Raw genomic sequence first — 72089 nt, forward strand, 5'->3', positions numbered from 1 at the left:
CACTGATGTTTGAACATATAAGTGAACTCCTGTCAGTGAATATAACTTCAGGACTGCAGCTATCTTCTTTAACCTCTGTCTTTACCATGTCTTCAATTCTTCAGATTCCTATGCTTCGAACACTGTCCATCTTCAGTCAATGCCAATACACTGAAATCTTCTGGTAGCACTTATACACTGAATCTTCATCATTTCTGAAACCCTGAAAGTCTTTAAGCTTTATTCTTCACTGAGGCATGGACATATTAATGAACTTCTTTAAGTGACCCGTAAACAGAACTTCAAGCCTTCTTCTAATCTTTTGATTCTTTGTATTTGCATTGTCTTCATTTCTTGTGATTTTTTTGTGTAGTCGTAGTATTATTAACCTGTTTTGTTCTAGTGTTATTCTCGTGTTGAGTTATCACATTTACTGTTCATACAGTTACGCAATCTCACCAACAATTACACAACAAAATTGTGTGGGGATGCATATTTCACAATTTAGCTCGATTGTCTAAATCCTTGAAATTGTTTTCTTTCCAAAAAATTTATCATGCATTTATGATCAATTAACCGAAAGTGAGTATTGCCATTTATCGAATTAATTAATTAATTTCATTCACATTCTTAGTCACGTTAATATAATTATCATTAAACTTACATAGTAACCATAATTTTAATAATTTTCGAAATTAAAAAAAAATCTTTTTGATGCAATCAATACTATCTATAATATAATAACCGGAATAAGGTATAATTTATATTTTGGTTAATCGCTTATTTTGGTTATCCCTTTCCTTCACGATCGTCGAATCTTCTTTATTAAATAATCAAGGTCGTTAGATCTAAATATTAAAAAAATACACTCCACAAGTTCTCAGGTTCGAATCCCGTCACCAACAAACATTTATATTACTTTTTATAAATATACATATAAGTACTCAGTTTCGAATCCACTTAACAACAAACATTTATATTATTATTTATAAAGATATATACATATAAGTTTTCATATTCGAACCTCATCAACAACAAACCTTTATATTATTATTTATAAATAAGATCTCATCAATCATATATTATTTATACTATTTGAACTTAACTTGAAATTATACACAATGAAATTATAATTATATAATTATTATTTAATATTTAATTATCTATATAGAATTAAAATAAAAATAAAAATATATAAATATTAATCAAGACTCGTGCATTGCACGAGCCGTTAGCTTGTATTAATAAAATAAAAGTTACGTCATTTTTGGAAATAATAAAAAATGATGAGACTGCGTATATAGATTTTAAAAGAATGGACAAAAGTTCGTGAAATTGTGAGGAAGAGAGCCGGTCAGCTGGAGAAAAAGGTAGTCCCAGCTGTGTTAAATTTTATTAGTTATTAGTATAGAATGAGATTGAATATAAGGTCCATGTCTTGCGCATGGTTGATCCTGAAAAACCGGTTTATATCTGCCGATATTTCGCGTAAATTATGCACATTAACTGGAATTTTGCGCGATTGTAATTCATAAGCGATTGTGTAATGTAGACGAGTAGAGGTGGCCAAACGTGCGGGTTCGAACCGCACATTCGGGACTGGCTCGTACGGAAACCGTAAAATATTCGGCCCGATTCGGGCCGGTTCAAACCCGCACAACCCGCCGAAAGAAGCGAACCGAATACGAATTTAATTTTAAAAAACCGGAACCGGCACTAACCCGCACGACCCGCACAGGCGAAGCCCGCGTGAGCCGCACGAACTATGCAACCCGCATAGCCCGCACAGCCCGCACGGCCCGCACGGGTGTGCGTCACGCGCCATTTCCATCCATCTGTTCTCTGCAGTGTTGCAGTCTACACTCCAACGGTAACCTCCTCCGCCAACGTTACACTCTGCACTCCAGTCTCCAACGGTCCTAAAATCTCAGCTTATAAATATGTACATACAACAACAATCAAAATTCACCATCTCAATCTCTGTCTCTCTCATCTCAAGTCTCAATCCAATCTTTATTTCTCCATTTCTTCTCCGACTTCAGAGCTTCAACAACAATTTAATTCACAGCAATTCAATTCACAAATTCACAGATTCACAGCAAGTTGCGAGTTGGGCGGGTTAACAGCAATTCAATTCACAAATCAACTAACTCAGAAAAATGGAACAAGGCACAGGGAGTATTTCTTCTCAAGGTTCAACTCCGGCGACTTCGATGCTACCGCCTCGACCCGGATCCACGTTTAATACCGAAGAAGGTATTTCATTTTCCTGTTTATTTTTGTGTGTTTTTGGTTTTTGAAGGTATATTAATAATAGTATATTGTTTATATATATTGTTGATTGTTTTTATTCGATTTTTGTAAATTAATTTTTATAAATTTCAGTTTACAAAGTTTATTCGATTTGTAATTTGACTTTAAATATTAAATTTTATTCGATTTGTAATTTGTAAATTCGTTAACTAATTTTATTCGTTTTGTAAATTTCTGTAGGTGCTACGAGTTCGAGACAATCATCGCACGTTTGGACATATTTTTCGAAAGAAGTTGTGCCGGATAATCCGAATAGATTTAAAGTACATTGTTTGATTTGTGTACAAAATGGTAGACCACATCAACCATTTAGTTACGCTCGAGGTACCGGCACGGGAACACTAAACCGAATTATTGTGTTACCACATCAACCATTTAGTTCGAGTCAAGGTGAGCCTTATATATGTGTTACCGTTCATTGGATTGGTGTCGATTACATGTTACAAAAATGAATTATTGCATTTGATGTTATGGATGAATCACACACCGGCTATAATATTATGTCTAGAATTTTAGATACAATTAAGGAATTTAATTTGTTTAACAAGGTATTCACAATTTCCTTAGATAATGCTGCTAATAACAACAAATGTATTAATTATATTAGGACCGAAATTCCTTTAGTTTTAGATGGAGTATTTTTACACATTAGATGTTGTGCTCACATAGTTAACTTAACGGCTCAAGTAGGAATTCAACAAATAACTAATTTATTAGAACCTATTAGGAAGGTAATTAAGTATCTACGTTTGACGGGTAAATATAGGTCTAGGTACAAGAAATTGTGTAAAGAAAATGGACTAAGGCCGAAAAAATGGGGTATCGATTGTCCTACAAGATGGAGTTCGACATATAAATTACTTGTTGAAGCAATTAAATATAAACCCATTATTACCATCTTATATAACGACGATCCAATTCACCAATACGAAGGAGGAATTATTACCGAGGAAGATTGGGAATTAGCATCTACTGTACGTGACATACTTTATTGTTTTGCGCATGCTACTAAGGTTTTTTCTTATGTTTATGAACCAAATGTACACCATTGTATCATTGAATGTGTTAGTATTGTTACTACTTTAAAGGAATACGAAGAAAATGATAATTTTAGTGATATTATTAAGGATATGAAAATTAAATGGATCGAATACTTTACCGAATTTCCGTATATTTATGGTATTGCATGTCTTCTTGATCCCGGTGTTAGGAAGGAAGGTTTAGAAAATATGTTAGAACATTATTATGCAGTGTTAGGAGTTTCATATAATCATGTTTTATATGTAACTAATTGTTTAAATTTGTTGTTTCGTCTTATAGATATGTATGCTCCAAAAACTCAAAGTACTATACCACCGAAGAGCAGTAATACTTCTAGTAGGTTTAGTAGTACCATTTCATCTATACTAACCAAAAAACAAAAATGTAGAATTTCCGAGTCATCTACCGTACCTTCTTCTGCCACTAGTATGGTTCGCGAATTTTTTTCATATAGTTATGAGTTAAATGATGATTTTGATATACTAACATGGTGGAAGAATCATGAGTTACAATTTCCGGTTTTAGCAAAAATTGCAAAGGACATTTTAGTTGTACCGGCTTCTACAATTGCGTCCGAGTCCACTTTTAGTGCAGGCAGAAGAGTGTTAGATGAGAAGCGATCCAGTCTTGTGCCAGACGTTGTAAAGATTTTAGTTTGCAAAAAAGATTGGGATCAAGCCGATAAAAGACAACAAGGAAGAAAAGAAGACTCCGACGATGACGACGAGCCATGGATGACAATGGATACTTCATCGGAATCGGGAACCTCAACTAACGAACAACTTTAGAACAAATATTTAATGTAATTTTTTTAAAAGTTTTATATTATTTGATTTGTAATTTTTTAATATTTGATGTGGTTTGTTCCGTTTTTTTAGAGAGGAGTCCTCTCACATCATTTGTAATTTTTTTAAATTAATAAAATTTATAAGAGGTACCGTCCTCTTTCTAACCAAAAATTTAAAATAATAAAATTAATTGATTTACAAAGAACTTGGTAGTTTTTTCAAATGAATATAGCTATGATGCATAAAAACAATAAAATAACTAGTTCTTGACAGATGTGACAATTCTATCCACAAATTGACAAACACAACACATGGAAAAGGACAGGCTGCTCAACCCGCCAACTCGCCTGTTCAACCCGCCCGCGAACCGCCCGTGAACCACCCACGAACCGCCCGCGAACCGCCCGCGAACCGAGCCGAATCCGGGTTACCGTATGTCAGCTCAACCCAGCCAGGCCCGATTCGCTCGCCTCCCAGTGCCGGTTAAGTGTTCAATTTTTCCGGTTCCAACCCGCTTCCAACCCGGCCCGGACCGCCCGACCCGCACGGTTTCATATTATAAACAATACCCAGATTCCTTTCACGAGCTGTTGACGCCTACTGCAACTGTTCTGATTCACAGACGACTAACTTCGATTCAGGTCTTCGTATTATAGCCTTGATTACATTGTTAAGCTTGCAACAACTTTATCGCTTCAGAAACGGACGGTCAATAAATAACTGTACTTTCACTAGAATCCTTTATGGTACTTAGACAACGTCTTCATTACTACTATAATCTTGAATACTTCATTCACTGTTATTCACTGATGTTTGAACATATAAGTGAACTCCTGTCAGTGAATATAACTTCAGGACTGCAGCTATCTTCTTTAACCTCTGTCTTTACCATATCTTCAATTCTTCAGATTCCTATGCTTCGAACACTGTCCATCTTCAGTCAATGCCAATACACTGAAATCTTCTGGTAGCACTTATACACTGAATCTTCATCATTTCTGAAACCCTGAAAGTCTTTAAGCTTTATTCTTCACTGAGGCATGGACATATTAATGAACTTCTTTAAGTGACCCGTAAACAGAACTTCAAGCCTTCTTCTAATCTTTTGATTCTTTGTATTTGCATTGTCTTCATTTCTTGTGATTTCTTGTGGAGTCGTAGTATTATTAACCTGTTTTGTTCTAGTGTTATTCTCGTGTTGAGTTATCACGTTTACTGTTCATACAGTTACGCAATCTCACCAACAATTACACAACAAAATTATGTGGGGATGCATATTTCACAATTTAGCTCGATTGTCTAAATCCTTGAAACTGTTTTCTTTCCAAAAAATTTATCATGCATTTATGATCAATTAACCGAAAGTGAGTATTGCCATTTATCGAATTAATTAATTAATTTCATTCACATTCTTAGTCACGTTAATATAATTATCATTAAACTTACATAGTAACCATAATTTTAATAATTTTCGAAATTAAAAAAAAATCTTTTTGATGCAATCAATACTATCTATAATATAATAACCGGAATGAGGTATAATTTATATTTTGGTTAATCGCTTATTTTGGTTATCCCTTTCCTTCACGATCGTCGAATCTTCTTTATTAAATAATCAAGGTCGTTAGATCTAAATACTAAAAAAATACACTCCACAAGTTCTCAGGTTCGAATCCCGTCACCAACAAACATTTATATTACTTTTTATAAATATACATATAAGTACTCAGTTTCGAATCCACTTAACAACAAACATTTATATTATTATTTATAAAGATATATACATATAAGTTTTCATATTCGAACCTCATCAACAACAAACCTTTATATTATTATTTATAAATAAGATCTCATCAATCATATATTATATATACTATTTGAACTTAACTTGAAATTATACACAATGAAATTATAATTATATAATTATTATTTAATATTTAATTATCTATATAGAATTTAAATAAAAATAAAAATATATAAATATTAATCAAGACTCGTGCATTGCACGAGCCGTTAGCTTGTATTAATAAAATAAAAGTTACGTCATTTTTGGAAATAATAAAAAATGATGAGACTGCGTATATAGATTTTAAAATAATGGACAAAAGTTCGTGAAATTGTGAGGAAGAGAGCCGGTCAGCTGGAGAAAAAGGTAGTCCCAGCTGTGTTAAATTTTATTAGTTATTAGTATAGAATGAGATTGAATATAAGGTCCATGTCTTGCGCATGGTTGATCCTGAAAAACCGGTTTATATCTGCCGATATTTCGCGTAAATTATGCACATTAACTGGAATTTTGCGCGATTGTAATTCATAAGCGATTGTGTAATGTAGACGAGTACACGACATGCATGCATTTATATCTTTCTTACATCCAAATTGGAACTTGGAATACCATACAAAAAATAAAAATTGTGTAGACTAGTTACTAGTTAGTCACCGTTATTTTTTACTACAAATGTTTACTTGTGCTCTCTGGACCCCATTTTCAAATTTTAAGTAAGATAGATATTTGTTATGTTTTAATTTATGAGTTTAATATTTTGTATCCTAATTTTTTTTAATGAGAGTCGATTTTCATTTTTAGATCTAAGTTTCTAGTTATTTCTTCTATTTTTCATTCTGCAGATTTACAATCTCTTTTTACCGTTTAATCCCTTTTACTCTTGTATTCTCTCCTTTATTTTATTATTGTTTCAAAATTTTTGAATAAATATTTATTTGACACTACAAGGAAAACAAGCTTCAACAACGGTTTATGTCCGTTGTCTGATACCCTATTTTTTTCGTTGACTATTGAGCCGCCGTCTGTTAGTTGGATCAGACAACGGCTAAAAACCATTGTCTGAGATTATACAGACAATGATTATGGATTAAGCCCGTTGTATTACATCCAGAAAAGACAACGTTTTTTGCTTGTTTTCGTCGTAACAAGCGACATTACTCAAGGGTTCTCACAAACTCAGAAAACCGTTGTGTAAGGTATAACATTAAAACCAATCCTACAACACTTATTGTTGTATAAACGTTGTTGTGTATTCACATAGACAACAAAAATGAAATTGAGCTCGTAAACTCTTGTAATAAATTTCTACACACAACAGTTTTGGATTTTAATGTATGGCATGATCAGATACATACAACTGTTTATTTGTCCAAACATATTGCATGAATACCTTTGATACAATATCTTAATATTATATAGACAATGGTTTACTAGTGTTGTGAGAGTTAATTTTGCACCAAAGTTTTTATGTTCGAAAGCATTGTTTTAGTATTAAAGACATGATATTTTAATGAAGCTTGGCTGTTAAAAGTGTTGTCTTACTCAAAATATAACAAGTAATCAAATGAAGGTAACTTTACAAATCTGAACAAATACAATAGCCAATTGAACAAAGAAGGAAAGAAAAGAGACCAGCGTATATGCATAAAAATTACTACACATCATCTTGAATAAATATAATTTCAGCTTTGGAAGAAGCTCTTCAAAATCGCAGCAATTCTATTACCACGTTCAATTTTCCGTAGGAAACATATATCCTAGGTAAAACGCTCATCACCCAAGCACTGGAGAATTTTTAAGCAAAAATTTAAGGAATTCCATCTCATGTGGCACACCAGATAAATCTGAAATCTTCACCATTTTACGATTTTTTAATGTGCAACCAGTAGGGCAATCTGTCTCCCAAAAATTTATATCAGTTGCCTTTGATGCAGCGATTGCATTCGATGAACTGTACATAATTGAAAGGGATGTAACATAATTATAAGCAATTAAATAAACAAGCACAAAGAGGTTGAATAACATTAGAGTTTAACTTACTGAAATTTGAAGTTCTTGTAAGTTTGGAGAGCTCAAAATCAAGCGAAGAACAACCAATATTCCTTTTACGTCTTCAAAGCTTACTTGATACAGTTGAATTAGCTTCAGATGGTCATAAGTTAATGGAAATTTCCCGAGTTCATATCCTATACTCATATACTGAACAAAGAGGGTAAACAAAAACAATGGTGAGTGTACAATAACATGTTCCCAATCTAATAAATCCAAAAGAAACTTTAATCAGCTTACCTTTGTAAAGTAGATTTTTCCAGTGACATTCTCAAGACATGGTACACCACCAAGAAACTTGTCAAAGTTGCAACCTGAACTTTTCTCAAAGGGCTCTGTCTTATCTCCAGTCATGTACATAGCAACAGAAACAACAATTAGAAGGTGAACACAATGAGTGCCCCAAAACATAAGGATTAGCCGGCAGTTGAGCATACAGGAATGTTACTGAGTGTCCACACATGCCATCATGTTACTGTTATCATATTATCACCTCCTGTGCTTCTGCTACTTGTATTTAATTATTTAACACCACTCAAATTCAGCTCTTAATTTATGATTACCTCATTAAACTTGGTTAAGTATAGTTGTTCAGACTTTTAGCCTATAGTTGACAAATTGTAACTTCCAAAAACTGCACGACTGCTGGGATTGCATCCTTAATAATTTATACACAATATAAAACAATGGTCAAAACAATTCTCTGTGCTCAAATTTTGAACATTCTATAAATTGGTAGTGTTATAACCCACTTTCTGCAACAAGATACAACGAAAACATTAAGACATAACGGGATAAGAAACTGGTCGACGGGATGAAACTGGACGATGGTGAAGTGGACATGAACAACTCTAGCAGTTAGAGGATAAGCACGAAGACTTACACCTGTAACAACCACGATTCTGTAAAGTGGTAGTGTTATCATCTAAGGATATTTTCGCATCACCAATCTCTCGTGTTCTTTTTAATTTCATTGTTATTTCGTTATTGTTTAGTTAAGAATATAATCAACCAAACCTTAGCCTTTAACCTACAAATTTTGATTAAAATCTCACTTGCCTTTTAAATTGTATAAGGACCCAATGGAAACAGAAGAAATAGTTCAAGCAGTCCTTTTGCTTGAAGTAGTTCTGCAAAGGTCTGTCTAACAATTCAACAAGCCTCAACCATAAACAATATTACATTAACTTTTATTCATCTTTTAAAATCATAACCAATACCTTAAATTGAATATTGAGAACCAAAAGTACTTAACTAAAAAAGCTATCCTTCATTACTTTGCAATCCTTCACAAAAAAGGTTGTACTTTCTTCTTGAGCTTCAATTTTCCCCTCAACATATTCAATATATTGTTTTTACAGATTACAGGACAAGTAAAAATGTAGATAAAATCAGCTTCTTCCAATTCCTTACTAATATTATAGGCAATGGAAATAAAAATATATATCAAATTAAAAAAAATTACTTGTACACACAAAGAACTAAAATCAGCACAAAATAAGAACTAAAATGAGGGGGGGGAGAGAGAGAGAGAGAGAGAGAGAGAGAGAGACCTCAAAATTAAAGACAAGCCCTTCCGTTGAATCCACAAATAAGCCCTAAAGCCCTAGTCTTGGACACAAATTAAAACCCCAAATTGAAGTCGAATTGAAACCCTAAATGGAATCATAATTAAAGCCTCAATTAAAGAAACATACAAATCAATCAATGGAGGCTCAATTCAAAGAAAATATTTATGTATGTACAGATTTTTCATAACTAGGAGAGTAGAGGGGGAGAAAGAGAGGGAGAGAGAGAAGGGGAGAGAGAAGAAAGAAAGAGAGAATGAAAATATATCAGATCTGTAAAGGAATTTAGAGTGCACACTTTGTCAAAGGCGGGGTTTTTTTGGAAAAAAATGGACAGAGCGGCCTATTTGCCGCTTCAATTTTCATGTATATTGTATACATCTCATATTTTAATAAAAAATATATTAAAATATAAGTAGATTAATTATAGACAATTATTATATATATATATTTGTATATTTATTATCCTCACATTCGAGATGATTTTGAAAAATTCATTTAAAAAATTTATCCTCACATTCGGTTGGATCGTCGAAAAAATCATTTTAAAAATTAATATTGTAAATCGGGAACGAGTCTCGTTGTCGATCGGGAGGGGTACTTTTACTGTTTTTTTCTAATCCTGACGTACAAGATGAATTTTAAATTTTTTAATAATTTTTTCTTATGACTAAAATTGATATATCTTAACATCCGTACGGTTGGATCGTCGAAAAAATCATTTTAAAAATTAATCTTGTAAATCGGGAACGAGTCTCGTTGTTAGGAGGGAACTTTTACTGAATTTTTCTAATCCTGACGTGTAAGATGAATTTTAAATTTTTTAATAATTTTTTCTTATGACTAAAATTGATATATCTTAACATCCGTACGGTTGGATCGTCGAAAAAATCATTTTAAAAATTAATCTTGTAAATCGGGAACGAGTCTCGTTGTCGGGAGGGGTACTTTTACCTGATTTTTCTAATCCTGACATGCAAGATGAATTTCAAATTTTTTAATAATTTTTTCTTATGACTAAAATTGATATATCCTAACATCCGTACGTTTGGATCGTCAAAAAAATCATTTGAAAAATTAATCTTATAAATCGGAAACGAGTCTCGTTGTCGGGAGGGGTACATTTACTGGATTTTTCTAATCCTAACGTGCAAGATGAATTTCAAATTTTTTAATAATTTTTTTATATGACTAAAATTGATATATCCTAACATCTGTATGGTTGGATCGTCGAAAAAATCATTTGAAAATTAATCATATAAATCGGGAACGAGTATCATTGTCGGGAGGGGTACTTTTACTGGATTTTTCTAATCCTGACGTGCAAGACGAATTTCAAATTTTTTAATAATTTTTTTATATGACTAAAATTGATATATCCTAACATCTGTACGGTTGGATCGTCGAAAAAATCATTTGAAAAATTAATCATGTAAATCGGGAACGAGTATCGTTGTCGGGAGGGGTACTTTTACTGGATTTTTCTAATCCTGATGTGCAAGATTAATTTCAATTTTTTTAATAATTTTTTAATATGACTAAAATTGATATATCTTAACATCCGTACGGTTGGATCGTCGAAAAAATCATTTTAAAAATTAATCTTGTAAATCGGGAACGAGTCTCGTTGTCAGGAGGGGTACTTTTTACTGAATTTTTCTAATCCTGAGGTGCAAGATGAATTTCAAATTTTTTAATAATTTTTTCTTATGACTAAAATTGATATATCTTAACATCCGTACGGTTGGATCGTCGAAAAAATCATTTTAAAAATTAATCTTGTAAATCGGGAACGAGTCTCGTTGTAGGGAGGGGTACTTTTACCTGATTTTTCTAATCCTGACATGCAAGATGAATTTCAAATTTTTTAATAATTTTTTCTTATGACTAAAATTGGTATATCCTAACATCCGTACGGTTGGATCGTCAAAAAATCATTTGAAAAATTAATCTTGTAAATCGGGAACGAGTCTCGTTGTCGGGAGGGGTACTTTTACTGGATTTTTCTAATCCTGACGTGCAAGACGAATTTTAAAATTTTTAATAATTTTTTTATATGACTAAAATTGATATATCCTAACATCTGTACGTTTGGATGGTCGAAAAAATCATTTGAAAAATTAATCATGTAAGTCGGGAACGAGTATCGTTGTCGGGAGGGGTACTTTTACTGGATTTTTCTAATCCTGATGTGCAAGATGAATTTTAAATTTTTTAATAATTTTTTCTTATGATTAAAATTGATATATCTTAACATCCGTACGGTTGGATCGTCGAGAAAATCATTTTAAAAATTAATCATGTAAATCGGGAACGAGTCTCGTTCTCGGGAGGGGTATTTTTTTTAATATTTAGGAACTACCACTTTAATTACATTTTCGGTACAATTTCAAGCAAGATATATTTGAAAATTTTAAAATATTTTTTAAGTGAATAAAAACAATATATATTAACATCAACAGTTTAAGGAATATATATTAATAAAGTCAAAAAAATATATGGCATTAAAAATAATTGTCTGAAATTTAAAATGTGTTGTCTTAACAAAAGTATCACAATATATATTAACATCAACAGTTTAAGGAATATATATTAATAAAGTCAAAAAAATATATGGCATTAAAAAACCGTTGTCTTAGATGATCAATTTTTTTAAATCTTACGGCTGATATTAAATCTACTTTTAATCAACGGCTCTAATTACACCAACTCAACAATCCAAGTGAATGTTTTTTCACCAATCACATGGTGCCACATCATCACAAGCAACACTTCAGAAATTTCAAGAATCAAACTTACAGACAATGGTTTTTTATGAAAAAAGGTTGTCTTAGATGAACATTGACAACATTTATTTGAACAAAAGTTGTTGTGTAAGCGTAGTAGCGTTTTTTAATCTAATGGCTGATATTAAATATACATTCAATCAACTGCTCTTATTACACCAACTCAGCAATCCAAGTGAATGTTTTTTCACCAATCACATGGTGACACCTCATCACAAACAAGTGTGAAAAAATCTTTTAAAAAATTTATCTTGTTCATCGGGAACGAATCCCATGTTGGGAAGAAGTGCTTTTACCAGATTTTTCTAATCCTGACATTCGAGATGAATTTGAAATTTTTTAATACTTTTTTCATGTGACTAAAATAAGTATATCTTAACATCCGTACGGTTGGATCGTTGAAAAAATCATTTAAAAAAATTATCTTGTTCATCGGGAAAGAATTTCATATTGGGAAGTAGTGCTTTTACTAGATTTTTCTAAACCTGACATTCGAGATGAATTTGAAATTTTTTAATACTTTTTTCATGTGACTAAAATAAGTATATCTTCACATCCGTACGGTTGGATCGTCAAAAAAATTATTTAAAAAAATTATCTTGTTCATCGGGAACGAATCCCGTGTTGGGAAGTAGTGCTTTTACCAGATTTTTCTAATCTTGACATTCGAGATGAATTTGAAATTTTTTAATACTTTTTTCATGTGACTAAAATAAGTATTTCTTAACATCCGTACGGTTGGATCATCTAAAAAATAATTTTAAAAAATTATCTCTTTTATCGGGTATGGAAAAAAATCTAGTACGAGGCAACATCCAACGGTTTTCTATGAAAAAGTCTTGTCTGAAATAAATAGTGACAACAGTTTTTTTGAAAAAAAACCGTTGTTTTAGATGATCAACTTTTTTAAATCCTACGGCTGATATTAAATCTACTTTTAATCAACGGCTCTAATTACACCAACTCAACAGTCCAAGTGAATGTTTTTTCACCAATCACATGGTGCCACCTCATCACAAGCAATGCTTCAGAAATTTCAAGAATCAGACTTACAGATAACGGTTTTCTATGAAAAAAGGTTGTCTTAGATGAACATTGACAACATTTATTTGAACAAAAGCTGTTGTGTAAGCGTAGCAGCGTTTTTTAATCTAATGGCTGATATTAAATATACTTTCAATCAACTGCTCTTATTACACCAACTCAGCAATCCAAGTGAATGTTTTTTCACCAATCACATGGTGCCACCTCATCTCCTCTTAATGAACGTCTCTTATTATACCAGCTCACCAATACAAGTGACAATGGTTTTATGAGCAAAACGCTTGTGTAATGTCGTGACATACAACAGAATAAAAACACTTGTATGTCAAGTGATATTTAGACAACACAATGGAAGTACGTTGTTTGATTCCAGCTTAACTAATCCATTGAGAAAACACTTGTCTCATTCCAACAACGGTGTTTCACAACGTTGTCTCCATTACTTTCAGACAATGCAAAATTAAACTGTTGTACAAACTACCTCATTTGCATAACATATCTTTAGAAAGGCTTGTCTGTGTCGATTACCTAGACAATAGTTTTTAATGCATTGTAGGAATGATGAAATCTTTTTATTTAAACAACACCTTATCTCATAAAATGGTTGTCTGATACGATATGCTAGACAACAGTTTTAAACCTGTTGTAGTAAAGGGATTCACACAACACCCGTTTTCTGGTTTTTAAAAAACTGTTGTGTAAAATTTCTGGGCAACACTTTTTTGGTCAAGCGTTGTCTGATGGGTGTTGTCTGATGGCATTTTTCTTGTAGTGTAAATGGGATCTAATCCTTTATGGATGAGTTCTTATTTGTACCTTATTATTAAGGTTGTCCCAAATTTTTTTGGATGCGAGTTCATTTTGTTTAAAGCATTTGTATGTTTTGGTGTTGGTTTTGTTGAAAAGGATTTATATAATTTTTTGGGATCTTGATGCATGTTCATGCATCGAAAGTGAGACGCTGATAAATATTACAAGAACTTATTTTTCATAACAAAAGATTATTCATAGTTTGGGGTATTTGTTCGTCCAATTTTAGTTGATGAACCTAAAAAATTTGAATATTAAGCTACAGATGATATTTATGTGAAAGTCAATTGTGATACGGCTAGATTCATGGTTGGTGGGGGCTAGATTGGACGGAAAACTATTATAATTCTTTTTATTTTAAAAAAAATATTTTATTTGTTAAGCAATCTAAAAAAAAGATGACTATTTATTTAGTCCATTTATTTATTTCACAATCTGATTGTATTATCAGTTCGAAAATTTTTCCGATTATCTTTCGATATTTATAATAAATATATTTTATTTTATTTGTCAAAAAAATATGTGAATTTAGATCTCATCTCATTATTAACAAGTTTACCAAATGTGCATATTGCATAGCATCGTAAACAATTTTAGAAACTGTTTTAAAAATTCAATAAACTATTTTGAAGACTGATATTTTCGGTGCCGAATACACGACTGGTTATTCTCTCCATTCTCTATACAATACTACTGTACAAGTTTCTTGCAAAACTAACCATGACCGCCGTACAATTACGTACGAAACTGACATTTTAACCTACTTTAATGATTTACCCTACACTAAAGAGAAAAGAAAAAACTTGTGAAAACAAAAGGTAGACATAAAGTAAAATTTTTATTTCTTTCTCACTACATCTATCTAACACATTCACATACATATATATTCTAATACAAAACTCACTCTTCTGTCATCTTGTAATGCAAGTAGCAAGGTGTGTGTTTGACTTTGACTCTTCTCCACACGAGATGAGAGGATTCTACTAATAATAATATCAATACCCTATAACGCAATAATAGCATAGCACATAGCTCTCTATTTCGCATTTTATAGTATTTACTTACATTACACTTGCCTCGCCTCCTCAGCAGTCTTCTTGCAGTACCAAAATCTTCAACTTCACTCTTTCAGTACTCTTCTACTAATTAATTCACTCATTTAATCTCCTTCTGTCATCAACAAATAGTTTAGTTTTCATCAATGGGTGTCTTACACCGTCGCAGTGTGTTTATTACCTCTATTACTGCTCTTTTTTTCGTCGTTTTCGTGGTCTCTGCTGTTGCAACTCGGACATCTACTCATCGGAAACTTGGTAAGAAACTCGATTAACAAGCTACCAACTATGACCTAAATCGGTTAACTGTCATATTGACGTTGCGAGACAAATTGTACTTATTTGTTTAGGCCAAGTGAAATATAAATTTTTACTGGTTAACAATTGTTTTTGCCCTAGCCATATTATTGATTTTTTAATTTATAAACTCCACTACCCCTATATTGTTAGTTTTTCTGTTATTCTAAGCGTGTTATATATAATCTATGTTTATGCTAGGTATGGGGATGAAGGAGGAAGATGAAGACTTAAGTGTGTCTTTGGAGATTTTGGAGCGAGAGATGATGACTCGGAGACGACTCAGTGGACCGGGATCATCACCGCCGTCTTGTAGATCCAAGTGTGGGAGGTGCTCGCCGTGTAGTCCGGTTCACATACCGGTTCATCCGGGGTTCACTCTTCCACTAGAGTACTACCCTGAAGCTTGGCGGTGCAAGTGTAGGAATAAGTTGTACATGCCTTAAATTACTAGTATGAAATATGAACGAATTTGATTATATATTAATTTACACTCTTGATCAATATATATATGCATACATCTATTTAGCTATGTTAACATGATTTTACTAGAATATACTAGTACTAGTTCAAAGATGAGCTAGGTATTTGAGTGTATATATTTGATGAATTTATGCTTCATCTGCATTAACTATGTAGCACTTCATTAAATTCACTGCCTATTTAATCATTACTATATGCTCTTTTCATGTAAATGCATTGTTTTCAGTTCATTTCTTTAATGATTTCTTTCTTCATGTGTAAAAGCAACGCATCAGTTTGTTGCTTTGGAAATGTAAGCATAGGTTGTGATTCTCAGGAGGAATCTTTGTCTCCGAACATGTATGTCTTTAAATATCATCCATAAACTTCTATTAACACAATTTTAATAGTGCTGTTAATTGAGTTAATAATTCAGGTTTACTAGAGGTCTTGAGTTTGAACTTCCTGTCATAATCTTTATAGTTCTAGACTTCTTTAGTGTGCATCTTAGTAAGATTATTTAATGATCCACATGTGCAAGTGATGTGTGTTAATAATAAGTACAAAATGGATCTAGTGCTTCATAGATGAATATATTAGTTGAGTTCAAGATTAAATTTTTTTTTTTGACGAAGTCAAGTTTAAGTTTATAGCGGAGCTGATAACTTAAGATTTTAGGGGAGCCGATGACTTAACTCGAATCATCGTCCCAATTAACATTTGTTGTTAATGATTATGATAAAACCCTGAAGTTGAAGTGAAGTGACAGTCTGAGAGAATTTAGAGAAATCTGATCAGGTGCAGGGGAAGATTAGTAAGTAAAGGTTTGGTTCATAGGACTTGGTGAAATGTAAAATGAGGACCAAATGGGGGATGAAGTTCTTGAGAGAAGCAAAAACATTTGTTTCATACATTCTTAATCTTACCGTGAATATATACATCAGTAGTTTAATGTACTTTTATCTCTCTGTCCGTGTCTCTGCACTCTGGTTTTACATTTTTCATTTTTTACTTTAAAAGAGTTTCTCTCTCTTCTGTGAGTTAGAACATGGGGTGTGGGTAGAGAAAATGGGGGAGGAGCATTTTTGAAAAGAAAGATTTGATGGTTCACATGTGAATGAGAGATGGTCTGATTTTCCATTCTTTCAACAGTTTATGTAAATTTTATGTTGAGATGGTGGAGTTAAATTTGGAACAACCTTGTATTTTTGCTATCTGTTTGTTTTTTTCTCACAAAAGTTTACCACATCTATTTGCGCTTGTGTAGGGGCAACTCGGAACTGTGCATGTATAATTACTTGTCCTTAGCACACGCAACCATGTACAAATACTTGTGTTTTAATTGGTTGGGAGTAATATATACCAGTATTTATTGTGTGGTTCTCCAAACACTTTTTGTGTTGTATATTTGTATACACATATCCCTGGTAATAAGGTGTTCAGTGTTCACAGCCCTTATATGGAAATAATTGTCCTTTTCTCAGCTGCTAACACATGTTTTTACTTGATTAATTCCATCTCAGCCGAATTTTGACTGATTTTTAAAACCCGCTTTTTATCCTCATTTTTGATTAATCGATACATGATCCGTCATCAGCCTATTAATTTGTTAATTGATGGATTTTTAGAATAGAGAGTTCCGCAAACAAGTACTCCCTCAATCCTATTCATTTCTCTATGTCTATTTTTTGCACGCATTTCAATGTTTAAATATCATATAGTTGTATAATATTTTTTCGAATTTTTTTTTTTAAATAAAAGTTTAAACATTAAATTTTTATTTAGAAGAAAAAAATTCAAAAAAATATTATGCAACTATATGATATTTGAACATTGAAATGCGTGTAAAAAGCAAACGTAGAGAAATGAATGATAGAGAGGTAGTATATGTGTATGAATACATGTAATGCGTGCGGTAGGAAATAAGACTTTCCATTGGTGTAGTAGGAAAGGGTACGGGTAGGCTAGAAGATAAAAGTGAAAGGTATGTAACGATGAAAATGAAGTAATAATGTACATAGCAGCTGATGGTGCATTATTTAACAAAAACAGGAGTTTGCATTTCTATCCCTAAGGTGGAAACTGAACTAAAAATAAACTACTACTACAAAATAGAGAGAGTATCATGTCATGGTCTGAGGCACTGAGGGAAGGTCACTCGTGCAGTAAAACAGGCACCAATCCTATGTAAAGTCAAAAAACATAAAAATACATTATTCATTGGTGTTTCTGTTACTTAATTGTGTCACACTCTTTTCAATTGGGTCAATCTCACAACCTCAATTAGGTTCCTGCCATAACCAAATTCCCTCTACGAGGCTTCCCTATAATTGTAGATATATTGTGCATATACAGTATATGTCACATTTACTGGATGTGTGTTCTTCACCTTACAAATTACAACCATCAGATTTTGAATATGTGTTACTGTATTTTCTCATAGTCCTCATGTGAAGTGATAGCTAGTTTTTTCTTGGGTTCTAAGATATGAAAAGGATGCCTAGCTGCATTTGAAAAATATATTTTTCCCCCTAATTTTAATAAAAACCAACAACTACAATAAACACTAGTCTCTACTACATGACAGCTTCATTTTTGATAATTTGTACTCACTTTTTCCTAATATTTGTTTACATTTTCTTTTTTGGATTTTTCTTCCAATTATTTACATTTCAAAATTTTCTAAAAATGATAATTTTTTTATAATTTTTAAAATAACTATATCAACTACTTCTCTCTACTATACCCACTTTATATATATAATTTTAATCGGTCACACTACTTTACTTATTTTTTTTAATTGTTCTCCACTATTTTATCATTTTTCTTAAAATCCGTGGGAATAAATACGGGAATGACTCATTTCATTCTTTTGTCCCAAATAACCCGAATTTTAGTTGTGACCGGAACGTTCATTCCCGTCATGTCAAAATTCATTCAATTTTTGAAAAGTAAACACACCTGAGAACCACCTTAATGAAAGCCATTGGAAATGCTAATATAGTTTGTGGTTTGGATTAAACAACCTTTAAATTTGAAAGAAGCAGGTTGGCTTCATTCTTTAGTGTGTAAGATCTTGAGATGAGAGAAAAAGATTGTTGCCTATAATAGTACATACTTCACATACAAAAACTGAGACTGGAACACTTGTGTACACATGCAACAAATCACAATTGTACGATATTTTGAATTATAATTAGATCAAGCTGGGCATGTAATTGCATGGAGATTTGAAGGCGGGAATATGGTTGCCTTCTGGTCCCCAAATTTATAAGTCAATCATTTTCACTTGGTTTTGAATTTTTACATGATTTCGGTGACAATTACTATAGAGAATACGAGGACGGATATTAATGGAGCCAAAATTTCATCCGAATCAATTTATTAAAAATTTGATCCGGGATCCGATCCGATTATATATGAAGCGAATATGAATTTAGTCTGATATGATCTGTTAATAACCCGATTCGATTTATAATATACATATTTATTTATATATTTAAAATTATATAAATATATATATAGTATTAAAAATATATTTTACTATTTCTATTTTAAAAGTCTTACCCCTAGTCAAAACCCATTGTTTATATTTCATTTGATCCGGTCTCTAGAGTTCAGTTCATTTCAATATTATACACTAATTTTTTTAATTTTGCATAATCGTATATAATTTCCAGTCTCGGTTCACATAACAATTTCACATTAATACATCATTTTTTTCATTGTTAGAATCAAATACTCTACGGTTCAACGATATATTCAAATTTTGGTAAATTTCCAATATTTATTAGTTTTGTGATAAATTACGTTAAAAATAAATATATATAAATAGAGCGAATATCTGATCCGAAATTCATAATTTGCACGGATCCGGATATAATTCGATTTATAAAAAAATCCCCAATTCAAATTTTTAAAAAAAAATTGTTAAATATGAGTATAGATTTAAGTCAATCCAATTGAAAACCGATGCATCAAGAGGCCTGAATACGGGTACAAGTCTCTCTTAATCTGCAAAGCACTTTGACAATTGTGGTCACTTTATGTTTGTTATTATGTGCTTCACTTTTGTCATTAAATTGCTCAGTTCTCCATGTTAATCAACCTTGTAACTGCGGCTCTCTTTGTCAAGGCACCAAGTCTACCGCTCTTGAGTTTTTTTAAGAGAAGAGTATCAATTTAGACTCTCCTATGCTCCCTTCTCCCTTTTTTTCAAAGTAAATTCGCACATACGAGAGTTAAATTATTTACCTTCTCCGGAAAACACAAAAAATTAATCAAATGCACCAACAAAGCCAATCATTTATTGACTACTCTCTCATTTCGTTTTAGCATAATTTTGGTCATTTTTCTTTTTTGAAAATTAAGTTCATTAACTTGGATTAATAATTTATTCCTCATATTTCGAAAATTCTAGATTAATAAATTGATATAATAATTATAAGTTTAGATTTTAAAATTGAAAAAAGAAAAACTCTATGAACAGTTGAATGACAACCCAAGACATAAGATAAGATAGAAAATATGACAAAGTATTTGGTGTGCTTTTGGGTGGCAGCGACTGCACGAGCACCAAATTTATGCCTTAGATTTTGTGTGACCTGCACTGGATACTACTGGTCAACAATATCCTGTGATAAATTTATACATTCATAGATGACTGTAAATAAAACAATGTTTTACACACGAATATAGGTTACACATCCTGCTCATCCATAATACCCTGCGTGTAAAAACCAATATACCTACACAAAACTGTAAATCACTGTAAGATTTTATTTAGATTAGATGAAGTAGATGTCACAACTTGTGCAAATGAAATGTAGACAGAGCCCAGAGGTCGTGGTTATCTCATGATATGACTACTCCATGTCATTTGTTAAAATGGTTTTTGTTGTTGGAATTCTGACTATATTAAAATTTATTACTACTGTAATCAAGTTCACCATGTTCAATCATCACCGCAATTTTACTGTTCTCTTTGTCGGTCTATATTAGTTTCATAATTTACTGCTTGTTTGATTCCGGAATACTCGAAATTCTGATTCGGCTACTTATTTTTAATGATTTTACAAAACATGCAATGCAATCATGCCATGAGAGCTTGATGGATTTGAATTATTACTTCATAGTCCGTGCAAAGGATATTGTGCATATATATACATGCACCATTGATAATTTGACATACACACAGTGGGGAGAAACTACAAGTTCGTCGAGTCAAAAATCATACATTTACGGAACTGAGCACTTTATAGCAAAGCTGCAAAGAATAGAGAAAAGTAGAGATGATTTGAAGTGATGTTTGATTTGACTCTATTTGTTTTGTTTTGCTGGTGAAAATCAACTTCATCGAGGGGGTATAAACAGACAGAATGCTACATGTGTTCATTTGGTTTATACTCCTCGTCATTATGCTAAGACTACTGCAACATCATGCACGACTGTTGTTAATCTACTGGACTAAGTTCAATGGTGATACTAAATTGGATGCTATTACTGTAATACAGGAATAAAAAAAATTGCTAAACAATAAAATGATATACTAAATACAAAATATTATATTTAGTGTTAAATATAAAAAAAGTATAAGCATGCAAGGGATAAAATTAAATAACAAATTATAGTAAGAAAGATAATTGTCTATTTTAAGATTTAGTAATTTAAATATATTTACATTCGGATACATACAGAGCTATTTTGCATCTAGGAGTAAGTCCAATATTGATGTTAAAACAAGGTGTAATTTATAGAATATAGCATTAGAGCAAAACTCTAATACAATAAAGTGTTAAACATGGATACAAAATAACAAAACGTTATAGTTGTTGCTAAATATAAAACCATCTTTATATGTTTGCCATAATTATCAAATGGACATGTAAGTGGGTAGAAAGAGGGAAATAGATTTTTATGTATTTAAAGATATAAAATTGAAATTAAGATTTATTAAGAAATAGTTGAATTTTTTTTTTATTAATAAATGTTTGGTGTCATTTTAAAGCTATATATTAGAGTACAAGTTTTATTTTATCATCAAAATTCACTTTTTGATTTTAAAATATAGCAATTGTTGAGCAAGTTTGAAACAGAATTTGTATAACTCAACATAGAATGAGGACCTGCAAATAATCTATATTTCACTATAATCAGTTCAGAATGATGATTTGGTATATGTATAAGATCTTGATATCTGTCGTGAAGAGGTCGTCAATAGAAATTTGTATGAAGTTCATTAATATGTTTAGACAACAGAGCAATAAGTTTGAAGTCATTCGACGTAGTTATTAGAGTTAGTGTGAAGACCTGGAGGATTCTAAGTGAAGCTGAATAGATATTACAGAAGACTTAACAATGGATTGTATAGTTATAATACGAAGACCTGAGAACGGAACTAGTCGTCTATAAATCAGACCAATTGCACGAGTCATTAGTGATCCGTGAAGGGAAAGTAAGTATTATTCTCAGAAATATTGTTAAGTGATATTCATAATCAAGATTAAGTGTCAAATGATTCAATTATGAAGATCAGAAGACTGAAGACTTGAAGATACGGAAGACTAAAACTCAAGGCATACATGAATGGGTTAAAAGCTTGTAAATAATCCAAGTACAAGTTCCTAGACTTGTATTATCGATTTGTAAAATCAAATACAAGCTCAAGATGGTCGATTTCTAGCCTTAGAAGAATGCAATGTCGATTTGTAGAGTTTTAACAAGTCTATGTCGATTTGTAGTTCCCTAGGCAAGGACAAGTGCCCATCAAGTACCATTTCTCTCTCTCTTATCGATTTCTAGCAAAGGAAGATTCATATTGTCGATTTCTAGCTTACCAAGAGAGATGTTGTCGATTTATATTTAAATCTCATGGCATATTGTCGATTTGTAAGGTGGAAGCTCAATGAAAGTACAAGACAAGTCATTACCAACTCTCTCGCATCCTTAGTCGATTTGTAGTAAAACGTTAGTTTTTACTGTCAATTTTCAAGGTTTTAAAGATTGTATTGTCGACTAGGACATTTCCATTGTCGATTTCTATGTCATCAAAGAGGCCATTGTTGACTAGGAACAAAAATAGGGTCGATTTATAGCTCTAGTGGTGTTATGCCTTAACAATCTAACAATAGAATTATAGAATGGGGTTGAATGTAATTCTGGTTTCTTTTTGAAATAATAAAATCTCTTTGCAAAATATACCCGTGTTTGAATAAGCAAAAAATGTGGAATCGAAGATTTAAGTATTCAAGACACAAAGTATGTAAACACAATGGTTTAAAAACTTTCTGGTGGATTGATCTTTTCACAAGAGATATATATATAAATGAGAACTCTGTGATGCAAGAATGCATACAACCGCTTACAAGTATTTTTACAAACGAAGAACAGAGAAATTTCTAACGGATGTAACTTTTTCTATTTCTCAGTTCAATCGATTAATTAATTCTACTTGTTACTCTTGGTTTATATATTACCAAGTTACACATGAAAAAGACAATTTAGATAAAACAAATATCTAAGTCTATTCACATGTTCCTTCATCTCTCTGTCCCGCATCTTTGTATTTCTTCAAGTAAGCATGGAAATGGAAATATTCCTTTGTTCTCTCAAACCTGTAAATAGGATGCCACATTCCTTTTGTATACAATCAACCCATGTGTCTGTCAAGTCACTTTCAACTGCTATTTGAATGGGTTATCCGTCGAGACTTCATTATTATCAGTCGATACTCCACATGAGTTATCCGTTGAGTCTATAATAGATCATCCATTGAAAGTGTCTTGAGTCATCCGTTGAAGTTTTGTAGTTTATCCGTTGAAAGTATCTTCTTAGCAGTTGATACTGTTTCACTTATGTAAAATTACAAGGCATCTAATATTTATAATTAGCCAACCTATTTTGCATATCATTCTAGTAGTCAACATAACTTAGAATATTCCACAACTTCTAAACTTCTAAGCTATTACAATACATAGAAATGTGCTATAAAAACTTATTGAAAATAGGTTATTCTATCAATGGATGAACAAGTATGGTTATCCGTTGATAGTTAAAAAATCACTTAATTAAATTTACTAAGGTATTTTGGTGAATTATCATCAAGCCTCCAACATATTTCTAACAATCTCCCCAATTTATGTCTACACAATTTATGTCTACTAGAATTATAGGCATAAATTTAGGAGGACTTGATGATAACAAAACACCTTACACAAAATAAACAATCAATAGCAGATAAAAATGATAAGTGCTGCACTATATTAAAAATTGCCCAAAAGAAAGTTCACAAAAATCTCACAAGCCATTTTCAAGGTGCTCCTCTAGACTGAGCAAATTAATCATTTTCCTGGATTGTCTAGTCTTCTTTCCCAGTTTCTCATTATTTTCTTCAATTCGGTGTTGGAGTTGTTTGTAAATAAATTGAAGTTATTTTCTTCAATTTTCTCAGTTGTAGGAATTGCTACAACAACCGCTACATGGTGCTGAACGACACTAACGATGCGGTTGTTGCCAAGGCTGAAACCACTGAGGAAGACCAATCTAAGCGTTCATGTATGATGTTCAGGCCTACTGGAAATGCTAATAGCACCCTGCTTATCAATGTTCATCTTGGGAAGAATGTGTCCTTCTGGAGAACTACTGGACTCTATGAGGGATGCTTACTGGCACAGTACAGCTCAAATATTGTGGACCTCTCTGATGTATTCAATGTAATTGATTGGGAGTCGCTGGTGATACTTCCAAGATATGTGGCTTTCCAGAATACAAATAAATTTCTCAAATCCAGAACTCACAAAAGACGTGAATATCTTCAGTTTGATCTAAATAAGGTGGATGAGAATCCAATTTTGTCGACAAAAATTGAAGTTTCTCAAGTCTCTCCCTTCTCTTATAGCTAAAATCTTCTATTCTAGATGGTCAGGAAGGGTGAGCAAAAACTTCAAGTTAACCTCCTCGGCTTCATAGTATTTGTCATGAAGCTGCAAGTCATTAATCAGCTTATTGAATCTTTCAAAGATATCAGTTATGCTTTCGTTAGGTTTAGCCATGAAACCCTCATATTGAGACACCAGTATTTTCCTTTGGTTGGATCTAATTTCTCTGTACTTTCACACAGAATCTCTATTTTCTCCCAGATCTGTTTAGTTGTGTCACAGTTGACAATGTTATTGTATATGTCATTGTCAAGTGACTCTATCAGAATTAATTGCAGACCACTGTCAAGAGAAATTTTTTCTTTCTCAATGTTTATGTATTTTGAAGGATCTTTAGGACCATAGTAAGCTGGGATGACCATGTCTCCTTCTGTATACTCTTCAATCCTTTCCATATGAAAAATGTTCATTCTTCAAAATCTGGATGTACAAGGGGTTGGCCATCCTTAGAAACAACATCATCTTCTTTTTTCATAATGTGTAGTTAGTCTTATCAAAGGCTGATATCTTTATACTGCTAATCTTCTGTGTATTCATTCTTCCAAGATCTTTAATCACTTTGCTTTCAGATTTTGCTCTGATACCACTTGTTAGGTAATGAATACAACACGTAGAGGGGGATGAATGTGTTTTGGATATTTTTAAGGCTTTTTGAATGTTTGTTACTTGGTTAACAAAGCAGATTTAAAATGCAGTAATATTATGTTAGCTGAAATAAAACAGTGCACATAATATTTCAAAACTCACTTAATTTTGTATTAAAATCAAGCTAGTCTTTTGCTACAAATCATGGGTTCTTTGTAAGTAAAGAACTCAGTTTCTTCCTTGAGAGTGTACAAGAAAAACTAGATCTGTTTGATACAACTTAAAAGCAAAGGACCAGTGTCTACTTAATACATTAGTAAACACAGGTTTACACAGCATGCAAGAAGATGTACTAAAACCTACTTTAATTTATCTCTAAAGATTTCTATTTATGACTTAGTGTATCTTTGCAAATCATGTGGACTTGTGACTCCTTTGTCAGTTAATCTTGGCCTTTGATCTTGCACTCTTCAAGCTGCTTTTGTAAACTTTTCAATCTAACTGATTAGATCGTTTGTTGATTGATAATCTTGAATATTTAACTTGTCTGCATTCTGTACTTGAGCTTCATATCGAGATCTCCAGTTTGATCTATAGAGAACTGACATCTCGATAAGTATAATGGCTTATCGAGATCTCTGAGTTCTCTATAAGTGTCTTTGACTTGTCGAGGTCTCTGAATTCTCTATAAGTGAACTTGACTTGTTGAGGTCTCCAAATTTATGCATGTAGGAGTGATTTTTCGATATCTCATAGATCTCTATATACATTTTGACTTGTAGATATCTCTGAGATATCTAATGATAATTTGACTTATCGATATCTCCAATCTTCATGTCTTCATTTTGACTTGTCGATATCTCTGAGCTCTCTAAAGCAGAAATGACTTGTCGATATCTCGGAGATCTTTATAGGCATTTTGACTTGTCGATATCTTTGAGATCTCTAATGAGTAAATTGACTTTTCGATATCTCCAATCTTCATGTTTTCATTTGGCTTGTCGATATCTCTGAGACTTCTCTATAAGCTATGTTGGACTTCTCGATAAGTCATTCTGGAGTTCTCGAATGATTTCTCTAAATGACTTCATCTGTGACTTGTAGATATCTTGACTTAGAACATTTTTCCTAAAACATATTTATTCAGCTCTAAACTTCTTCACAATTTCTCCGAGGCATCATCTTCTTGATCTTCTTCCAGACTTTATTTTTAGGCTTGACACTGTTCACAGAAAAATATTCCAGTCTAATCTTTGACATTTTTACAGACTCAAGTAATATAGTACAAATACAATTTTAGATTATCATATAACTAATTCTTAGGGCTGTCAATTTGACTTAATCTTGTTATGATACAGGCATGTCTTGCACAACACTAACATAATATTATTCTCTTGTCCCATAGTATATTTTACTCCCGATAAAGTAATAAACTCGTTAAAGTAATATTTTTTCTTGGTACCAACCACATTACTTTAAAAAGGTGTAACTGTATCAACTATAAAAAAAATATTTTAATTTTTAAAATAGTGATTTATATTTTAAAATCAGAGGACAAGTGACGTGACAGGGTATATCTGTATATTATGTCTTAGGACAGTGTTTATTTTATCAGAATTATGATTATTGTATCCTTGATATGCAAGTTCTATTTTAATGTCGTATCAGACATACTTCACTACGGTCAATCAAATTTAAATCTACGAAACTTAATTGGACACAAATAAAAAATAATGCTTCTATATTACGATATCCCTTATATTTCATGTTATATTATCATAATCTTATTTCTTAAATATTAATTAATTATTACGTTTTAGTCGTACATATACGATTATGAACAAATTACACACTAGTGTAACTTAACCGATCAAACTGAATTAACTAACCATTTTCTCAGCCCATTAATTTGATAAAATAAAATTATAAATCTGTTATTCTCTATTATAGGAAAACTAATTAATATTTTATTTAAATAATTCTATAATATTTTTGAACGTATAATAGTGGTAGGGTGTCGACTTTTAAAAACGTTATTTAGTTATATTTAATATTACATGATATGTCAATTTTCACTTTTCACTTTTCATGTTTTTAATTTTTTTGACATTATTAAAAGAAATTAAATAACAAATGTATTCTCCAACAAATAATAATAGTTCATTTAAATTGTTATGAATCAGTTTTTTTCAAAAAAAATCACAAAATAACCATCAACTTTGTTAAAATAATATAATTTTATTTTACAATTGTTAGTAGTTAAGGTAAAAATTTGTAAACTGGAAATCTATATATTATTTTTAGATAAACCCCGATGACGTAAAATTATTTATACTGTATTGTGTTACTTTCTGTTAACAATTCAAGATCAATGCAATTTACTTTATAACAATTATATGTTAGACAATCTTAACTTTCGAAATTTTTGTATCGGTGGTCGTGAATGAACCGTGATAATTTATAAAATTATATAATTGTTTGGTTTATATCGAATATTTGTATACAAGTAATATCAGCAGATTTTTACATTTACACGTGAATAAATACATTTGACCAAACCATACTAATTTAACTTACCCGACCATTTTCTCTACCTGTTAAATCAATAAAAAGGTTGTATATTATTGTTTATTATATTACACCAGAATAAATTAACATTTTAATAAAATATATTCTTATTCTTATACTGATACTAAGCATGTATATTAGTGTAGGGTTGTCGGTTTTAAAAACATTATTTAGTTATATTTAATTAAAATTTTTACTTTTTTATCATAAGAATTACGCTTATATAGTAATTGTGATTTTTTTATAGTTATGATTTTTTCGGACTATTAAAATGTTATATATGATGAGAGTATTTTTTTGAGTAATGATGATTCATGTAAACCAATTTAAATAAAATTTTATGGAAAATTATAAATAACATCGAGAGAGTAAAAAAAAGTAACAAACGGAATAAAAAGAGAAATTTACTCGCTAAAAAAGGATGAAACACAAATTCAGTACATTAATATTTTTATTAAATTTATTTTCTACATATAATCAAATTTACGGCAACTTAAGCCAAATAATCAATAGATTTTTCAATTCTTATTCTAACCCCTCATCAACATCTACAACCGTTAAAAATTGTTATTATATAAAGGATTCCATCATACACATAACACAAATGCGGTTTATCTTACGAGCATCCGTAGGGTAGTGGTTGCGGGTTACCTACAATTAAAAAAAATATAATGTTTGTAATATATAAGGCACAATTTTCAATTTACTGTATCAACTACTCCCTCCGTCCCACTGGATTGTTTACGTTACTTTTTGACACGCTTTTCAATGCTCGTTTAAAGTATAGTTTCATAATTTTTTTTTGAATAAAAATTTTATGTTTAATATTTTATTCAAACAAAAATTTGAAAAAACATTACGAAAATATACTTTATAGAAGACTCGAAATACTTGCCGAATAATAACGTAAATATCCCGGTAGACGGAGGGAGTATCATATAATTAATTCCGATACACAATGATAACAAATGCACAATTTTTGAAAAGATTATGTGTCGCGCATAACGCGGCTTTATATCCTTGTTTTTTTAATACTCGATAAAGCCGAAATATTTCCTCTTTAACTCTCTAATTCTCTCAAGTATAAATTTCATTTTGTTCCATCCAGATAAAACCCTAAAGAATTTTGAATTTGGTTGGTTGTAGAAGTAATTTAAAGTTGGGAATTTTAGGAATCGAATATGATGAGATTTCAAGAATCGGAAGGTAAGCTATAAAATGACGTACAAAAATGCTAGGGTCCCACTCTCACTATTGTTTAATTTGTTTCTATCTGATGGTTGATAAAATGTTAGTATCTGATCAATAAAGTCCTGTACTCACTGATGTGGGCGTAGTGGCCTATATCGCAAACCACTTGTAACAGAAAGCCCATCATAGTAGATAGTTTACGAAGGCCGTGTGAAACAATACTCATCATTTTGTAGAGTGACCGATTGCAAATAGTTGGGCTGAAGCGAAACAATTTTGATAAGACCCGCCCAAGTGGTTAAATACCAAAGTGGTTATTTAGTTTTACTGCGACAGTTGAATTCACTCTGAAATTTCCAGGAAGTACCAAATTGTGTAACTTTTCACAAGAACACAGCAGAGAGATGGATAGGTAACTTCTCATGTATTTGTGGGCTTCCCACAAATTTCACTTACCTATTAACAGCCATTTTTTGGATCATTTTATTAGATATTCCAACTTTCACGATATTAACATGTTGACCAAACAATCTTTCCTTAACGTTGTGTTCCCAGAAATAAAAGAAAACAAAGTTTAATTATTTTGAGGAAATTTGTTTAAGCGTAATAATTTTAAGTAAACTTGTTCCGATAACATTTTTATATAAAATTTGGAACATGCTCTTGACTGTATGCTCAACTAAATAATTTTTTAGCTTTCGAGAAGAGTTTTCTTTTGTTTTGATACTTTATTTAGTGCACAATTATTTCAACCCAAAACTAGAAAAAATTACTTAAACCGTGCCTATACACGTGAGAAATATTCACTGTCACAGTTAATTTTCCATTTAAAACAAATTTTCCCGCCCCGTTATGCCCAAACTCCATCCCAAAATAAACACCATCCAATCCAAATCCATATACATACAATTTCTCCACATCCATTAATAATCTCTCTCTCTCTCGGCGTGATTTCATGAATCGCAACACAATATAAATAGCAAATTAAAAGTATCTGAATGATCCTCTCCCTCATATCAATCACATTCGCCTTCCTAAACCCTGACCGCCATTGATTAAACATACATACATACGTAATTGATTTTTGATTGTGAAGAATAATAATCAATGGCATTTGCAAGCAAAGGCGGGGGATTCGATATCGAGGCGCAGACAGGTCACTTGTACCCCGGGATGATGGAGAATCCTGAGCTCCGTTGGGGATTTATTCGTAAAGTTTACGTAATTCTTTGTATTCAGTTGCTTCTCACCGTTGCTGTTGCTTCTGTCGTTGTTTTCGTTGAACCTGTCTCTCATTTTGTTCTTCATACGCCTGCTGGTTTCGCGCTTTATATCCTTAGTGTCGTTCTCACCTTCATTAGTATGTTCCTAACCTTTTGCGCCTTTTTTATTAAATCCTCGCGATTAATCGTAAATGTATGTTGTATGTTTTGGATGTTGATGCTTGTGATTTGTTGAGATTTATTGATTTAGTTGAAATTATTGATCGTATGTGTGTGCATCTCAGAATTGATCGTATTTCAGATGTTGATGATTGCGATTTGTTGAGATTTATCAATCAGTTGATGATATCAATCGTATGCATATGTATATTTTGGAATTGATCATATATTACATGATTGTGATTTTCTTGAGATTCAATGGCTTAGGTTATGAATTGATCGTTTAGTGTATATATATTTCTTTTGGAATTGTGCAGTTGAGATTTAATGGCTTAGTTTATGTGTTGATTGTTTTATGTGTTTATATTTCTTTTGGAATTGTGCAGTTAAGTGTGGACTGCATATGACAGATGTTCGTATTGATGTTCTCGATTTTTCTAGGTTTTATAGAGATTTATTGATAACTTGACTTGATTGATACTTATAAAATTTTCAATTTGCGCGGCCTAATTAGATTAGGTGTATATGTGTATTTTGGAATTGTGAATCTCTGTATCAGTTGCATATATTAGTTGATTATATTTATAGGTTGATTATTTTGATTTGTCGATTGGATTGAAGTTATTCATATATGTATTCACAGTTTCATGTTTGTCGTTTTATGTATTATTTTGTAATTTGTAATTTGTGCAGTTCTGTGCCCGTTGCATATCTATCAGAAACGTCATCCTGTGAATATAATTCTGCTTATGGTGTTCACCTTGCTGATTTCCTTTGCTGTCGGATTGACTTGCTCTATAAATTCTGGTATGTTTTCTTCCCGATTTTCTGTTTTATTTTATATATATGTGTTTGTTTATGCATGCTTATGCTATACATAAACGTAGTGTTTTAATTGATAAAGTACAATTTGCAATAGGTGATATGTAGTAGAAGACATTTGTTTTGTAAACTTACGTATATAGTCTTTAGAGGACAAAACATATTTTCACTGTAAACAATATTTTGTTCTGTTCTAATAGATTTACAATGTTGAAGAAATTTTACATGTTTTATTAAGGTGAATAAAGAGATACTTAATAAGAAGGGAATGAAATTGTAGAAGATTAGATAAGATATATTTGGTAGTTAAAGAATTAAGGCAACGAGAGGGTATCCCTTAGTTTTAAGCCAAGAGATAATTACAAAAACTAAAATTTTTACTTCTCCTTAAGCTTTGTTAGGCTGTGAAGGCAACACAATCCATAGCCATTGTTATTTTACAAAAAAAAAATTACTGAACCACTTTCAGAGTCAGCAAAATGCCAAAGCTGGATGTCAACATGATAGAAGATTCAGGGAACATCGTAACCAACGAAGATGCAAACCCGGTTCATAAGTTTGGGGCTCACAACACACACACACTCAATTTATAAACCTGTATATAAAATATTATAATAAATGACCCTTCATTACACAACTCTGGATCGCAACAGGATAAAGTATGAAAACAAGCCACCATCTTACTTCATGTTTTTTGTAGACTTTGAATACACAACGTCAGAAACCTTTAAATAAGAGTACAGATTCACCTTATACTAGTCTTGCACCATTTTTGTTTCCCACAGTATATCACATTATTTTTCATCTGGTCATGTATTTATATGCAATCATACTATATTTATCTCCTCTCTGTTCTTTTTTCCCACTTTGTTGTTTAAAACTCTCATTGAGGATCTACAAGGCTAGTTTGGTCTTCATCACAATAGTTGAATGTTATAATGTAATGTGTATAAGGAATCTTCGATTGATTATCTCACTTATGCATAATAATATGTGGGGATTGGGGTTGAAGACTAGAATTCACAAGCAGTTCCTGTAAAACAGACATGCTCATGTAAATATGGATTCATGTTATCAGGGAAAGTTGTACTGGAGGCTGGAATATTGACTTGTGCTGTGGTGATAAGCCTTACTCTCTACACATTCTGGGCAGCCAAGAGAGGACATGATTTCCAGTTTCTCGGGCCATTCTTATTCACTTCTCTGTTGGTGCTCTGTCTTTTTGGCTTGATCCAGGTTATTAGAACTTCTTTTATCACCATTAATTATAGACGGTACTTCACCTGTCATTTCTTGTAATATTTTGCCTCTAGATATTGATTACTGTAATTGGTCTGCAAAAACAGGTCTTTGTACCTATGGGAGGAACAGGGAAAATGATCTATGGTTGCATTGGAGCTATCATATTTTCAGGATTCCTCATATATGACACTGACAATCTGATCAAACGCTATAATTACGATGAATATGTTGCAGCTGCATTAGCTCTTTACTTGGACATAATCAACCTCTTCCTGACTATACTTTCCATTCTGCAAGGGGCGGATGAGTAGCTTGAATATGGTTTGCTGGTCTGGCATCTCCTGACGCTTATAAGAATAGATGACGATTATGTACATTCTGATTAGACTATGGGCTTTTCAATTGTTTTCAGAATATGTAACTGATACTTGGATGTCACATGGAGTTCAGCTTACTGTTTGGTATATAATATTTACCTAATGAAAAGCAGACTTGTTGAGATAATATGTTGCCAAGTGTTGCTATTTTGCTTGTAGTTGTGAACATAGATTCTGGTTTTCTTAACATATCTGTCAGTTCGTAGCTCATCTAAATTCAGTCTGCATATATCTGAACCAATTTATAGCACTGAGCGTACATTCCGTTTACTGATATCTATGAAAATTTTACCTGGGAAGTGTTTGTAATTTGATTACCTGAACACTTGCACTTTAGTAAGGCAAGTTTGTTGTGTTGATCACTGATGCTTAAACCCTTTGGGAAGGAGGGTCCTTCAGCTTTCTGCATACTTTTTCCATTTAGTTCAAGTGGTTCTTTAACTACTACTATAAGTTTACAAGAACCTACTTAACTACGTTTTAAATCTAATTTATTCATGCAAGTTCTATCTATTACCTGTTCAACTTTCGAGGAATAATTTTATTCGGATTGAAATGACAATTTTATCCTTGGATGATGATATATTTTCTCCTCCCTCCTTGAAACTGCCCCCTTCTCTTATGTTCATGGCATATCGAACTTCTTCTCAACTCTTCGTGTTCTTCGAAATTGTGTGTGGCTGCAATGCTGATGAAGGTGTTTTCATGCCGTGGTGAATGGTAATCCTGTAAAATACATAAAAAAAAATATATTAACATATTTATGGATACGTTAGATATCAAGGATGCAGTGTCTATTAGCTGTTTGATAGAATGTCCAATCATTTGTATGGAGTTTAAAGATTTTTCTAAGTGCGTATGAGAATCCTTTTATTTTATAGCTTCAATGAAATACCTTTGCTTTATTCATTTTTTTACTATTGATATACCTTTAATCCTGACCTTATTACAAGATTTTTATGTAATTACTCTATGGCTTATATTGCACCTGCAGAAGGATTTTGATGTGAGGTATAATGACCGGAAACTCTAATCTTGGTTCTCTTTTTACCCTTATTCTGGTTGTTGATTGAGGAATGAAAAAATTGAAAATGACTGATCAGTGTCACTCAGTTTCAACAGACCAGAAGAAAACATAATGCATAGTAACAGAATTACAAAGTGATAAATATGAAATCAAGGACTTAGTTCGAGAAGCTGATGGAGCTGATGCAGTCATGCAGGTGGAAACTAATTCTAGGAAATCAAGCCTTGCAATGTTTGCACTTACAGTATGAAAAACACAGGTACCTTTTTTTGCTATCTGTGCTGTAGCTAGGGGCTTATGCTCTTACTTCCAACTTAAACTCTTTGGCTGATCTTTCAAACTCAATTTTCATGTCCAGTTTCAAAGAGTTTGATAAAAAAGAACTAAAAGCGCGGTACCTGTTGTTTACAAATTAGGTAGTCCTTTTTAGGTGTTAATATATCTGTTGTTTACTAATTATAGCATTAATATTTAGGTGAATATCTTAATTTTAAAGTGAGATCGGTGTGTAGAACAATTATCTTTATTTTCTTTCATTAAGGCACTTGCAATGATCAATTTACTTGGTATATTTGGAAATTTCTACAAACTTTCAGCTTACCTGAATGTAGTCTTTTCTGACTTAAACATCTTTTGGGAAAATATTTTATTCCTCCTTAAATTACTACTATGGCCTCTATATATGCCTGTGCAATGCATTGTCACTTGCTGTACAAAATTTGCTCAAACAGGTTGTCTGTGCCTTTGGGGAAACAGTTTGACTTTATTTCCAAGGAAGCGAGGAATTGTCACCTGCTGTACTAAATTCGCTCAAACAGTTTGTCTCTGCTTTTGGGGAAACAGTTTTACTGCATCTCCAAGGAAGCAAGGATGTCCCTGCTTTGTTGTTACAGAGGCACGTTAGTTACAAAGGCAGAGGTATTCATATGAATTTTTTTTGCTGTTTATTCAATCTTACCGGGTAGCTCCTTTAAATCTGTATTTTGACTCTGCGTCTGGGTCATGCTTTCGGTAAATTAGACTTTCAGATGTTTATGCCATTGTATTGGTTAATAATGGAAAATAAAACCATATATGATCTGTAGTGTCTGAGGCTATTCATTTGTAATTGAAACCTCTTCTTGTGACAATTCACCACTTAGATGCCAACATGTGGTAGGCCTTAGATTAAGTTAAAAATATCAAAGCGAGCTGCTTCTCTGTTATGAACAAAATATATAAAACGTTACAAGTGTCCCTGCTCAAATGTGGTTAAAAAATTGCACCTGGACCAGCATTCTAACAATTACAACTGATGTCACTTGCTAGAAACTATGTTCTGTACATAATGTCAATTTATAAAGATGGACATATGGGTTGTGGATCCATACATGTCTTTTCACGTTATTTATGCACCGACGAGTGCAACAATTTTTTTTTTTTGAATACAAGGGATCTGCTCCATTTCAAAAATCAATGCACTTGCATACTTTTTTCATATTAACAAGCTCCTGTTTCGCATATAAGTCACTAAAAGTGCAACTGTATCAAATACTGGATACGAAGTAGTACTCATAACTATTAAATCAAAATAAAACATAAAATATTACAATTAATTAAAATTTGATCTACCTTGTCCATGAATCTCTAATTGATTGCCGAAAAACATGCCAATCTTTCTGAGCTTCAATCCAACCAAAACTCATGTCACTTGCTAGAAACTATAATCTCTACATATTATCAATGTATAAACATGGCCATAGGGGTTCTGGACAAGAAGCAGTGCGAAATAAGTATGATATGTACGTAGCACTGTTCTTCTCGATCTTCTGTTGGCAAATAAATTAAAATTTAAAAGCTTTAAACAAGATGCATATATAATATTTGTATTTTCAGGGAAGAGTCGTAGCAATACTTTACTTTTGTTTCGGTTTTGAAGATGCTTCTAGAAGTAATCGACTAAGAGCAAATGGTGATTGTTCGTACACTAGATATTCTTACACAGTTCTGTGTGTATTCTCTGGATTACATTACCGCTATACCAGCAGGTACTTTCACAGGTAGCATTCAAAATGAAAATTACCAAACTTTTTTAGTGGATATTTTTTCTTATATAACAACTTTCAGTCTTTAAATCAATAAAGAGCACATGTTTTATGATGATATGTTAACATAACAGTGGCCTGGATGATGATATATTTACATAGTTTTAATCCATTAACTCAATAAATTGTTGTTCCGCCACTGTACTAAGTTGTAGAATGGTAGTTATATGTAATATAGGCCTTATTATATTCGTTTTGAGTTTAAGGTGTTAGTGATAATAATGAAGTATTAGTACAGTTGTGATTCCCTAGGTTCTTCAATAGTCTCATATCGTCGAGTAGTATTTACTCTCATAATGTATTGTTGAATTCAGACTTCGAATCAACACTAACAACTTTGAACCCGAATAAAATGTTTCAAATTGTTAGAATATAATGTAAGGATCCAGTCCCGAATAAAATGTCTCAAACTGTTAAAATATAATATAAAGACCCAGTTGGGTTTCCTCGAAGACCTTGAGATTTTAGAGGAAGGCCCAACTGCTATGTTGAGTAACCAGCTCACTTGAAACATTAAGGTGTTAGAGTAATGCCCAACTGAATCTATATGTTATATTCTACCACAAACGAAATCCTTAGTTTTAATCTTAATTAGCATGTAAATGATTCATCATAGTTTATAAATAAGGCTTAATGACCTTTTGAGCCTCAAGGTTTGCACCAATATACTCCTCTGCCCATGTGTTACAAAAGCGTTCCTTTTTGTCCCGAATTACTGAAAACGTACATTTTTAACCATGGACCGGGAAAAGACCGAAGGACCGGGGAAAAACCCGGTGTAAACCGGGAGGTCCAAGGTTTAAAAGATGCGTTCTCACTTCTCAGTACTTCAGGGGGAAAAATGAACGCTTTTGTAACACAGGGGTAAATAGGTATATTGGTGCAAATCTTGAGGCTCAAAAGGTCATTAAGCCTATTAATAATGATAAAATATCTACTTTGCAGAACAAAGTATACGCAAGCACACTAACAAGTAAACTTCCTGTTATTTGCATTAAATTCTTTAGGGTTTACTAAGAGGTGCCAATTGGTTGTAGTTGTCAGCATCCTTTCGAACCTTTGTTTTCAAAATAAAAACATTTGGTACAAGCTTGGATTATGACTTTGAGTTTGAGAGGACATTATTACACGTATAAAGTCTCAGCAGTGTGTATTATTTGTCTGTAATCTAAAATTTATTTTTGTCGATTTGAGGAACAGTTGGTGTTGCGAAAGAAAATAAGAAGAAGATGGCCCCATGATTCCAACAATCCAGTGAAACTATTATGAGGAGATATTCTTGAATTTCGACACGAAAAAAGAAGAAGAAAGCAGAAGAAGATGTTTTGCTTTTCCTTGTACCCCTGAGGTATCCAATCAGATCTTCCATTTTGTAGGTTTTAATTTTCTAATTATTTTATTTTAAAATTTATCCGTAATCTATCACAAATGTGAAGTATTCTATTTTATGAATATTATACGAAGACTATTCTTGGTAAAGACTTTATAGTCTTTGACAAGAAGTTGGGAGCTGCTCAAAAGTACTCTGCAACATTATAGGGCATACACAACGTGCATCCTCTATATAATCAAACATTTTAGAGGACTGAGGGGGGATAATTGTGAAACTAGAAAATGTTGCATCATTTCACTATACTTCAGTTTTGTGATAAGTGATAACAACCATTAGTTTAGTTTTATGTTGGTATATTTTATTTTATTTTTGAATTTATTACATGAAACACTTTTGTAAATTTTTTTACTCCTCAAACAGCTTAGTGTTTAGGAATTAGAAACATAAAATAATTGGAAATGTGATCTGTACTTACTATGAAGATTTTAGCAAATTACCTCATGTTAATGTTTATGATAAAACTAAGAAAGATTAGAGAGGGAAGAAGACATTGTCAGCCCAATGAAAAATCAAGGTGTATGTATCTTGTTAGACATTCAGGTAGTTTTAAGTTAACATTGTCAAAATTAATTTTTGATGGTATGTTGCCTGAGCATAGAAAAATTTGCATCTTTTATGCTCGACAACTGAAGCACTGGGTAGCCCGTACGCAGCCATTTAGGAAAGGGATTTCTTTATTTGACGGGCAGCTTGTAGACTGTGTCTAATAGTTTGATATTAATGGATGCAACGACCAGCTGACATCCTAAGCCTTTGAGTACATCAAATAAAATGGTGAACTTGTAACTGAGGCAGCATATCCATACATCGGAAAAGATGGAATGTACAAATGAAAAAGTTGGAATCCAGGTTCCCGATTCTGTCAACATTCCCCTGGTATACATCTCTCAGCATTTCCTTTATCGCTCAAAATAAATTTGTTATATTCCTTACAATAATTGAGAGATAGAGTTATAATTTTTTTAGATTACCCAGTGTCATATAACTGAAGTAATTTGTCATTTTTAAGGTACTCTGTTCTACTATTTCTATTATAGTACGTTATTTTGCAACCATTTTATGTTTAAATCACATCAAGTTCAAATAACTTGAAATATTAGATGTTGAACCAAAATGATATGACAGATTAACTGATATTATTCACAATTGGTGGTGTTTTACAGGCTACTGAGGTTTAGGCATCAAAGCGACTTGCTTATGTCATAGTTTGCGCGGACAATGGAGAGTGTGGTGTTCTCATTCTCATCAAGGTTTGCGATAAAAAAAATAGGCAGTGAGGCTTCTCTTGGATAATAATTTCAATGGTGGGTATAGACAGATAAACAAACGGTATCAGCATACTTCTCTAACCCACTTCTTGTTTTTTTTTTAAAATGAAATTCAATCAAACTTGGGGAACTACCTATCTGTGTGAATCCTAATGCAATTTTATTAAGTATCTGAACCTTATATCGATTTTAACTTCCCACTATTATGGGGTTAAATATCAATCTGATGACTCATTGCGTCCATTTGACTTAAGTAGGTGACTGAGTACAAAACGGACTCGTTGTGGTGACTGATTACGTTAAACTAATCAATCCGTCAGAGTCAAAGATGTAAGTAGACAAATTTAACGGCAATTCAAAACAGAGCCGTTAGTTTGCTGACATGTAGCCAGTTGGCGCTGATTAGACATGCCATGTAGGCATACACAGGCTTAATAGAAAAAAGTAAATCAGATGAAAATTAGAATGTTTATTTGCTAAAACGGGAAGAGAAGAGGCGACAACAACCCTAATTTCTGAAAACCCCTCTTGCGATTTGATCGGAGATAGTGATTTCTCACAGGATTCTGCAATCGTACACTCAATACAACAACTGGTAAACATCTAACACTTCTATTTCATATGTTTTGCTTTAATTTTAATGGGTTTTTTGTGTCATGCAAAGTGGGGTTTGTGTCATGCAAAGTGGGGTTTGTGTCATGATCATAATTTTTAAAAATTTGTTTAATCCTCTTCGATTCGTGTTGTTTATGTTTTGTTTGTGTTCTTTTTTGTTTAGTAATCTTTGTTTCGTCTTTAAATAGGAATGAATTCTAGGGTTTTAATTCATCTACACCATCATGGCTCATTTACCCCTGGGTCCTTCAAATCTAATGCTAATTATGTTAGGGGAAAGGTTGATATCATTACTGATATTGACACTGATCGTATTTCAATTCTTGATTTTGAAGATTATGCCGAGAAGTTTAATTATAGTAAGGATGACTTGTATTATTTTCAATCTGATGGTCACACATTTAAAAATGGCATCAGATTCTTGTATGATGATGATTCAATCAGGGAGTTGATTAGGATTTCTAGGCCATTTAGGAAAATGAATGTGTTTGTTGATCATTTTGGGAATAATGCGCAATTGGCTGGTATGGATGTTGTAGAAACAGGTGGTAGTGGTAAGGATGTTGTAGAAACAGATAGTGGTAAGGATGACGTAGAAACAGGTGGTAGTGGTAAGGAAAATGTTGAAGATGATGTGTTGGAAGATGATATTGGTGAATGGTCAAGTGGTGGAGACAGTGAAGATCTTAATTATGAGGTAGGTAGTGAGGAAAGTGATGAAGAGCTAATTGCGTCTAGAGTACAAAGAAAAAAATTGCAGTTGATAGTGATGAGAGTGAGTATGATGAGAATGATTATGCTAGTGATGAGTTAAGGTCTGATGATTCATCAAGTGAAGATGAAAACATAAAATTGGGTTATGTTGGGATCCCCCCTAGTAACAAAAGGAAGAAGAAAGCAAAGGTAACCCGGAGAAGGAAGACAGTGTGAAGTTTGAAGTTGGGCTGAAATTTCAATCTATGGATGCTTTTAGGAAGGCTGTGAGAGAATATGGTATCAAAGAAAGGAGAGCTGTTCATTTCATAACAAATGATCAGAGAAGGGCACAGGTTGGATGTGAAAAAGGGTGTACCTTTTATCTATGGTGCAGCAGACTAGCAGATTCAGAGACCGTCCAAATCAAGACATGCTTACATGATCATCTTTGCACCAAGCCATATCATAATAGGCTAGTGACTGTGGCTTACTTAACAGAAGCTTATGGAGAGAGAATAAGAAAAAATCCTCAGCGGAAGATAAAGGAAATGCAAGAGACATTTCAAGGTTCCAAGGATCAAATGCTCTAGGGTTAGATAGGCTGCTCTAGCTGGTATTTTTGAAACTTTAAAAGACCATTACTCCAGGGTATGGGATTTTGGGTATGAGATACTGAAAAATCATCCCAAAAACACTATAGATATCAGGGTTAGCAGGGTGACTGATGATGATGTTAGCAAGTTCCAAAGAATTTATATTTGCTACTATGCTTTGAAACAAGGGTGGAAGTTGGGATGTAGACCGATCATAGGTCTAGATGGATGTTTTTTAAAACATGTCTGTGGTGGACAGTTATTAAGTGTTGTGGGGAGGGATGCTAATAATAATATGTACCCAGTGGCATTTGCTGTAGTAGAATCTGAAAATACCGAGAGTTGGAAGTGGTTTCTAGGTTTGTTGAGGGATGATCTCGAGCTTGGAAATGGTCAAACATTCACAGTTATCAGTGATCAGCAGAAGGTAACCTGAATGTCCACATAAATTTCTTAATTAGTTATTGCCAAGATTGCCATAATATGTATGTGCCTTATGCATTTCTTTTTCTTAATTTGTAGGATTTAATTAATGCTATGAAAGAATTGCTACCAAGGGCAGAACACAGACTGTGCAAAAGGCACTTGTACAACAACTTCAGGAAGAGGTTTCCTCAAGGCACAGTTAAACACTGTTTCTGGACTGCTGCATGTGCAACATATCCAGCATTATTTCACAAGGCAATGGAGATGCTTCTCAGAATTTCTAAGAAGGCACATGAGGAGTTGGACAATCTTGATCCCAATAGTTGGTCTAAGGCATTCTTCCAAAAACACTCATTTGCTGACAATGTTGAAAATAACATGTCTGAATGTTTTAATAATTGGATTATTAATGAGAGGTACTTGTCTAATCTCAACTTATTTTTTGTAATTATTAATGTTTTATTTGTTTCCATAATTATTGCTTGCAATTAGGTTCATGCCACTTCTCACTATGATCCAAGATATCCATTTCAAGATCATGAGAAGGATCAGAGTTAATAGGGAACAAATGTGCTCCAGTGATCAAGTAATTTGTCCAAGGATTAAGGCTAAGCTTGATGCGGCAGTTAAGTTATCTAGAAAATGGCAAGCTACATGGGATGGAGAGAGCAAATACATGGTGAGATATGGTACTAAGTCTGTCACAGTTAACCTAGATGTCAAGACTTGTGATTGCAGAGCATGGGAACTAACAGGCATCCCATGTCCCCATGCTGTTGCTGCAATATATGATAGAAGACACCAACCACTGGCTTATGTTTCTCATTACTACACAAGAGAAATGTATCTGAAGGCCTACACATTTTCATTACCTGTACTGAGGGGTGAGGACTTCTGGGAGATGACTGGTAAGGCACTTATGTTGCCACCTGACATGCCAAAAAAGCTAAGGGGGAGGCCAAAAAAGCTTAGAAGGAGGGAAGACTGGGAGGGAGGTAGTGGCAGTAGATGTAAGGGAGTGACTGTGACTGCTTCTGGGTTGCAAAAGATGACATCTGGTAAGAAGATGCACTGCAGTAACTGTAGGAAGGCTGGCCACAAAAAAACTAAATGTCCAGATCTACAAGTGCCAAAGGAGGGACCAAAAGAGAATGAAAATGTTACTGAAAATGAAAATAGTGCAGAGCCAGTTTAAGACCAAATCTCTTCCAGGAGAAATAGGACAAAGAAATTGTCAGTGAGGAGGAGGGCAATGCCTGAAATTGTCATTAAAGAACCATCTTCCCAAGACAGAGCACAATCAACTATTTCTGCAGTTGCTCAAGGCACTTATGTTTCCAACATCAAAGGGAAGCAGAAAGCCAAAGAACGAATGAAAAATGTCACTGAAGAAAGTCAGAGTGAAGACGAGGCAGAATACAGGCCACATTGGATGGATGTAGAAATAATTCCTAACTTCAAGGAAAAGCTTATTGGTTTGGGGTTTAGGGAGCTCTTTATGCCAAATCCTGGTTTGGGTGAAGCCAGTCATATTCCTAATGGAACTCCCTCAGCGGATACTCCACCATTTCCTCAGACACAATCAAGCATTGTTAAAGGAAAAGACCCTGTTGTTGAGCAAGTTGCAGAGGATCAAGAGGATGAACAAGAGACTGAAGAGGAGCAAAGTGAAGATGACTTTGAAGAAGAACCACAAGTAAGGAGGAGCAATAAACTTTGGATGAAAACCAAATTCAACTTCAAGAATACAGTGCACAGTCCAGGGGATCTAGGGGATGACTAGTTTTTCTATTTTAATTTTGCATTACCAGTTGAACTTGATAAGTTGGGATGGTTTAAACACTATTTTGTGCTATGTAATGTTGTTTTGCGAACTTTGCGACTAGGTCTTAAGCAATGTGGGATTGCTTTTTTGGGATGTAATGTTATAATGTTCAACTGTAAACCAATGAACCTGATCCTAATTATGGTTTTAATGAATGACCTATTTCATGATCATTGTATGGATCAGTTCAATTCTTTTTATTGCAGCATAAATATAACATTGTTTTTCATCCACTGAAATATGACATTTCTTCAAGATCCATCAGTAGAAACATACATGACCAAGTTTACATTAGTTTCACTAGAACCACTAACACTACTATTACAATCAAGTAGACCTTCACAGTCTTGGCATTGTTTTTCTCCAAACTTCTCTTCTTCTCATCACTGGCTGCTAGTTTCTCTTCTAGCATTGCAATTCTTTCTTCAAGGAGTAAAATCTTTTCATCTTGAAAAATTCTCCTATTATTTAAGTGGGTGATAACACCACCATGCCTTCCTTCAGTTTCAGCATCATACCATTGAAAATAGTTACATCTTATCGCCTGCACATTTAAACATTTGATAAGAATTTGAAAATTCAAACATAATTTGCACAGTACATGTTGCTTACTGGTGGTTGACAATAAGTATGAAATCTTCTCCCAGGATTATTCAATGACCAAGAAGTATACATTTTGTCCCTTCTTCCACAATAACAAAGATACTCACTCGTCGATACTTGTGATGATCTTCCAGAGCTTGTTGCCATGGGGCTTTCGATCTTCAATATATAATAAAGCTATGGTTAGAAGGAATTAGAGGAATAATATGAAATTGTATAGTTATGGCTCTTTTCTCTCAAGAACCCTAGAATTTCATTACATGTTTGAACTTCTATATAACCCACATGTTGCAATATAGCCGTTGTCAGCCACATCAGCACCACCTCACCCAATCAGTCATTGTACAGCCAGGTCACAGATTTGCCCGTTACAGAAAATAGTTAATGCTGACGGAATGATTAATTAACGTAATCAGTCACCACAACGAGTCCGTTTTGTACTCAGTCACCTACTTGAGTCAAATGGACGCAATGAGTCACCTGATTGATATTTAACCCCACTATTATGTAACTAAGATGATTATTTGGATTTGCATACTACTTTTAATGAAGAATTACAATTCTTGGGGTGCTATATTATCCTATTTGTTTGGTGCCTAATCATATATGCTGACTTTTTCTAGAGGTTTTGTATGACATAACAGTTATGTTGCATTGCACATACAACATGGTAAAACCTGCATTTGTTGCAACAGTATATTGCTTTTGGAATTCCAGAAGCAACTAGCATAATAACTCGTGCGAGACACGGGTCATTTCCTAAAGTTTTTTTATACATCATGCAATTATAATGTTTGTAGAGTAACTCCAACAATATTCTTATATAGGTTTTTGAGTCAGATTTTGAAGAAATGGAGATAAAATTTCTCTCCAACAAGTTCCACGTCCCCCTCTATACATTAGGAACTTCGAATGTTTCCTCACTTTTAGGAGTGAATATCCCCTCAACTATTATTATATTATATTTTTCTTACCTGTTATTTTATATTTAATGAATGAATATAAACAGGGTAGTAAGTGTACGTTTAAAACGAAACGATTAAATTTAATCTGTAAAATGTCGTTAGTATGTTTACAAATAAAAAGTTACAAATTAACATATATGTTGAATACAGAGTTGACCAATTCGAATTCCACGGGAGGAGAATTTATGATTATGCCTCCTGAGTCAGAGTTTGTCGTTTAAATGCGGTTTATCTTGGTTCACGTGGTTTGCAGGCTATTGCATGAGCCCGTAGGATTTACCCAGTGCGCACCCGAAGGGTAGCGGCTGCGGGTTACCTACGATAAAAAAAATCTTGAATTTTATTTAAATAAACTATATGTACTGCTCTATATTATTACTGAGTTCACTACTAACTTACAATTAACTTACTCAATTTTAAAAGATAAAAAATGCATAACTGAAGTCAGAATGACTTGCAATCATGATATACAATAATGTAAAATTTACATTATTGTTAATATTAAAGTTGATTTTAATGAATAATATTAGTTTTTGAAATTTAACGTATGTATGTATGGAAAAATGTTAGTTTTTTATTTACACTATTGTTAACAAAGTAAGGGGTCATTTGGCAAATCTGAATTGAATGATTAAGATTTCTGAATGATCTGAATAAATTAGCAATCTGAAAGATGATTAAGATTTCTGAATGATCTGAATAAATTAGCAATCTGAAAGAGTCGAATAATATTATTTGGTACATGTATTTATAGAATATCTGAATGTCATTATTTTCAATATTTAATTATAAAAATAATTTGATAAAAATGGGTCTCAGGATGACATTAGACAACTCCCCTGAGATTATAAGCTATTATACCTTTTTAATGACATTTTGTCGTAAATACCATTTTTTTCTGAATTTACAAATTTAGCCTCGTGCATTTATATGAGAAAACGTTATAAACTCATTCTCAGGTAATGGTTCATAATTTTTTTGTTGACAAATATTTTAGATACTGTAATGGAATGATATCATATAGTGATTTAACTATTCCTTAAAATTTTATTTTCATGATTAATTTTTCAAAAAAAAATATATACAAGTTTTAAATTGTAATCATGCTTTATATTTTAATTTAGCAAAACATAATTTTATAAAAATTATTATTTTTTAACAAAAACTCGAAAATATATAAGACTATTATAAAACATTTTTAAAAAATTAATATATTACAATAATGATAGTTATTATTATTATACTAATAAAATGACATATTAATATTTAACAATGGCACACTACATATAAACCCGAACGGATATATGAATGATTCATCTAGAATTTTTTGGAGGAATGGTTCAGTCTTATCTGAAAGCATCCGAAAAAGAAATATGCCCCCCAAACAAGCTGATTGTAAGAATCGCTCAGATATGACTTCATTCAGGTGCATTCAGTGGAAAACAAATGAGGCCTAAGATTAAGTTATATGTATGTGTGTGTATTAGCATGTAAATTATTATATGTTACATCTATTAGTAAATTATGATGGTTTCAATTATTTATATGCTAAATATCTGATATATGTATAATCATTATTTATTTTTTTTTGCTTTTTATGTATAATCATTATTAACATCTAGTGAGATAAATGATTACTTAAATAACATGCATTTATAATTATTCAAAAATTAAAATTATGTAATAAATAAATTGCTATAATTTATATATGGTATTCACATTATCACTGTCAAACAATCCATATCTATTTTTATGCAATCGGGTATCAATCATGGTTGAAAAATAAAAATGAATTATATAGTTTTAAGACTTATTATTGATATTCATGATTTTTTTCAAGAATTTGGAAGAAACAATGTATTTATATCGTTATTTAAACCGTTTTTAAGTTTCTTTCATTACGACTCTAATATTTCTTCATATAATAATTTGATAACATTTTATATTATTCTTCAAAAATTAAAAAAATTCAGTTCGATAAAGTTTTATAAATATCAGTTAATTCTTTCAAATTATTGAATAATATATGTTTTTTCCTTAAATAATATAATATGCATTTAATCAAATGCTACAATATAGTATAAATATAACTTTTACTTGAATAATTCAAAATATTAAATAATTCAAAATATTTGTACAATATTATCTTGATCAATGAATATTGCTGATCTAAAAGAATTCTTTTTAAAAAGTTAGTTTTTTTAAAGTGAAAAATAAAAAGTAAATTGATTTAATATATCATCGTAGTTTTAACAAATCTAGTGAGATCTCATTTCAAATTTCAAATATTCTTAAAATTGGGACAAATCCCAAAAATAATAATGCGTTACCAATGAAGTTAGTAATTTTAATATAAATAATCTTGATCCTATAAAGACCTCAAACACATTAATTTATATTAACATAAGATATTAAAAATTTCAAATTATTGGTAAGATATTCTCGCCGAACTTGTAATTAAAATTTACTAAACGTAAAATGTGACGATGTTTTTCGGCCGGGTCATGTAGTCAAATTTCGAGTATTTTTTTAACAATGGGCCAAGTTCTAAAATGCATTGACTCATTATAATTCGAATTTATCTAAATATGTAATACCAATATAGATTATTTATATATAAGCGATTCTATTTTCAAATTTTTTTTTTTAAAATTATATATGTATATTTTAATTACTTTTTATAATAAAAAATATGTTTAAAATATATGAGATATATTTTCAAACTAAAAAATGATTAATAAATAAGATAATAATCCATTTATGTATTATGCCTAATTTTACATCTGAAATTCAATTCTTTAAAATTAACTATACAAATATTCAACTAACTATCATTTTTTTTGCGGAATTCAAGTAAGTATCTTTAAAATTAAAAAAAATATTTATTTAGCACACTTACATATTATGTATATTATAAAAAGCACATGTGACAATATGGTGCAATAATAAGATGTTGTATAGTTGAATGAAATAACTTGAGTTTGATTCCCACAAAACACATCTTTTATATAAATATTAAAAACAGAGGTAATTTAGTCTTTTTAATAAAACTTTTTAATCTCATGAAATTATATCTTGTTCTCCTATTATATTTAGAGGAGATGAGTCCACATTAACAATGCAAATTTGAAACAAAGGTCATAGAAATTATCACTTGTAAAATTTTAAATTTATGATTTAGAACATGTCTGCGCAACTAGTTTCAAAACTTTTCATTCTTTGCTCCTCCTTTTGACTGGCTCCGTAGTCCAAGATTGCACTTTTTTATCAACAACATTTTGGTTATCAAGAAAGCCTTCAGTCACATGACTAATTTCCTCACCTAAATTCATACACACTTATACTCTCTAACACTTCAACACATGAAACAGAGGACAGGAATTCATATTCTCCAGGAAAAGACTAATAATTGCCTTTTGATAACTTACAGAAAAAAAATTCAGTCTATGTACAAAAGCATTGGCCCTAACATAAGAAAACAGAGAGATAAAAATATAAAGAGAAAATAGCACCCCACCCCAACCATGTTTAAAAGCATATAGTCAGTTCAAAAGCACAAACTAGAGTCACTTGACCATAACAATCTACCAATGTACGGAGGTTCCGATTCTAGCCTTGTATTCATTCTATAATCTATTTTTATTGTTCTTCTCGGCAGCAAGTACCAACAAACTTGAAACGCCCTGAGTCCATATATTGTGCTCCCTTTGATTACTGCATTCAAATTCAACCACTCCACGGGATACTGTTTTAAGCGCAAAGTATCTCCTGTCTTCACCGCCCTCAAGCAAGTGTCGTCCCGGCCAAGCTGGCATATCTTTCAGCACCTCCAACACTATGTCTATGGAATTCAAAATGTAGAATTAGATAAGACATCTTGATCTTAAATCCCCTAATGGAATGAAGGTAAATTCAGCTCCACTTCTGTGATATGCTAAAACAGATGAAATGCAGTAACAGCTTACTCTTTTTCTTTTTAGTTATGGTCCCGGCAATATGTGTGCTCTTCATCTTCAGTATAACCTGAAAAAAGCGTTTTGTCACTTTTTTAGATACAAAGAAATTGTAATTTCTAGTGACTGACATGAACAACACACAAAGCAACACAAAAAGCAGCTTCATTCATTTCTATCATGAAGAACTTTAACTATTCATCTTAGAATTTTCTGAAGATTCCACTTTTTCCTTTCAAAATGTAATCAAACCCCGAATGATAATGATGTAAAATTCCAGTCTGTTAATTTAACCAACCTTAAAAGGACACCTTGGGACTTTTTCTACTCTAAGCAAGGTTTCCCAATTACCTCAATATTAAGTGGAAAACTGGGAGATGAATTAAGAAAATGGAACTAACCTGACCCATCTTGTTAATATATATGGACACTTTTTTCCAATGAAGATCACCTGCATGATCCATATCAAAACTCAGCTACCAATCTGAATATTTACCTATACTAATTTGGCAACTGTAGTGATATTCCAGCAATTCAAACATATATATAAATACAAGTCAAACACTTCTAGATTTTACAATTTACTCAAACCAAACACCTGCCATATATGTAGTGGTTTAATATACATCAGGGAAATGTAATTTCGTAGGATCCAAGGAAAGCAGGGATAATTATACAACAAAATTTATACCTTTGCGTGTGCGCTTGAGGAGCTCACAACCTCTAGCAAGTAATTCTCGACTACAAATACCAATCAAATTCTCTTCTGGAACAAGCTCTCCACTGAATATAACATTACTTCCACGATTGCCGCCAATATTAGCTCCTTTATCTACAGGTATTACAGCCGCTACATTCCAGACATCTTTCAGTGCTCTAGCCTTCAATGTAGCAACACCACGCAGAGCTACAACGCACCAATATAAAAACCAAAATGTATCCTCATCAGTAACAATACTAAAAAGGTCCAGAAATTTGTTCAAAATCAGCCTACAATACTATCAGTCAATTACAATGCTTTACAAACATAAAAGAAAGCTGAAACCTAATGGCAGTAAATTATCCTGCCTAGTAGCTCTAGCTCTACGATTTTTGTACACAAATAACACTAAGTATCATTTACATAGTCACCTGTAGCAGCAACTGCTGTTAAGGTCATAATGTCACCAGCAGACCGCACATTAACTGCTGAACCAACAACTGTTGCCAAATGATCCCGCTCTGCACCCATTGCTTCGGCTGCCTCAAAGCACTGTGCAGCAACCAGTGTGGCCGCAGAAGCCACTGCCATGTCAGTTTTCGCCACATTTTCATCTTTTCCTGTACCAGAAGAGGCAGCTGTGGCGGAAGCAATTGCTGCAACAGCTGCAGCCACCCCAGCCACTGAAACAGCCGCATGAATCTGAGCATTTTGTGCTCTTGATTCCTCTTTCTTTTTCTCTCGCCTGTCTTTTAACCACCTTCCCACTGTCTTTCCTCCCATGGCAGGGGCAGCACCACCAGGATTTGTACTCCTATATTGGGTGTTCACCGGATTATTCACACGAAAATACTGCAGACACACACGCAAGCATTAGTGTTAGTGGATAATTCTGTAGACTGTCAAAGTGCTAAAAACACAATTATCTTGAAAGCAACCATTCCACTTAACAATGTCTTGATGGGCTAAAAACACACCAAAGCCAAGTTGTGAGCTGTGACTTGCAATTTAGTGTGCCAGATTTGTCACCACTACAAAGTTGGTATAATCTCATAAATATTGTGGTCAAGTAGGACCAACTCTATAACAACTGACTTCCTCTCATTTATCTTCTTGAAACAATATGGACCATATGGGGTGGTTTATTCATCATTCAAAAACATCATGATTCTTTCAGATCATACATATATCTTGGAGTTTTTAATATTAATTTGTTACTAGGCGGAAAAAGAAGTACTATAAGTTTCTTAAATTAACACAGATTTGAGAAAATAGAAACAAAATATTATAACATTAAAGAGAGAACAAAATCATTAGACATTTGATAAACAGTAAATTACAGTTCACACATAACGATCAATGAAATGATAAATATTATTCTGATAAGATTACAACCACAAAGGGAACAGTGAAAGCAATATTAGTACTATTGTTGGTTAAAGAGAAAGCTAAGACATTTTTTCTAAACTCAGCTTTTTACTCAGAAGTCATGCTCTGCATCCACAATTCCAGATTAGTTTCAAAAGACAAAAGATGAAACATTTCTGAGCATATGAACCAACACATTATAATAGTCCAGACCATCTTGGTTCAAGATACGCATCCATTTCCGGCAAAGCATGCAATTTTCGCATAATGAGAGTACACAAAAAATTAATCTGTCCATATGTGATATGCATTATACAGAATAAATAAAAATATTTAGAGGATACTGAAAGGACCTTAAGATCATTAGAGGGAGAAATAGGAGGAGTATCAGTAACAGAGCTATTAAGAGGACCACTACTGTGGGATAATCTTCCAGATGTCCTTGGTGATACATCCTGTTTACACAAAACCGAACTTAATCACTACTTTCCTGAAGCTTAAATTAAGCCCTTCAATTACAAAGTTAAATTAATCACACCACTAACTACAAAAACAACCCCTTAAAATGTGAGTCAATAATATAACATAATTTTTGAAGAAACATGGAGGTGCCAATATAAAAAACACTAAAAAACTGATTCATAAAAAACCCAGAGAGATGGAACAACTTTGCCTAAAATTTACCATAATTTGTGATATTTTTTCAAAGTTGAATCTCCTAGGAAACAACTAAAGACTTTGGTACTTGTATAAAACAGTGAAAGTAAATGGTTTTTCAGATATTGATAGTTCCAACACCACCATATAAATATATTCATCTTCCCAACAAATTTTTAGGCCTTCCTATTACCCATTGTATCAAGAATATATATTTCAAACAAAAGGATAAATTTAATCTTTTTTAAAGCATCTTTAAAAAAAATAAAATAAATAAAAAATATTTATTTTTTTGTTTCATGATCAAAAAAAGCAAGCAAAAAGCAGAAAAATCCAATAAGTTACAGACAAAACTATGTCAAACCAAAACTAAACTAAACTCAAACACATACATAACTTGTCTGTATCTATACTGCAACAAGTCAAAATATACATACAAATGATTGTATGTATCTATACACACATGCAGAAGTACTTACAGACATTATGCGCTCCATGAGCTGCGATGTTTCCGAGGAAGCAAACGAAAAAGGGTTACCGGAAATAGTGGCATCTTCATCATCGGCGCCGGAGATATTCTCCAAAACGGTGCCGGAAGATTTAACGGCGTCATCAGTAACGGCGTTAGCTTTAAGGGTTTTAGAAACTTCGACAGAAGAGCTGCTCCACGAACGAGATAGAAACTCCATTAACTCCATGGGAGTTTCTGGTGGCCGGAAATGAACCGGGTTCATTTTTCGGGTTTTTTGGGAGGGTAAGTGGAGCTGGACCGGAGAGAGGTTGAGAAGTGAGAGAGAAATAGAGCGGCAGATATATAAAGAGAGAGAATGATGTTTGTGTAATTATATAATTTGTGACCATTTTGGCCATGATTTAAAAATTGGAATTTGATCGATTAATTTTCTGAATAATCATTTATAAAGTGTTCAATTAATTCGATAACTAATTTTTAGTTTCGATATCGATAAAGTACATTGAAAGCCTATAGATTATTATATTTATTCTTTTATTATTATTATTATTATTATTATTATTATTCACCCTTATTCTGTTTTAGAAGTCGTTCGATTTTTTAAAATTGTTGATAAATCGATATAAATTTTTTAACCAATTTATGAAATCACCAATGTAATTTGTCAAAAAACACCCAATAAATTACAAATCAATACACCAATCGAATAGTTGAAATTTTCTAAATTTATAACCACGACACTCAATTATATTACTCGCCTCAGTCCGACCATCTTCAACGGTTAAAATTATTAGTTAAAATAATTTAAAATTTTAAAAATTTACCGAAAATGTAAGGTTATTTACTCCGGTGGAATTGACTATAATAATTGCTTATATTTTAAAAATAATATATTTCTATTATTTCGAGTTGTTATAAATAAAAAATATTATTTTAATATAATAAAATATTATGTGTAATTTAATTATAAGTGGTTAAAGCTTCGATAAATATAATGAACATAAAGATAGTGGTTAAAGTTTTAGCCAAAGAGAATGTATTACTGAAATGAATAATTTATTATATAATATTAATAAATATATCTATGATATATTTGATATATTTTTAAGCTTTAGACGAGGACCCATCGTATTAGAGATGTTCTTGCTTAGTTGTAACTCTACCGAACAGTAACAAAGTGTGCATTACGCTTGTACTATAATAATCTTCTAGTAGCATGCTAGCCCCATAATTATAGCATATCATTTCGAAGGGGATTACAAATTATATATGCCTTGATGATGTGTTGACTTTTGTTCACAATTTGAAAAACTAAATTTAAATAATTGGAAAAATATTATGGAGTCAATTCACTATATCTCGCAGAATCGTGTATAGATGTATCATGTATGTGAGTATAAGTTTCTAGATTTTGTATATCCTTCAAATAAACAAACATGGTTTATGCATAATTTACTTCTCAAAGAGGATATATCTGTTTAAATGGCAAAATATCTTTCCTAATTACTATATTTATCTCTACATGATACATAATTGTTTGATATTGTTGATGTCAATAATGTCCTTTTTTAGTGCACCGATCTCTAATTTGACGTAGAACTTTATATTAATTTATTATAAAAAAATCTTAAAAGACTTATGGAAAAAAAAAATTATTTTATTTTTTTTGATTAAAACATGTGGGAAAAGATGGGTTTAACCATAAATGTAGCATCACATTTTAACATGTCGATTAAATTTGAAAGGCCTATAAAAACAATTAGCCAGTGAAACCTAACCGAGATTTACTGGCCGGAGTATAGTAACTTAGTAAGGGAACTGGGAAGTGGAATGTGCCTTGTCACGTGGGACTCTCGAAGAGCTTTGCTGGTTTTTACGCATGGTAAATTGTGTATAGTTATCTTTATACCGGTCAATTTTGTACCTCACATGAATAACATGATACGAAATTATATGAAAATTTTGTACATACCTTCTAAGTACATTACACAAGAGTGCATGGTGGAGATTTAATATATTTTTTAGATACATGCCATAAAAATACATAGTGGAGATTTAATATATATTTTGATTTGTTATTTAAAATACACTATCCTACATGTAGTATACGACATAATTAAATATATAAGTATATTTTAAAAATATAAATTATATTAATATATAATATAACTTAATGAATTTTAAAAACTACTTTAATAAGATATTTCAAAATTATATATAGTATTGTAAGCTTTAAAAATTTCACATAACAATGGATGTTTTCGTTTCCACATACACGAAAACTTCTTGTCGTGTTGGTTTGTGTTTAAATTGTATTGTATTTATGTAAGGTTTTAGCTACACAGTTTGAAAACAGTATGAAATCATGTCATTTTCGTATTTAAATACAAAGTACACGAAATACAACATTGCACAACACGAAACGACACGGCTCGAGTGATTTGTCGGGTCTGTTTTTTTTCATTTTTAATTTTTTTGTTTGATTAATGATTAATTATTTGAAATATTTGGTCGATTCAATTTATAAAATATGAATAATTATTATAGATTACTTTTGAATGATATATGTTATTATAAATAGACCTAATATATTAAATATTTTTTATCAGAACCCAATATATTAAATATTATTAAATATAAATGTCATGGAAACTTTTTCTGACCGATAATTTACAATAATTTATCAAATTATCGATTGACTTCTAATTAATAACTCAACTGATTAATTCTGATTTTCGATTTTCTAAAGAATGGTATTAGTATTATCATATTATCTCACATGTTCACCATAACTATGTTTAAATATTTATTATCTAAATTTATAACTAGGAGTGGATACATCATCAACAAATTAGCATTAATCTCAACAAAATTATCATTCAATTTTATTATAAACTGAAGTAATCTTTAATTATGTTATCTGTCTTGGATCCCGTGTGTCGGATTACAAGTACAAAGTGTACAAGTACAAAAAAGTAATGGATGGGCATCGGTAAGGCCATCCCAAACTATCATGATAACAGTAAAGAATAAACTAAAATTTTGAGAACATTTCACAAATTCAGATAATTTCTGCTCCAAAGAATACACTTTTATCATTGAAGTATATCAACAACGTTCTTCTAAATTCAAATCTTGTTAAGAATATGTTATGGACTTGATGATAAGTTAAACAAAACACTTAGTAGATATCATCTAGTGAATTTGTAGCGTTCAACATATGATCACTTCAACATCCCTTGAAAGAGTAGCTTATGTAATAATAAGTTAAGTAGCACATTCATGCATATTATAATGCCTTAGTGAACTAGATGTTGTAGAATGTTTAAGTCATGTTGACTATTACATTGATATGCAAGATATGTTGGTTAATTGTAAATATCGGATGACTTGTAATCTTGTATAAATGAAATAGAGTTAACTGCCATGAAAACAGTCTCAACGGATGTTTTACTAGGCTTCAATGGATGATCAACTAAAGCTTCAACGGATGATCAACCAAAGTTTCAACGGATGATCAACCATAGTCTCAACGGATGATCTAATGAAGTTTTCAACGGATGATCTAATAAAGTTTTCAACGGATGATCAAATTCAAAAGAGCAGTTGATAGTGACTTGACAGTAACATCCATTAAGTGTATGCAAATGGAATGTGGCAGCCTAATTACAGGTTTTAGAGAACAATGAAGCATTTCCATTTTCATGCTAAATTGAAGATATTCAAAGATGTTGGATTGAGAAATGAAGAAGTATGAGATTAGACTAGAAACATTTTGTCTTATTTGTTTGTCTTTTTATCATGTAACTTGGTGATATATAAATCAAGTGTAGCAAGTAAAATTTTATCTAAGTAAGTAAGCAATTACCTGAGAAATAGAAAAAGCTACATCTGTAAAGAATTTCTCTTTTCTTATGAGTTCAACTTGTAAGCAGCTGTGTACAACATTGTAACACAGAGTTCTCTTATTAATATACATCCCTGGTGGAAAAGTTCAATCCACCAGAAATTTTTTAAATACTTATATTTGAATACTTTGTGTTTTGATTTCATCAATACTTTCATTCCGCGCTATAGCCAAATCAAACACAGTTATATATTCATAGTAGAACTGTTCTTAAAATTGAAAATGGAGCCAGAATTACATTCACCCCCCCCCTTCTGTAATTCTTTGTTAGATTGTTAGGAAATAACTAATCTCTCTAGTAGTTAGCAATCTCTCTAGCAGTTTGTAAAACCGAGATTTAATTCTTTTTGGATAAAATTTTATTGAACACCTTGTTATCAAGATTGTTGTCCGCGCCTGTCTTTTTGGGATGTTAGTATGTTCTGTTTTGATATTTTTGCGTATTCTGTTACGGGTTTTGGTAATTTTTCTGAGAATAATTTATATGATATTTTGGGATATCTGTAAGACTCGCATCGAATCTGGTACGGTGGTGGATATCGCAAGAGCTAAATTTTTACAACAAAAAAGTGTTCATATTTTTGGGATATTTGTTACTCCAATATCAGTTGATGTAACTGATAGTTCTGAATATATTGGGTTATAGATGATACTTATGAGAAGGTCAAATGCGATGCTACTAATTTTACAGCTGGTGTAGGTTGGATTGCTTGGGATGTCAATGCAGTACTTTTTTATATTGAAAAATTTACATATTCTATATGTTAAACGATCTGAAAATAAAAAGGCTATTTGTTTAGCTTATTTTTTGTTTCACGATTAGATTATAGCTGACAGTTTGGAGGTTTGTGACAGCTAGGTTTTAATATTTTAATGAATCTTTCTCTTGTTTGAAAAAAAAGGTTTGCATGCTCTCTTTACACCTCATTAAAAAATATAACGATCTAAATTAATTTGGTTCAGGCCTCAAAATATGAATATTGTGAAAATTACTTTTATGTTTTTGTAATAAATAACGAGAATTCAGAGAATCAATCGAGTATTACTTTTATATATTGGTAAAAAAATATATTAAATTCACTGAACATATCTTAGTATATAAAAATATGCAAATTGATATATTAAATTTTTTAATAAGTCGTGCTTATAGATTCTATAATTTATCTAAAAATGTGGTTGAAGAGTCTATTGATGTTTCATTTCAAGTGTCTAATGATGATCTGTCAAGGGAAGAGGAAGATACCGACTCACAACAACCTGACAAGTCAAAATATGCAACTCCAGAAGCTGATAAGAAAGATAGAACTTCTTCATCTATTGATGAAACTCTGGAACAATTATCTAGACTCACTTTGGAAGGTCCAAGAGAAAATAGAGCTATTGAAAAACTTCAAAATATGTTTGATGGTGAAGCTCTCTCACCTTCTTCTAAACAAATTCGGACGAATGGAGAAGTCATAACTCTACATTCTCTACCAAAGTCAACTAAAAAATTAAAGAATCATTCTCCGGAATTGATCATTTGTGATAGATCAAAAGGAATCTAAATAAGAAAATGTACAGGAAATATTTGTGCTTTTGTAGCCTTTCTAGCCAAGGAGGAATTTAAGAATATCAATGAAACTCTTAATCAAAAAAAATTGGATTATGAAAATACAAGAAGAATTCAATCAATTTGAAAGATGTGATGTTTTGAAACTTGTAGAATCGCCTAAGGATACTTCTATCATTGGTACTAAATGGGTATTCAAGAACAAAGTTGTTAGGTCCCAATTTGTTTGTAGAAGGGGGGGGTTGAATACAAACAGTACCGAATAATCGAATTAAATGCGGAATAAAAAATGTGAAACAAAATTCAAGTTAAATAAAAATATTATTAAACTTGAAAAGTGTTGCAACAACTGTATCGATTACAAGGAATTAATCTCAAATTAATTATCACAAATTTAGAATAAATTCGACATGAACTTTTTCTATTTTTGCAATAATTAGAATCAAATGCTAAACGCGATTTGAGATTAAGTTCTAGGGATTTTAATCCGCTAGATTGTTACACAAGAACAAGATAAATAATTCTAGTGGTTTGGATTTAACATTAACAAACTAGAAATTGATCTTGAATTTCTGCAGAGAAGATGATTTTATATTTCAAGGCGGCTGCTCTTTTGTTCTTGACTTGTGTGGATGATAAAATGATATGCTGCTTCTCTGCTTCTATTTAATCAATCAGCTGATTAGTATTTAATTGGCATGACAATCCTATAGCTGGCAAGACTTTCGGTAGGACAATGGATTGAACTAGCAAGACAATCTGAATGAACTAGCATGACAATCAGAATGAACTAGCAAGACAATCATCCTCCTAGAGTAACTTTCGGTGTGACAATTGAATATGGCCTAGCATGACAATCGGTATGACAATCCTGATTGTCATGCTAGTTCATTTTCAATTGTCTTGCTGATTTAATGCTTGAATTTAATCCAATTAAACTTCTGAAAATTCCTAGAATTAATTCAGAATTAATTAATCAATTAATTCAATTAATAAATAAATTATTCTTCGCAGATATAATTTATTTTCTTAATTAAATTAGATGACTTAATTAATTAATAGAGAATTAATTCTAGTCTTGAGCAGCAACCATTCTTCTGCAAATCTTCTGAAAATCACTGAAAATTATGAATCAATTCCACCACTTCAACGTTGACACTCGATGTACTGTCTGGTTCATGAGTGACTAACTTCCGTGACGTTTCTTCATATCTTGACTTTGACACTTTGATTTTCTTCAGATTAAATCCTTGTAATTTATTGATATCCTGACGAGATCTCTGTCACTTGATTAAATCCACGATCTTGATTTATATCACTGAGGCATGATCAACTTCTTGAACTTCTTCCAGTGAATTAACTCCTCAAGTCTGTAGATGAACCTTGACTCTGAATCCTTTGACAGATATTACTTTGCGAGATCTCTCTGACGGTCGATCCACTATTTACTTATTACATTCTTATTTGAGTTGAGTTGAATCCTCGTATATACAAATAGGCTATGACATATGACTTACAATCTCCCCCTATTTGTTTGTTAGACAATAACACACAAATACCTAGAGGATAACTCAACTAACAAATAAGAAAAAGATATACACATACATGCAAAGTAAATAGTAGAAAAGTTCTGGATGAGATTTAACATTTTCCAGATTCCAAGTAGATGTTCCTCTAGACTGAACATATCTTCAAGTAGTTCCATCTTCATTTGTACAACCATATTTCCTGTTGAGAAGCCCATATCTCTTGCTTCTCCCCCTATGAGAATCAACTGATTAAGAAGATCACCTTCGTTTTACCACCTCTCCCGTACAATAGGATCCGCAGATAAAAACCAATGGTACTCCCTTAACAGCTTCTTCCCTTACTAGGAAATCACCTTGTGTTTACCACCTCTCCCGTACAATAGGATCCGTAGTTAGAAACAACAATGGTGTGGTGTAGTGTACATTTAGGATCTTTTTCTTCCTCCCTGCTATTTCTCCCCCTTAGTTGAGGAATCCTCCAAACTATTTCTTAAGCTTTTATCTCCCCCTTAAAGAAGGAATGTATGCCGTCGTCTGAAGGAGTTCTCATATTTCACTTGGTTGGAAAAGAAATAACAAGTAGTTTCTTTTTCTACCTCACTGTGAGTGTGTGATCCTGTTTAGTGTACCTCACATGTGTTTCACTCTTCTCTCCACTCGTGTTTACACTCATTCTCATAAGTGTATCACTCTTCTCTCATAGCTCCATAATCCAGCTGTACCTGCAAGGAAAATCACCTTAGCCATCCTTTAAGGAGGTCACAGGTGGTGCAATGGGAGTTCACAAATCCCCATCCTTGTTAAACTCGTCAGATAAATCTGAGTCATAATCTACAAGTTGCTAGTTTCCCTTTTAGGGTTCCAGATTTGAATTCTGGGAAGGTAAACAATGATCCATCGAATTTAGCATAAAGATCAAAGTTCCCTTCTAATGTCTATGAAGACATTTCCTTGTGACTCATCAGGTAATATCTGAATCATTGTCAACAAGTTGCCGATCTGCACCTATGTCAGATCCACTATCCGCAGATGCATCCAGGGGATTTAAGCCTGGGGAGGTAGACACTGACCACTGACATATGGCTTTTGGATCAGTATCCTCTCCTAACACCTGTAAAGGCAATTGGTCCACTAACGAACCTTGAACAATCGAATCTGACCTTAAAATGGTCGAAACTCTTGTTTCCGTCAACTCATCCTTTGTGTGTGTAACCTCTCCTTGTGCATCAAGAATTGATTATGTTTGAAGTGGTGACACTACATCAGATACCTTGGCCGACAGGCAAAATTCAATAGACGCACCCTGTTGAGAGAATGAATCTAGTAACTGTTTTTGTGCCTTTTCAGCCATTACATCTTTTTGAGAAGATGCATGGGGGCTAGCAGTTGTCTCGGTTTAAATACTACTCATCTATGTAGGAGACAGAGCTACTGGGTTGACTACAGAACCTTCCTTATGTGGTGCACTAGGCACTATCTCCCTCACGCTCATTCATACTACTTTTAGTGGTAAAAGAGTGTTGGTTGGTTCTGTTTTTGTGTTTGTCTTTACAGTCTGGGATAGACGTTGTGGGTTTTCAACCTCATGACTGTCAATGAAAGAAAGTCATTGGAGACTGAACCTGTATCATAGAACATATGGTAATAGAGAGAAAATGATTTACAATAGTGATTTCAAAAGATTTTACATGAAATAAGAAATCACTAATGTAGAAAGAAGTTTGATTTTTATTTTTCAAAATGAATGAGTTTTTGATAAAACATTGATCACTTAGGGTAAAGTCTAAGTAATTCTCATTCATGTCAAAAGCTTACAAATATCTGCAACATAATGTTAACAACATATCATTGACCGATACTTGTCAAGTACTTTAGATACTAATTGTTATGTTGCATTATCAATATACCACTGCACATATAAAACAATATGATTGTGCTTAGTGATAAAATAGTTATAAATATGACGACTCTACTAGTTCATATAAGATTACAACTTCTGTTAGAGTGCCATACCATGTCCTTGATGATTGCTTGAGCAGTATACTAGTTCATACCAACCTGAAGTGAGATTGTGAAGAAGAGATTGCATAGTCCAATAGATCTGCAGCTGCAAAGTCCATGAACTGTGGTGCACTGACTTCCTCTTTTAACTCACCAATCAGGAGTACACTTGTACACATCTTACTAGAGTACAATTCCAAGTGTAATGTGCAGCAGGTGCCTGATATGTCATAATATTCTCAAGTCTCGTCACTGGTGCTATAAGTTAGATACTGCTTCCTGATAATAACCTAGCACAATATACAAAATTACAATGATAACATTCCCAGCTTGTAAACAGCCATATCCCTCAGATAAACCTTTGCTGTTATCTCCAAAGGTAACCAAAGGGCCAGCTTTCTCAACCATATTTGATAGCAGGGCTCTATCTCCGGTCATATGTCTTGATGATCCACTGTCAAGAATCCACACTACCGGTTATACTTGTTTAATGCCCTGCACTACAAATGGATTAGACCTTCTTCGGAACCCAAACTTGGTTGGGCCCGGCATACTTGTAGAACTGTCCTTTGTCAGGCAAAACAACATTTTTAATTTTAATGGTCTCAACATCCTCAATGACTGAACATTTGACCTTGTAAACAGCCTTAACAAATTTCTGTTTAAGCTTAGGCACAAATGTCTCCTTTCTAGCCTTAGAAGGACTAGCAGTCTTAGACCTATCATGCTTCTTGTTATTCACATGCTGACGAGGAGTAGTCTTATCATTAGACACATGCTTACCATTAAAATAAGCATACATCATATTAAAAGCACAAGACATACAATTAGCAACACCACATGCTTTATGAGAGTGATTAAAAGCAGGCAATTTATGCATGGTAGACATGGCATTATTGTTATCCAACTCATGTGTGTCTGAGTTAGTCTCAGTTGTTTTCACAACTTTGACTGGAACTTTCGACTCACTTGACTTGGAAACAATCTTCTCATTAGCATGATCTTCAGCACGTATTTCTTCATGAATAACAGAAGAGGTCGCATCAAATGGTTCAGCAATTGATGCTTTATAGAGGGGTTCATCAACACCCTTAAGCACATGTGGTACTTCTCTCCCTTTAGCACAGACATGAGGAGGGGAGTTTATGCCTAATTCTCCAATAGCAGCATTGTAATCATAACCTATTCCAGATGTTTGATTAACAGCTTGCTTACTGTAGAACTCTTTAGCCTTCGAACAAGAATTGAAGTAGGCTCTAACCTTAGTCTCAAGACCGGTGATCTTGTCTTTGAGAATAGTTTCGAGTTTTCTATAACAGTCAACTCTATTCTCTAGAAAAGATACCTGTTCTTTTAATTTGTCTTGATTAATATGCACAAGTCTTAATTCATTGACCTCTTTCTCAAGGTCTGTGATCTTTAAACTTAACAGTTCATTATCACGACGTGCACAATCTAAGTTACCTCTTAGATGATAAACCATTTCAGCGTCAGAAAGTTTTACCTCTATTCTTGATGATGAAGCTTTTCCATCAATAGCCATAAGAGCAAGATTTCCTTCATCTTCATCTTCACTGTCAGTATCATCCCAGCTTCTTCCCTTTGCCAGATAAGCCCTTTCAGAGTTCTTTCTTACTTGCTTTGGCTTCCTACATTCTGTGGCAAAGTGTCCCAACTCATTGCAGTTATAGCATCTAATGGTGCTTCGATCAACCATCCCTGTTTTGTACCCACCACTGCTGGTGTTAGAGGATGAAGATCCACCTTTCTGGAATTTGTTGTAGTTGGACTTGTACTTAAGCTTGGGATTCCTCCTGAATCTGACATGGGAGAATCTCTTGACAATTTGGGCCATTGATTCATCTTCCAATTGCTCCAGCTCTTCCAAGGAATAAAAATCATCACTTGATTAATTTGTAGTAGGAGGATCATATTCTGCTACTAACTCATTTTCCTCACCCTTGGAAAACTGTACCATTCTTTCTAACTGTTGAGATTGTTGTTGTTGTTGACCTTCAGCTACAAGTGCAGTAGATGTTCTGACCATTCTATCCTTCCCGTAGACTTCCTTCTGTTGAATCTGCTCCAACTCATAGGTTTTTAACACTCCATAGAGCCTGTCCAAAGAAATCTCACTCAGATCTCTAGCTTCTCTAATGGCAGTGATTCTATGTTCAAGATGAGCTGGCAGTGTTAAAAGGAACTTTTTGTTGACCTCCCTGATTGAATAATACTTTCCATTGATGTTCAGGTTGTTGATCAACGCATTGTACCTCTCAAACACTTCAGTAATTCCTTCTCCTGGATTTGATTTGAAATGTTCATATTCAGAGGTTAGGATTTCCAACTTGTTCTCCCTAACTTCCTCCGTGCCTTCATTAATCACCTCAATAGTTTCCCACATGTGTTTGGAATTTTTACAGTTCATCACATGTCTGTTCATCAAGGGATCAAGGGAATCAATTAATATTAATTGAAGGCTGGCATCCAAGGAGGCTTCTTCCTTCTCAGCAGGAGTAAAATCTTCAGGCTCTTTTGGATAGGTTCTAGCTTCAGTAGTCACCACACCATCTATTATTACCTCCGGTTCAATAACCATCGGAGTTTTTATACCCTTCTTTAACAAGTTTGAATATTTGGGATTTGCAACTTGTAAAAATAATAGCATCTTCTTCTTCCACATGATATAATTCTCTTTATCAAATTGTGGAATTTTAACGGTTCCAACTTTATGTGAAGTCATTATGAATTTTTGAATAAATAAAAATTCAAGGAGTTGAAAAATCACAAAAGTCTAGGATCTTGATTTGTTCGTTAATCAGAAGGCTCTGATACCAATTGTTAGGTCCCAATTTGTTTGTAGAAGGGGGGGTTGAATACAAACAGTACCGAATAATCGAATTAAATGCGGAATAAAAAATGTGAAACAAAATTCAAGTTAAATAAAAATATTATTAAACTTGAAAGGTGTTGCAACAACTGTATCGATTACAAGGAATTAATCTCAAATTAATTATCACAAATTTAGAATAAATTCGACATGAACTTTTTCTATTTTTGCAATAATTAGAATCAAATGCTAAACGCGATTTGAGATTAAGTTCTAGGGATTTTAATCCGCTAGATTGTTACACAAGAACAAGATAAATAATTCTAGTGGTTTGGATTTAACATTAACAAACTAGAAATTGATCTTGAATTTCTGCAGAGAAGATGATTTTATATTTCAAGGCGGCTGCTCTTTTGTTCTTGACTTGTGTGGATGATAAAATGATATGCTGCTTCTCTGCTTCTATTTAATCAATCAGCTGATTAGTATTTAATTGGCATGACAATCCTATAGCTGGCAAGACTTTCGGTAGGACAATGGATTGAACTAGCAAGACAATCTGAATGAACTAGCATGACAATCAGAATGAACTAGCAAGACAATCATCCTCCTAGAGTAACTTTCGGTGTGACAATTGAATATGGCCTAGCATGACAATCGGTATGACAATCCTGATTGTCATGCTAGTTCATTTTCAATTGTCTTGCTGATTTAATGCTTGAATTTAATCCAATTAAACTTCTGAAAATTCCTAGAATTAATTCAGAATTAATTAATCAATTAATTCAATTAATAAATAAATTATTCTTCGCAGATATAATTTATTTTCTTAATTAAATTAGATGACTTAATTAATTAATAGAGAATTAATTCTAGTCTTGAGCAGCAACCATTCTTCTGCAAATCTTCTGAAAATCACTGAAAATTATGAATCAATTCCACCACTTCAACGTTGACACTCGATGTACTGTCTGGTTCATGAGTGACTAACTTCCGTGACGTTTCTTCATATCTTGACTTTGACACTTTGATTTTCTTCAGATTAAATCCTTGTAATTTATTGATATCCTGACGAGATCTCTGTCACTTGATTAAATCCACGATCTTGATTTATATCACTGAGGCATGATCAACTTCTTGAACTTCTTCCAGTGAATTAACTCCTCAAGTCTGTAGATGAACCTTGTCTCTGAATCCTTTGACAGATATTACTTTGCGAGATCTCTCTGACGGTCGATCCACTATTTACTTATTACATTCTTATTTGAGTTGAGTTGAATCCTCGTATATACAAATAGGCTATGACATATGACTTACAAAAGTCGATGAATTTGGCAATGTCACTAGACACAAGGCAAGGCTGGTGGCACAAGGATACAATCAACACATAAAAATTGATTTTGATCAAACTTATGCTCTTGTTACAAGATTGGAATCTATCATAATGTTACTTCATTTTCTTGTTACAAGAAAATCAAGTTACATCAAATGGACGTGAAGAGTGCTTTCTTGAATGAATTTCTCGAAGAATAAGTTTATGTCAAGCAACCTCCCAGGTTTGAGAATGAAAAACATCCACATTATGTGTTCAAATTGAAGAAAGCTTTATATGAATTAAGGCAAGCACACCACTCTTGGTATGAAAGGTTAAGTGAATTCTTAATCAAAAATCATTATATTCTATGTACAATTGATCCAACTTTATTTACTATGTTTGAAGGTAAAGATATCTTAGTTGTTCAAATATATGTGGATGATATTATATTTGATGCTACTAATGATTCTTTCTACGAGTGATTTTCCAAGTGTATGCATAGTAAATTTGACATGAACATGATTGGAGAGCTCAATTATTTCTTGGGCTTACAAATCAAGCAAACTCTTGAAGGCATGTATATATGCACATGATCAAAGTATATCAGGAACTTACTCAAAAGAGTTGGTTATGATAATATCAAGTTAAAATTAACACCGATGAGTGTTGTCAATAAGCTGACAACCGATGAACAAGGTAAAAATATTGATATCCGGACTTATGGAGGTATGATTGAAAGTTTACTATATCTTACAGCATCTAGACCCGATATTAAGTATAATGTCTGTGTTTGTGCAAGATTTTAAGCTAAACCTAAAGAGTCTCATTTGAATGTTGTTAAGATAATATTCAAATATTTGAGTGGAACTATTACTCTTGGTTTATTTTATTATATCACAAATACATTTGATCTTATTGGGGATAGTGATGCCAATTATGCGGGATGTCAAACATATAGAATAAGTACAAGTGGTGTTTGTGCATTCTGAGGACATAGTTTGGTTTTTTGGTTAAGCAAGAAGAAAATAGTTGTTACATTATCTACAGTTGAGGGCGAATATCTAGCAGCTGAAAGTTATTGCTCACAAATATTTTGGATGGGACAACAACTTAAAGATTTTGGAATCACTTGTGGTCAAACTTCTATTATTATAATATAATTCCTATCTACATTTCTGAAAATCCATTGAATCATTTAATAACCAAGCATATTGATGTTAGACACCATTTCTTGAGAGATAATGTTACAAAAAGAAAGTCAAGCTAATCTTTATTGCTACTGATGCTCAAATAGATGATATTTTCATAAAATCATTATCTGATGAACGTTTTAGTATGCTAAGAAGAGAATTGAGAATGTGCAATATTTAGTAAGCAGGTTGTCACGCTTCTATCGAGGATTATCAGCTTATTGTTAATTATTGAAACTTATTTGATCCATTTGCATGTCTGTCAAAATACTTGTTAATTGTTAAATATTATTTATGTTTTATATGTTTGTTATGTGTTAATAGTCATGATAATCCGTCTAGTAAATTCAAGCGAGGAAATTTGCCTGTTTTTGAATTTTAGATCGTAATCCGTGGCTATTTATATGTATCAATCTATTTGAATTGTAGTAGATTTGTTTTGAGTTTTTCATATTATCTACATGGGTTATTTTAGGAATTTAACTTGCTTATTTAGTTTTTATCGTAAAAATACTCCATTTTTAATCATGAAAGGACCTTAAAATAAATACTTTTTGAATTAGGGTTTTAGTCTTTTATGTTCAAAATACCTAAATTTTGTTATTCGAAGTTGGTCAAGACTTTTTATTCGAATTTGCATGTTGATCAATTTGGTCATTATGTTTCTATTGTGTCAAATGAGATAATTACTCTTTCTCCTTTATTTTTGAGTGTTATTCTTGAGATTCAAAATCCATCTCCTCTGTCGATTTACAATAAACGAGATCCTAAAGATAAGAGGGTTTTTCTGCTTTTGATCAATTGAAATTGACTACTGGTGATTCTGAACTTGATCTGTTTGTTCATCCTCCTACCTCTCAAGTGACCCATATGGCTCCTTGTTACTCAAATTGTGTCTTGGAAACATTTTTCCTAGGTTAGTGACTAGGTCGAATTTCTCTGCTCAAGATGTATTAGTTGTGTACATGCTTTTTCCTGGAAGGAAGTTTGACTTGGCTGATTTAATTTTAAAAAATATGCTCGATGTGCTCTATGCTGAACCTGTACTGGATTGCCTTATTGCTCATTATTGACAAAAGTATTTAAGTGGTATGGAGTTGAATTAAGGGATAAGAATTTTTTTCCTGTTGTTGATTGGTTTGACATGAAGGCTCTCACACAATCAAACTTAAAGTTTGATGTTATGCAAATGGTTGAGATCATGAAGGATATGTGAGTAAGTCAGGAGAAGATCATGAAGGTTGCTCAAGTTGTTGCTTAAGCGAACAAATGGTTAAGGAAGATTATGACTGGAACTGGCACTTCAGCTTTTGGTCCTTTGTTAGCTACAAAACACGCGCTAATAATTCACGCAAGTATATGCGTTCACAAGTAATATAGAATAATTTCTAGTTCGTTCCCACAAAGACTCAGACTAATTATGTTCAATTAACACTTACTCACCAATGTATTATTACTTCTCAATGTCAAGACAATAACACGTAGAATTGATTAACTAATATTAACTATAATTACTAATAAAATTAAACACTTAATTGACACTTGAATTAACAATATTAAACACACATGAGATCATAACTTCATTACTACTTTCTTCAATAGTTATTGTTATTACCCTTGGCATGTAACGGTGATGATATTAATCGAACAACACGAAACTGATAAAAGCCAACTTTCGTTGTACTAATACCATTCTACCAAACATCCACAATTAAGACAGAAGTTGAATAGACATCAATTATGTTGAGACCTTATATGTCTACGGAATTTGACAACATAACGATTTAAGCGCAAGTTATTCCTTATGATTACACAGGGCAAGTAAAACGGTTAGAGTTACCCACTAATCATTCATACACATACATGAACCTATGCTAGCATGGCAAGTTCTAAACCTCAAGATCCACTGTCGCTTCACAAGAGATTAACACCCTATCTTATATGTTCGCGACGCACATAAGACGAATAAGCACAACCGATACTAGATATCATACAATCATCACACACTAAGGTATTAAACAACTAACTAAAGAATTCCATAGTAAATCCGTTACGACCCTATGATCACGATTAGCCCATGATTGAACTCATCGTCACCATGGGTTCATATGAAAACATGATAATAACACACAAGAATAACTAATAAAACTACTTATTAAAACCAGAGTACGTCACAAGAGTAATAAGGTTCAAATTAAAGAAAACTAGCATCCACTGATACAACGAATAAAAGAATCACAAGAAAATTATGCTTCCTCTTCTTCGTTGCGATGTGCTAAAACGGTCTTCTTCCTTCTCTCCTTGCTCCTTGCTTGATACCACGATTCTCTCCACGTGAAACGTCTCTCAAAACTACTTATATAGAAGCCCCACAAGTCCCAGCTATCTCAGAAGTCGAAAGTCCAACATAAATAGAACTCTAAAAATCAGTGTTTTAATTTACGACCCTGAGCGGCCGCCCAGCAATCCTGAGCGGGCGCCCAGCTTCCTGAGCGGCCGCCCAGCCAGGCTGAGCAGGGGCCCAGCACCTCACTGGAAAATTTATTAATTTTCTCCCATTTTTTGCTGCGTTCTGTTCCTAACTTCCCACTCGCAATGCCAAGCACATACTTAGGCTTATTCCTGATGAAATCTCATCTCAAACACAAGTAATACCCTGAAATGCACAAACACTAGAAAAACGCATCAAATACACAAAATAATTGATTTCAAGACATCAATTCAAGCCATTATAAGATATTCTAAGTGGTATAAAATGCCACTTATCACACCCCCAAACTTAAATCGATGCTTGTCCTCAAGCGTCACAGACTCAAAAACAAAACAAAAATATGCATGAATGCAATCTATATGAAATGCAGCGATCCCCCTTACAACGACTAAACCAACCAACTCATAACATCTCAAAAATGTAATTAGGCGAATAAAGATCAATCAAATCATGCAAACTAACATACAACCAGAAACGTGGTATGTGCGGATGCTTAAAAGATATGCTTCGAAACTAGATCAATTATCATAACTTGACTATCCTCAAGGCAATCACATGATTATACGAAGAATAAATTCTAGGCACAAAATGACTTATAACACTTCAAGATTACTGGAGCTTATTACGGAATCATGCCTTTATTCAACACAACAACAAATGCTTATTTGACCGTGCAATGAGTGAGGTCTACAAAAGACTTATACAATGGCATCCATTTAGCGAACGTTAGGTTAGCGGATCCCAGACTATAAAAGCCTTAGGTCACTAGGCACAAAGTCCCCTAAGAACTTAATAACTCGAATACCAAAGAGCCCGCTCGTGATCAATTATGCATTAACTATTTATTTTTTTCTCTTTTTTTTCTTTTTTCTTTGTATTTTTTTTCAAATTTCTGAGCAAGTGCGTTTCGCTCCATCTTGCTCAACCCTAGACTACTCGCATAAAAATACGAGCCAGCTACTAGCCATTTGACGCCTAGCCACAATTAGCAATGAATTCCAATTTTTTACTCCAATTTTTTTCTTTTCATGCCTTTTATCATTAAGAACCTATTATAAATTCTAAGCATAATCAATAGATTAACCTCAAAAACCATCAAACCATGATAAAAATCTAGTCTTTAAGCATACTCTAAGACTTAGTGAAATTACAAGTGTTTCTAGCATGCATGTCAACCTACCAGACTCAACATCACTCTAACGTTATCACTACACTTGCATCAATATCACAAATCAATTGGTAAAGCAACGCAAAAAGGATCATGGTATATGCATGAACTAAATGACATGATAAATAAAGCTATAAAAAAAACTATATGGCAAAAATATGCAACTATATGAACTAAACTATCATGAATATGCAACTACATGACACACACACAAAAATATTCCTTAACTACCACCCCCAAACTTAAAATCTTCACTGTCCCGAGTGAAGGTAGTAGAAAGGAACACAGGGTATACCTACTCGGAGAAATCATCATCATCACCCTCAGAGGGTGGAGTATCAGGAGGCGGATAAGCAGAGTCCTCACCAAAAACGGGCCACTGGATGTCAGCTCCAAGGCCTCTGAAAGCAGTCCCAAGTGCAAGGGTGAGCTCCTGAGCGAACCTACTCTGCGACTCATACATCGCATCCATCCTCCTCGACAGCCTCCTATACTGGACATCAGCCATCCCAGCACCCTCCTGAACTCTAGAGCAGCCTGCCTCATCACGGCCCGACCTAGCCATGGTAGCACCAGCTGCTGGACGTCCTCCTGGAAGACGATAACCCAACCCATGCTCCTCGGGCTCTCCACCCGTCCACTCCTGCATCGCATTCAGAGTCGCTGAATCAATAGGAGTGGCCAGCATCTGCAACTGCTCGTGAGAAGGCCAATAAACTCCCACTGCTCGGCATAATTTCGTGACAGTAGATGCATAAGGGATGTTCATGTGCTTCGCTCCCCTCAAAAACTTCAGAATCCCTTGGTAGATAAACTCACCAAGGTCCACATAATACTCCTCATTCAAAATACCCCATAACAACCTTGGTCGCTCAACAGTAACCTCATGTGCTTGTGAAGTAGGCAAGATATTAACACAAATAATGGCATTCCATGCACGGGCATACCTATTCATCGCAATCACCGGAAAAGAACGATACTCGTTAGTTCCAGTCTTGAACTTCCAAACCGTGTCCGGCTGACAGAGAGTAGCACAAATCAAATCCAAATCAAACTCCTCGGAGGGCTTCTCATTCCAATTCTCCTCCGTGGGCTTCCTCTGTCGCTGTCCAATCACACGGTGAATCGCCTCCGGATGATAATCCACAGTAAGCCCACGAACAACAGTAAACCCATTCTTTTCAGCCTTTGCATTAGCATAAAACTCGCGAACCACGCTCATCAGAACCGCCTCCGGCGACTCACAAAAAGAAATCCAACCCTTTTCAGCAATCATCGGCAACAACTCACCATCCCTCCCCTATGGTAAGAATCCCCTCTCCTTCAAAATTAGCTTAGCCAGAAGCCTAGTATACTCCTCCTCAGCAGCCCTATCAAACAAACGAGGTCTCGCAGCAGTTCTCCTTGAAGAATCAGCAGTAGGAACGGTGCTGCTGCTATCAATAGTTCGTGATCTCTTGGGTGCCATTGAAACTGAGAATAAGTGTTTAAAAGTAGTGTTTTTGAATATGGGAGAGAGTTTTAAGGTTGAAAGTATAAGGGAGAGTATATGGAGGAGTTGTATGTATATATAGGGTAGGGATTAGGGTTAGAAATTGATTAGGAGTGGGGTTTGAGGGAGAAAACGTGGGTTAATGGGAAAAGAATTCGTGGGTTGTGGTTTTGTGTTTTTATTTTGAATTTATCTGATTTTTTTGGATTTTTATAAAGCTAAATTTTTTTCAGACAGTCGGGGGTTGAGCGGCCGCTCAGCAAAGCTGCGCGGGCACCCAGCATCCTGAGCGGCCACCCAGCAGAGCTGGGCGGGCGCCCAAAGGGTGTCTGGATTTTTTTTTTCTTGCCCAATTTTTCTGATTTTTTTGTGTTTTTGGATAGGTTATTGACTTCTAAGTGTTCCTATAATAACAAATCTTGGGTTGCCTCCCAAGAAGCGCTTCTTTTACGTCATTAGCTTGACGTAGAGTACCTTGCTCAAGTTGACAATAAAATGGCACTAACCACTTCCCGATTTGTCGTGTCCCCATAGTAATGCTTCAATCGCTGACCATTAACCTTGAATGCTTGGCCCGGATCATTCTCAAAAATCTCCACTGCTCCATGTGGAAACACAATTTTGACAATAAAATGTCCAGACCACCTTGATTTCAACTTTCCAGGAAAAAGTCGGAGTCGAGAGTTGCATAAAAGAACTTGCTGCCCCGGCACAAATGACTTAGGATATAGCTTCCTGTCGTGCCACCTTTTCACTTTTTCCTTGTACATTTTGTTGTTCTCGTACACTTGGAGTCAAAATTCATCAAGTTCATTTAACTGAAGCATTCGTTTCTTCCCAGCTGCATCTAGATCAAGGTTCAACTTCTTCAACGCCCAATAAGCCTTA

The 72089-nt window shown here is 33.0% G+C and overlaps 5 protein-coding genes across 12 annotated transcripts; 4 read left to right on the forward strand and 1 right to left on the reverse strand.

Annotated features, from left to right (window-relative positions):
* Positions 1-15107: 15107 nt before the first annotated feature.
* On the forward strand, positions 15108-16040 carry LOC141678121 (EPIDERMAL PATTERNING FACTOR-like protein 4). The gene is made up of 2 exons (XM_074484360.1): positions 15108-15477; positions 15718-16040. Exons 1-2 carry the CDS (start codon positions 15366-15368, stop codon positions 15960-15962), a joined length of 357 nt encoding a protein of 118 aa, XP_074340461.1. The 5' UTR covers positions 15108-15365; the 3' UTR covers positions 15963-16040.
* Positions 16041-24455: 8415 nt separating this feature from the next.
* Positions 24456-24878, forward strand: LOC141680326 (uncharacterized). Its single transcript, XM_074486584.1, has one exon. The coding sequence runs from the start codon at positions 24456-24458 to the stop codon at positions 24876-24878; it is 423 nt and encodes a 140-aa protein (XP_074342685.1).
* A 5263-nt stretch (positions 24879-30141) lies between these two features.
* Positions 30142-33208, forward strand: LOC141678803 (protein LIFEGUARD 2-like). The gene is made up of 4 exons (XM_074485205.1): positions 30142-30618; positions 31334-31447; positions 32541-32698; positions 32809-33208. Exons 1-4 carry the CDS (start codon positions 30366-30368, stop codon positions 33013-33015), a joined length of 732 nt encoding a protein of 243 aa, XP_074341306.1. The 5' UTR covers positions 30142-30365; the 3' UTR covers positions 33016-33208.
* A 104-nt stretch (positions 33209-33312) lies between these two features.
* LOC141678802 (uncharacterized) lies at positions 33313-42378 on the forward strand. Of its 8 annotated transcripts, XM_074485201.1 has the most exons (10): positions 33313-33801; positions 34076-34092; positions 34204-34367; positions 34840-35026; positions 35984-36135; positions 37393-37540; positions 38323-38461; positions 38749-41184; positions 41280-41599; positions 41676-42378. In XM_074485201.1, the coding sequence occupies exons 8-10, from the start codon at positions 41053-41055 to the stop codon at positions 42376-42378; spliced, it is 1155 nt and encodes a 384-aa protein (XP_074341302.1). In that variant the 5' UTR covers positions 33313-33801; positions 34076-34092; positions 34204-34367; positions 34840-35026; positions 35984-36135; positions 37393-37540; positions 38323-38461; positions 38749-41052. The 8 variants fall into 8 exon arrangements, with proteins under 8 accessions (XP_074341302.1, XP_074341304.1, XP_074341305.1 ...); XM_074485203.1 differs by lacking the exon at positions 34076-34092 and having other exon boundaries at positions 34297-34367; XM_074485204.1 differs by lacking the exon at positions 34076-34092 and having other exon boundaries at positions 34297-34367; positions 34865-35026.
* A 5583-nt stretch (positions 42379-47961) lies between these two features.
* Positions 47962-52061, reverse strand: LOC141677927 (VAN3-binding protein-like). The gene is made up of 7 exons (XM_074484057.1): positions 51734-52061; positions 50951-51052; positions 49661-50081; positions 49221-49436; positions 48931-48980; positions 48542-48599; positions 47962-48417 (listed from the first exon to the last, which is right to left on the reverse strand). Exons 1-7 carry the CDS (start codon positions 51986-51988, stop codon positions 48203-48205), a joined length of 1317 nt encoding a protein of 438 aa, XP_074340158.1. The 5' UTR covers positions 51989-52061; the 3' UTR covers positions 47962-48202.
* Between the last annotated feature and the right edge of the window lie 20028 nt (positions 52062-72089).

Source organism: Apium graveolens, chromosome 8, assembly GCF_009905375.1.
Source record: "Apium graveolens cultivar Ventura chromosome 8, ASM990537v1, whole genome shotgun sequence".
Taxonomy (NCBI): domain Eukaryota; kingdom Viridiplantae; phylum Streptophyta; class Magnoliopsida; order Apiales; family Apiaceae; genus Apium; species Apium graveolens.

Coding starts and splice junctions, on each gene's coding strand:
- LOC141678121 (XM_074484360.1), top strand. CDS start 15,366: ATGGGTGTCTTACACCGTCGCAGTGTGTTTATTACCTCTATTACTGCT. Junction 15,478..15,717: donor ATCTACTCATCGGAAACTTG/GTAAGAAACTCG, acceptor TGTTTATGCTAG/GTATGGGGATGAAGGAGGAA.
- LOC141680326 (XM_074486584.1), top strand. CDS start 24,456: ATGGTGCTGAACGACACTAACGATGCGGTTGTTGCCAAGGCTGAAACC.
- LOC141678803 (XM_074485205.1), top strand. CDS start 30,366: ATGGCATTTGCAAGCAAAGGCGGGGGATTCGATATCGAGGCGCAGACA. Junction 30,619..31,333: donor TGTCGTTCTCACCTTCATTA/GTATGTTCCTAA, acceptor TAATTTGTGCAG/TTCTGTGCCCGTTGCATATC. Junction 31,448..32,540: donor GACTTGCTCTATAAATTCTG/GTATGTTTTCTT, acceptor TCATGTTATCAG/GGAAAGTTGTACTGGAGGCT.
- LOC141678802 (XM_074485197.1), top strand. CDS start 41,053: ATGTACCCAGTGGCATTTGCTGTAGTAGAATCTGAAAATACCGAGAGT. Junction 41,185..41,279: donor TTATCAGTGATCAGCAGAAG/GTAACCTGAATG, acceptor CTTAATTTGTAG/GATTTAATTAATGCTATGAA. Junction 41,600..41,675: donor AATTGGATTATTAATGAGAG/GTACTTGTCTAA, acceptor GCTTGCAATTAG/GTTCATGCCACTTCTCACTA.
- LOC141677927 (XM_074484057.1), bottom strand. CDS start 51,988: ATGAACCCGGTTCATTTCCGGCCACCAGAAACTCCCATGGAGTTAATG. Junction 51,053..51,733: donor TCATGGAGCGCATAATGTCT/GTAAGTACTTCT, acceptor TTGTGTAAACAG/GATGTATCACCAAGGACATC. Junction 48,418..48,541: donor CATAACTAAAAAGAAAAAGA/GTAAGCTGTTAC, acceptor TGAATTCCATAG/ACATAGTGTTGGAGGTGCTG.